Source organism: Diceros bicornis, chromosome 20 (assembly GCF_020826845.1).
Source record: "Diceros bicornis minor isolate mBicDic1 chromosome 20, mDicBic1.mat.cur, whole genome shotgun sequence".
In the NCBI taxonomy this organism is placed as follows: Eukaryota; Metazoa; Chordata; class Mammalia; order Perissodactyla; family Rhinocerotidae; genus Diceros; species Diceros bicornis.
This window is the reverse complement of record NC_080759.1, coordinates 21,188,625-21,260,713: the sequence shown is the minus strand read 5'-3', so window position 1 is coordinate 21,260,713 and position 72,089 is coordinate 21,188,625. Positions and strand designations below refer to the sequence as shown.

At 41.8% G+C, this 72,089-nt stretch overlaps 1 protein-coding gene across 1 annotated transcript; it reads left to right on the top strand.

The window, feature by feature from the left end:
* The first annotated feature begins 26,954 nt into the window (after positions 1-26,954).
* Positions 26,955-55,433, top strand: SNX18 (sorting nexin 18). Its single transcript, XM_058564089.1, has 2 exons — positions 26,955-28,710; positions 52,044-55,433. Exons 1-2 carry the CDS (start codon positions 27,090-27,092, stop codon positions 52,295-52,297), a joined length of 1,875 nt encoding a protein of 624 aa, XP_058420072.1. The 5' UTR covers positions 26,955-27,089; the 3' UTR covers positions 52,298-55,433.
* Positions 55,434-72,089: the final 16,656 nt, after the last annotated feature.

The window sequence follows — 72,089 nt, the reverse complement described above, 5'->3', positions numbered from 1 at the left end:
TTTCTGATAGTTGAGAAAAAAGGAAATGTGCTGTAGAATCTTCACGGATGATTCTCTGTGAGCATTAGTTGTTACAGAACTTCCCTTACCTGGACGTTAACGGGCTCTTCCCATCCAGCTCCTGAACTCGCACAACCTCCATTTCTACCAACACTATTGCCCTTGAAATTGAATCAGGGCGGTATAAGATGGTGGTTAAAAGCATGAACTCTGAAGTCAGAGTGGGCTTAAATGCCAGCTTCACCGTTTGTTGACTGTGTGAGCTCTATGCCTCTGCTTCCTTGTCTATGAAACAGCAGTGTTAACACTAGCTGCTTCATATTGCTGTTAGAAGAGTTAAGTTCATACATGGAAAGTGATTAGAGCAGAGCCTGGAATTATTATTATTGAGCCGCTGTTATATGCCCATCCTTCTCGGTGTTACAGAGAATGCATCAGAAGCTTAAGATATAGGCCCTGCCCTCAAAGAGTTTATCATCAACATGGGAAGATCTTGCTAGAGGGGTGGGCATTTACCCCACTTCTTGGTTAGCAGGAGGAGGACTTTTCCTTAAACATTCCCCTGGCTGCTCGTGTCCTTGTTCTCCCCAGCAGAAGTGGTGTGACTTGCTTGGAGTGGGGTGACTTGGGAGGCAACCCCGTGAGGAAGAAGTGTATTTTCCAATGCAGTCAGAGGCTCATTTGACCCTCACTTTATAGTACCCACTACAATTTAGCTCAGCCGATGATAAAGGTGATGACTTGGGTTCCACCTGCCAATGATTTGGTGTAGTTCTCCATTTGTTCAGAACTCAGTCTGAGAAGTGGGGAGCTATTTATTGAGGGGACCCTTGGATACTCTGACAGAAAGTATCAACCTACATGTGAACGTGTCCAGAAATGAGAGTTTGGTGTAGGCTGAAGCAACAGAAAAGAATTTCATGGAATTGGGACTTACACTGGCTCTTGAAGAATGGGATAGAATTTGGGGTTCTAGATACTTTCACCATAAGCATCTTTGCTGTAGACATCATCGTCACAAGTATTTTTGCCACATTTTCACTACATAACTAATTGTCCAGAGGGCAATTTTGCCATAAAAGATAAAATAACTGGTTGACAGCTTGGTTTGACAGTTTGTATTCCCATTAAAAAATATTTTTAAAAATTTCATTGAGGTCACATTGGTTTAGAACATTATATAAATTTCAAGTGTACAACATTATATTTTGACTTCTGTATAGACTGCATCGTGTTTCCCCCCCAAAAGTCTGATATCCATCTGTCACCACACACCTGTGCCCCTTTACCCCTTTTACCCTTTCTCCACACCCTTCCCCTCTGGTAACCACCAATCCATTCTCCATATCTATGTGTTTTTTTTTTTATCTTCCACATTTGAGTGAAGTCGTACGGTAATTGTCTTTCTCCTTCTGACTTATTTCACTTAGCATAATACCCTCAAGGTCCATTCATGGACCTTGTTGTCACCAATGGCATGATTTCATCTTTTTTATGGCTCAGTAATATTCCATTGTGTGTGTGTGTGTGTGTGTGTGTGTGTGTGTTTGTCCATTTATCTTTTTTATCCATTCATCTGTTGATGGACACTTAAGTTGTTTCCAAGTTTTGGCTATTGTGAATATTGCTGCAATGAGCATAGGGGTGAATATATCTTTTCGAATTAGTGTTTTCATGTTCTTTGGGTAAATACCCAGAATAGCTGGATCATACGGTATTTCTATTTTTAGTTCTTTGAGAAATCTCTATACTGCTTTCCATAGTGGATGCAGCAGTTTGCATTCCCACCAGCAGTGTATGAGGGTTCTGTTTTCTCCACATCCTCTCCAATACTTGTTATTTCTTGTCTTTTTAATAATAGCCATTCTGACAGCTGTGAGCTGATATCTCATTGTAGTTTTGATTAGCATTTCCCTAATAATTAGTGATGTTGAACATCTTTTCATGTGCCTGTTGGCCATCTGTATATCTTCTTTGGAAAAATGTCTGTTCATATCCTCTGCCCATTTTTTGATTGAGTTTTTCATTTTTTTTGTTGTTGAGTTGTATGGGTGCTTTATATGTTTTGGATATTAACCTCTTATCAGATATATGATTCACAAATATTTTCTCCCAGTTGATGAGTTGCCATTTCATTTTGTTGATGGTTTCCTTTGCCGTGCAGAAGCTTTTTACTTTGATGTAGTCCCATTTGTTTATTTTTTCTTTTGTTTCCCTTGCCTGAGGAGACATGATATTCAAAAAGATACTGCTGAAACTGATGTCAAAGAGTGTACTGCCCATATGTTTTCTTCTAGGAGATTTATGTTTCAGGTCTTACATTCAAGTCTTTAATCCATTTTGAGTTAACTTTTGTATACAGTATAAGATAATGCTCTACTTTCATTGTTTTGCATGTGGCTGTCCAGTTTTCCCAGCACCATTTATTCAAGAGCCTTTCCTTTCTCCATTGTATATTCTTTGTTCGTTTGTTGAAAATTAGCTGTCCATAGATGTGTGGGTTTATTTCTGGGCTCTCGATTCTGATCCATTGATCTCTGTGTCTGTTTTTCTGCCAGTGCCATGCTGTTTTGGTTATTATAGCTTTGTGGTCTATTTTTTTTTTTTTTTTTGGTGAGGAAGATCAGCCTTGAGCTAACATCCATGCCAATCCTCCTCTTTTTGCTGAAGAAGACCAGCCCTGAGCTAACATCTATTGTCAATCCTCCTCCTTTTTTTTTTTTCCTTTTTCTCCCCAAAGCCCCAGTAGATAGTTGTATGTCATAGTTGCACATCCTTCTAGTTGCTGTATGTGGGATGCTGCCTCAGCATGGCCAGACAAGCGGTGCATTGGTGCACGCCCGGGATCTGAACAGGCCACCAGTAGCAGAGCATGCACACTTAACTGCTAAGCCATGGGGCCGGCCCCTTGTGGTCTATTTTGAAGTCAGGGAGTGTGATACTTCCAGCTTTTTGCTCAGGATTGCTTGGCTATTTGGGATCTTTCATGGTTCCATATAAATTTGAGGATTCTTTCTTCTATTTCTGTGAAAAATGTCATTGGGATTCTGATTGGGATTGCATTGAATCTGTAGATTGCTTTACGTAATATGGACATTTTAACTAACTTAATTCTTCCAATCCACGATAACTGATATCTTTCCATTTCTTTATGTCTTCTCCAATTTCTTATAGTTTTTAGTGTATAGGGTCTTTCAGCTCCGGGGTTAAATTTATTCCTAGGTATTTTATTCTTTTTGTTGCTATTGTAAATGGGATTGTATTCTTTATTTCTCTTTCTGCTAGTTCATTGTTAGTGTATAGAAATGCAATAGATTTTTGTATGTTGATTTTGTACCCTGCAACTTTACTGAATTCATTTACTAGTTCTAACAGTTTTTTGGTGGATTCTTCAGGGTTTTCTGTCTATAGAATCATGTCATCTGCAAATAGTGACAATTTTACTTCTTCCTTTCCAATTTGGATCGCTTTCATTTCTTTTGCTTGCCTAATTGCTCTGGCTAGGGCTTCCAATACTATGTTGAATAAGAGTGGCGAGAGTGGGCATCCTTGTTTTGTTCCTGTTCTTAGAGGAATAGCTTTCAGTTTTTCACCAGTGAGTATGATGTTGGCTGTGGGTTTGTCATATTTGGCCTTTATTATCTGGAGATACTTTCCTTCTATACCTATTTTATTGAGAATTTTTATCATAAATGGATGTTGAATCTTGTCAAATGTTTTCTCTACATCTGTTGAGATGATCATGTGATTTTTATTCTTGATTTTGTTAATGTGGTGTATCACGTTCATTGATTTGTGGATGTTGAATCATCCCTGCATCCCTGGAATAAATCCTACTTGATTGTGGTGTATGATACTTTTAATGTATTGTTGTATTCGATTTGCTAATATTTTAAGGATTTTTGCATCTATGTTTATCAGTGATGTTGGCCTGTAATTTTCCTTTTTTGTGTTGTCCTTGTCTGGTTTTGGTATCAGGGTAACATTGGCCTTGTAAAATGAGTTAGGAAGCATTCTATCCTCATCAATATTTTGGAAGAGTTTGAGATGGATAGGCATCGAATCTTTAAATATTTGGTAGAATTCACCAGAGAAGCTGTCTGGTCCTGCACTTTTGTTTTTTGGGAGGTTTTTGATTACTGTTTCAATCTGTTTACTTGTAATTGGTCTATTAAGATTCTCTATTTCTTCTTGATTCATTTTTGGGAGGTTGTATGATTCTAAGAATTGATCAATTTCTCCAAGGTTATCCAGTTTGTTGGCATATGGCTTTTCATAGTATTCTCTCATAATCCTTGGTAGTTCTGTGGTATCCATTGTAATTTCTCCTCTTTCATTTCTGATTTTATTTGAGGTTTCTCTCTTTTCTTCTTAGTGAGTCTGGCTAAGGGTTTGTCAATTTTGTTTATCTTTTCAAAGAACAAGTTCTTAGTTTCATTGATCCTTTCTATTGTCTTTTTAGTCTCTATTTCATTTATTTCTACTCTGATTTTTATTGTTTCCTTCCTTCTACTGACTTGGGGGTTCATTTGTTCTTCTTTTTCTAGTTCTTCTAGGTACAATGTTAGATCGTTTATTTCATATTTTTCTTGTTTTTTGAGGTAGGCCTGTATTGCTATTTACTTCCCTTTTAGTACCACTCTTGCTGCATGCCATAAGTTTTGGTATGTTGTGTTTTCACTTTCATTTTTCTCCAGGTATTTTTTCATTTCTCCATTGATCCCATAGTTGTTCAGTAGCATGTTGTTTAGTCTCCAAATATTTGTAACTTTTCCAGCTTTCTTCTTGTAGTTAATTTTTGGTTTCATATCATTGTGGTTGGAAAAGATACTTGATACGATTTTAATCTTCTTAAATATATTGAGGCTTGTTTTGTTTTTCAACATATGGTTTATCTTTGAGAATGTTCCATGTGCACTTGAAAAGAATGTGTATTCTGCTGCTTTTGGATGCAATGTTCTCTATGTATCTATTAAGTCCATCTGGTCTAGTGTTTCATTTAAGGCCAATGTTCCTTGTTGACTTTCTGTCTGGGTGATCTCTCCATTGATGTAAGTGGGGTGTTAAAGTCCCTTAGTATTATTGTGTTGTTGTTAATTTCTCCCTTTAGGGCTGTTAATAGTTGCTCCTTTATTAGGTGTATATATATTAAGTGATACGTCTTCTTGGTGGAATGTCCCTTTTATAATGTCCATCTTTGTCTCTTGTTATCTTTTGTGGCTTGAAGTCTATTTTGTCTTATATATGTATAGCTACACATACTTTCTTTTGCTTGCCATTTGCTTGGAGTGTCACCTTCCATCTCTCACTCTGAGCCTACGTTAGTCTTTAGAGCTGAGATGGGTTTCCTGGGGGCAGCGTATTGTTGGGTCTTGCTTTTTAAACCATCCAGCCACTCTGTGTGTTTCGATTGGTGAAATCAATCCATTTACATTTAGGATGATTATTGATATATGAAGGCTTAATACTGCCATTTTATCTTTTGTTTTCTGGTTTTTCTATATTTCCATTGTTTCTTTTTACTTGTATTTCTGACTGCCATTTCAGTTTGGTGGCTGTCTGTGATGTTTTTCTGTTTCCTCTATATTTATGTTTTGTGACTTTGCTCTGATGTTTTGTTTTGTGGTTACCATAAGGTTTGTATAAAAGACCTCATAGATAAAATAGTCCTTTTCCTTTCTTTTTTTTTTTTTTGTGAGGAAGATTAGCCCTGAGCTAACATCTGTTGCCAATCCTCCTCTTTTTTTTTTCTTTTGCTGAGGAAGACTGGCCCTGGGCTAACATCTGTGCCCGTCTTCCTCTACTTTATATGGGACACCACCACAGCATGGCTTGACAAGTGGTGTGTCAGTGCATGCCCAGGATCTGAACCTGTGAACCCCGGGCTGCTGAAGTGGAGCATGTGCACTTAACCACTTGTGCCACCAGGCCAGCCCTTTAATATTTTCTTTGTCATTGACTTTTGACAGTTTTAATATAATGTCTTGGAGAAGGTCTTTTTTTTTTTTTTTTTGTGAGGGAGATCAGCCCTGAGCTATCATCTGTGCTAATCCTCCTCTTTTTGCTGAGGGAGACCGGCTCTGAGCTAACATCTATTGCCAATCCTCCTCCTTTTTTTCTTCCTCAAAGCCCCAGTAGATAGTTGTATGTCATAGTTGCACATCCTTCTAGTTGCTGTGTGTGGGATGCGACCTCAGCATGGCCGGAGAAGCAGTGCGTTGGTGTGCGCCTGGGATCCGAACCCGGGCCGCCAGTAGCGGAGCGCGTGCACTTAACTGCTAAGCCACTGGGCCGGCCCGAGAAGGTCTTTTTACATTGAGCTAATTAGGAGTTCTATTAGCTTCATGTACTTGTATATCCAGTTCCTTCCCCAAGTTTGGGAAGTTCTCGGCTATTATTTCTTTGAATAAGCTCTCTACTCCTTTCTCCCTCTCTTCTCCTTCTGGGATACCCATTATCCTTGTGTTGTTTTTCCTAATTGAGTGAGATATTTCTTATAAAATGTCTTCATTAAAAAGAAATCTTAGTTCTCTCTCCTTTTCTACTTGAATCATTTCTAGATTTCTATCTTCAAGTTTGCTAATTCTTTCTTCCATACAGTCTGTTCTATTTCCAATGTTTTCTACTTTATTTTTCATCTCATTAATTGTGTTCTTAATCTCTAGAATTTGTTTGGCTTTTCTTTTAGTTTCAATCTTTTTGGTGAAGTACTCCGTCTGTTCATTAATTTCATTCCTGAGCTCATTGAACTGTCTTTCTGAGTTTTCTCGTAACTCACTGAGTTTCTTCCTGACAGTTATTTTGAATTCTCTGTCAGTTAGATTGCAGTCTCCTGTGGCATCAGGTTTGGTTTCTGGAGAGTTGTCATTTTCTCTCTGTTCTACTGTGTTACTGTAGTTCTTCATGGTGCTTGATGAATTGTTCCTCTGCTGGTGCATTTGTGGTAGTAAACACCTTTCTTATTTGGGTAAGGTTTTAGTTACTTTGATTCTGAGCTGCTTCTGGTTGTATTTGAGAGCCTGTACCTTTCACCCTCTAGGTACAGAGGCGTCAGTGCCCTCCTTGTGCTGCTTGTGCCTCTGAGGTTGCTGTTGCCTTGCTGCTTATGATGTCGCTGTAGTTGTGGGTGTCATCACTGGGTCACCAGGCTGTGAGCACCTCTGCTGCTTCTGAGGTCCCCTGGGTCTGTGTTCCCCTGCTGGTTCTCTGCAGGCTCTCCACAGGCCCAGGTGCTACTGTCCCATGTACCCCCTGCTGCTTGGAGGTTATCTGGGGGTGCTGGTAGCCTCACTGCCAGGGATGCTGGGTTAGGGGTGTTGCTGCCACTGCCAGGGGACCAGGGTCTTGTATGTAGCCCCCACTGCAGGTAGGGCTGGTGTTGGGGGTGCCACCACTAGGGGCTGGGTCATGAGTTCTGCTGTGGCTCCTGAAGCCTCAGGTCGCCGGTGCCACCTGCCACTCTTGGGAGTGGGGCAGGGGCTGGGCTGTGAGAGCTATTGCTACTCCTGCAGCCTCTGGTCTCTGGCTCCAGTGCACTTTTTGAAACCTCAGGTCAGGGCACCACCACTTCTGCTGGGGGTATCTGCATTTTGGATGCTGTCTCTGCTGCTGGAAAGACTGGCACCACTGCTGCGGGAGGGGGCATGGGGCAGGGTCACCACACTGCTGTGTTTCCTGAAGCTTTAGGTCGTGGGTGCCACCCACCACCACTGGGGGAGGGCCAGAGGCTAAGCCACAAGTACTCTTGCTGCTCTTGTAGTTTCCGGTTGCTGGTGCATGCTAGCGTGCTTCTTGAAACTTCAGGTCAGGGCACCACTGCCCCTGCAAGGGGTATCCATGTTTTGGATTGCCACCACTGGGGGAAGGGGAAAGGACTGCTCCTCTAGTTTTACTGCCTCCCAGAGGTCCAGTCCACCTACCTTCAGAGTATAGATGTACGGATCTCTCAGGTGTTCTGGTGTGCAGGGCAGAGTCCTTTGTTTGTCAGTGGATGTCTGACTGGTTATAACGTAGAGGGGAGAGACAAAGGGAACAACTCACTCTGACATAATGCTGACATCACTCTGTACTCCCATTTTTATATTATATAAATATTAGCTCCATATTTCTTATAGAACTTTGGAACCACTATCAACAGACATGTGACAACATGCCAAGAACAAACAACAGTGTAGAAGGCTTCCAAAATGCAATGCAAAGCTCAGTTACAAATATGCATCCTAATATTTGGAAACTGATACCTCTCAATGATGGAGGAAATTTTAGCAAAAAGGAAAAAGTGCAATGGATGCCAAACAAGAGGACAAATCCTCAAGCAAAAAAAAAAAAAGTATAATAGTATGAATGAAAGACTTCAAAGACGGGTGCTTAGGTACAACACACAAAATGAAACCAGTTATTTGCCCAGTATTGCCATGAAGCTACACACAATTTAAATGTATTCAAATATTTTGTATTTCACAATAAAGTCTCTTTAATTTTGTTATTCATTTTTCATGTTTCATTATGTCCTTTTTTAATGTCCTTCTTTTATTTTTTGTTATTTTATCTTTTACTGCAAAATTGCCTTATGGCCAATTTGTTATGCAGCGAAAATGTTTGCAGCAAAAATACTTGCATCAAAGATGTCTACAGCAAAGATGCATGCTTACAGCGAAAATACCAGAAGTGAGAATTTGTATGGGAGGAAGGAGGAAAAAAATAAAAGAATCCTTCTGCAAATAGAACAATTTTTTTTCTAAGACTTATAGCAGTTCTTACTTCTGTGCAATTGGAATAAAATATAAAATATTGGTTAAAATTAGGAAGTCATATTCCCGTTTGATGACTACATGGTGACATAGCCAAGTATGGTATGTAACAGGTGAGAAACAGGTGACAAAGTTCCTTGCTGCCTGGTTTTCCAATCACTTGTGACCCATGTTTTATATCTTTGTGTCTTTGATGTTTTTCCTACCTGGAACACCAACCCTCTCTTTGACTAAGCCCTACTCCTTTAAAAACTCATGTCTGGTAATGGCCAATGACACGTTACAAGAAGAGGACATGAGAAGTATAAAATTGAAAATGATATTATTCTTTCAGAAAAACCCAACACAATCAACAGAAAAATTACTACAAGCAATAAGAGAATTCGGTAAGGTAGCATGGTCAAGATAGCACCCAGAAATGTCCATCAAATGGGGAATGGAACATTTAAATAAATTGTGGTACATCCATTTAATGTGATGTTATAATGCTGTGAAAAAAAATGAGGACACTCTATATCCTGACATGGAAATATTTCTAAGATACATCATTAAATTAAAAAAGCAAGTTGAAGAACAAAGTGTACAGTGTGCCTCCTTTGTGTAATGGAGGGGGAAGGATAAGCATATTTGTGCAAGGGAACTCTTGAATAATAAGAAGAAACTACAAAACTTTTTGCTTATGGACAGGAATAGTGGAGAGGGTTGGATGTAGAGAATGGACAGTATGGGAGCAAGACTTTCCACTGTATACTTTATGTTGTTGAGTTTTGAATCATGTGAGTTTAATGCGTATTCAAAAGACTTACAACAAAAATAAAATAAAAAAACAACACCTCAGGCATCACCTCTGCTGTTTTATGTCTGCTGCATATGAGAGGAAGTCCAGTGTGGTGGCCAGAAACAGAGGTGGGGCATCAGGCTGACCTGGGTTTAGTCCCTTGCCTCCACTTCCCAGCTTTTTGACCTTAGGAAAGTCATGTGTTCTCTGAGTCTCAATTTCCTCCATTACAATTTGGGAATCCTCAAAACAACACTTTTGGGTGAATATTAAGTGTGATAATGTTTGTAATGTGATTGACACAATGCTTTATATACAATTGGCACTTGGTATTTTATACATACATATTATATACATGTATATACACATGTAAATACATACGTATATATTTGTCTGTATTGTTAACATATACATTTGTATATATATGGATATTTGTGTGCATATGATTAATACACTGTATTGAAATGATCAAATGATCTGTTTGTGTCTATCTCTCTGCCTCAACTCTCCGTACCCCTGTCCCCAGACAGTAGGCTCCTATGATTTATTCATATTTTTATCTCTAGTACTGGCAAGTACTTGAGTGCTCAAGAAATATTTGTTAAATTGTTGATGACCTAAGCATGGCCTGTTCTTAAGACCTTCTAAACAGAGGGGAAACAGAAACATCCTGAAAAATCTCAGTCACGTCATGACGACTCCTGAGGTTGGTATTATTTTGCAAGTTCCTTCTCTCCCTATCCCCCACTCCCAAGAACACCAAAAAAGAATTTATGGACCAATATGAGCCAAAGATGGAGAGTTTATTCTTTTCCTATCATAGGTTCTCATTAGACACAGTTGAAGGTTGAATGAAGGACAAATACTGTCCCCAAGTTGGCCTCTCAGTGCTCTCCCAGCAAGCAGTTCCTCCAAGTATTTGCACTTAGGAAGCTTCAGATCCAGACTATACATACACTTGCTGTTCACACTTGGCTTATATTTCACGGGAGCCCAGATTTCAATAAGTGGCACAAACTGACAATGCTAAGAGGTTACTTTGAATTCGTTTTAAAGGAAAAATCCCTCTTTAGCTAGGCAGGAACCCATGCCCCATCTCCGTATAGTAGAAATTTGGCTTAACACGGGTCCACTGAGGGTCCGTTGGGGTAGAGTAAAGCCTGATTATCTCAGTGGGACAAAATCTCTTGCTCCCAAGAACTTAGCTTTGACAGTCATTGCCAGGCAGTGCTAACACCCCTTCCTTCTGGACGCTGAAATGGTACCAGTGTTAGGTCTTCTGCCAGTTCCTGACCCATCTTGCGTCTTTGCATCAAGGCATGAAGCTCAGGCCTCCTATGTGCTGCCTTGGATAAGAAAGCTTTTTAAAAAATATTTTAGGTTTATAATGTTTCTGTGTGCTTGATTTAGCCATTAGACTTATCTCCAGATCCTGGGGTGTCATTTTATGTAGGAACATGAGTTTATTTTATATAGAAATATAAATTTATAAAGACCCTTTACATATCTGTTTCATATGTTAAAAAGATTCTTTACTAAAGAATTCATTCACAAGATTTCCTAAAAAAAGAAAATTGTCCATGTTCATTTAAAATGTTTTATTTACCTGAATCTTAATTTTTAAAATTTATCTGGTATAAAAACAGTGTCTCTGATGTGTGTATAACACTCTGAATTAAATGAAGTACCAATATATGCGTTTTCCTTTTGCAATTTCTTCTCTTGGTATGTTTTTGAGTCAGTTTGGAAAACTGTGACAATGGCACTTAGTGGCTCTGTAGATCTTGATGTGAATTTGCTGATGTCAGTGCTATCTATGCCATTGAAAAGTCATCTGATCCATTCCACCACTCCTCCATCCTCTGCTAATTTTTGTAAACATATTCTCTTAGTTTGGTCAGAGTACTAGGTTCTTTTCCTGGAGCAACGGGATGATTTTTTCTTTTTTCTTTTGTCTTCTCTTCCTGATCACTTACACTCTCACTTTAGAAATGACATTTTTCTTTTCTGAGCTAAGGATGAAAATGGAAGATTCCTTCTACTTCCATAGCCAGGAACTGAAACTCATCACCTTTATCCCAAAACATATCCTTCAATTCTTCTCTCAAAGTTGGCTAATGTCCATTTATAATATGCTTATATTTCCTATAGGTGTTACACATTCGATTACTTCCAACATGAAATATTTGAGTACCTCCTGTATTCCAACCTAATTAGGATAGTCAGAGAGAATATAGGTATGAACCAAGGATAACGCCAGTCTGTAAAAACCATCACCTGAAACTCGTGGAATTTTCACCCTGAAATCCATAAAGGGGGCAGATGGATAGATTGGTAATAAATCTGTAACACAGTGAAATAGACGTCACAAAACAGGTGTGAACAGAATGCTGTGAGAACACAAGGGAAGGAATAAATTATCCTGTCAGGGTTGCCAAGAGAAGCTTCTTGGGGGAAGAGGAACAGGATTTTGAAAGATGACTAATAGTTTTGCCAAGTAGATGAAGAGAAGTGGGGTACTAGGCAGAGGAAAAAGCCTATGTAAAAGCCCTAAGTCTTGACAGGCATATAGCCTATTGAAATGGGAAGTAAATAATACCAGGGCACTTAAGAGGGCATTTGCAACCATCCATTATAGTAAGAAATGCAGCCTAAACTCAGGTGGTGGTGGAGTGGATGGAGAATAGGGGTGAACTTCAGGATATAGGTAGGAGATGACGGAGCAGCAGAAGTTAAGGGTAACTCTGAATTTTCCACCTTGGGAGTATCTCTGTATGCTAACACCATCATCCGAGGAGGAAAATCTAGGAGGCAGCAGATCTGGGGTCGGTCAGCAGGGTTTGGATACTGAATCTGTTTAATGACCTCTTTGGCTAAATCCAAATGGATGCTCCTCTTCTTCTTCCGATGTGACTTTGTCCCTCTCTTCCTTGAATTTTTTTTTTCTCTTATTTTCTAAGACATTACTCTCCCAAATTTCCTCTTACCTATCCAATCTCTCCTTCTCAGGCATGCAGAGGAAAAGGAGCAATTAAATGAGGCTGTCTGTCATTGGCCCACTGTTCTTATCTCTTGTCTACATTTTCTCTGGTAATTTCCCATCTCACAGCTCTTCGATTACCACCTATGAACTAGTGACTTCTAACTCCATGTCTGCAGCCTTCATCTCTCTCTGGGTTCCAGACGTTTTGGTGCAATTACCTGCTGAACATTTCCACCTGGGTGTCTTGTAGGCACCTCAAACTCAACATCCAAAACTGTACTCATCTTCCCTAGGCAAAACCTGCTCTCATGTGTGCCTCATCTCAGCAAATGACCCCTTCCATCCAATGGTTACCCAGGCTCCTCTCGATTCCAAGTTCCATGCGACCATTTCACTCTTGGTTACCACTAGCACAGTGAGTGGCCCACACATAGCAGACACTCGTATATTGGTACAATAAATGAAGGAGGCAGAATGGGTTTCTGGCTTGTATCAACCCTCCTGGAATAAAAGTCATCCTCCACCTTTTCCCGTCCCACTTTAGCCTGAATTAATCAGATTAGGGACCATTTGCTTCAGAAAGCCTTACCTGACTACCATCCCACTTGCCTGCCTGGTCTGCTAAGCTCCATAATTTCCTGCATACACCCTACCCACAGCACATAGCATATGGCTTCCATGTCATTTGCACCCATCAGCTCCCTGAAGGATTAGGCAGCTGTCTTCTTTATATCCTAGTGTCTACTTGCTTGATGTAAGGAAGCAAACAAAGAAGGAAGGAAGGGCAGACTAGCAGATGTGCTGTGGGAGATATCCAGAACTTATTTGGAAATGAGCGTGGAGCCCAGAAGAAGGCTGTGGTGCAGGGAGATTTGAATTAGCCGTGATGATGCTGATACGGAACCAAGTGGGCTCGCCTCCTGGTGAGTTAAATAAGACTCTGCGCCAGTGGAAGTTGCCTCACAAAGTAAAGTGTATTTGCAGCAAATAGGAGGCCATGAGGAATCATTTCCAAAGTCATGGGGTCCCCGAACAAAGGAAAGCAGGAACTTTTATTTGGTTGGGGAATGAATATTCAAAAGGGAGAGGCGGGTATTCGCTGGCACAGGCTCAGCTGGAGAACATGCTTGCACATAATAAGGCCTAAGCTCCTCCTAGAGAGATCTTTGCATTAAAGATAAGGCAAAGGTCATGGGCATAGCTCTTGTGGTGAGGCTTGGTCAGTTTCAGGATGGCTGGTGGTTACATCTCCTTAACACACAAAAGGAAAAGAAAGAACTTGGAAAAACAGTTAATTGCTTCCAAACCCATCTTTGAGTCTCTCGAGGCACCTAGTTGGTGACAATGCCCCTGGGGTGATTGCTTTTGCTCTGGAAGATGTGTGAGGGACAAACTCTCCTATGTCGACAGGGCTGAGATGGAAGGTGGTCTTGGGTATAGACACCAAAGAGTATGAGGACTGTGGTGGACTCACAAGAATGTGTCCTGTCTAAGGAAATAAGCTAATAATTGCTATGCAGAAATGCTGGTCCGGTGTAGCCAGACCTTATGATTCTTTTTTCAAAAGAAGTCAGAAATCCATATTTTTGAATGAATGAGAAATCTCCTACATTTTAAATTCTGGTTACACTAAACATTAGGCCAGATTCAGGCCTTGGCTTGACAACTTGTGACTTCTGGTACAAAACATTGAGGAATACTGATTTATAAACTATGAAATTGTATATATATTGACAATGGGAAGGGAAACAGAGGCCACGATTCAAAAGGGGGGAGTAAAAAGCAAATCGGGAAATGCATCTACAAGAACACACTCATCAGTCAATAGCTGTTAATTTAGGAAACGTGTTGGAGAAAAGAAGAAAATTTATAAAGGGAGCTGTCAGGTAATGAATATTGAATCAGGTCCTTGGCGTGATTTTGGAGTAGGAATGAGCTGTGTGTGAAAGGGGTCAAGCACTGAAAAATGAGGATTTGTTCAATAGTGGTGGATAATTTTTTAGGTACTTGTGGTACATTCTCAGCTATAAAAACCACTGCAGAAGAAATGGACATCATATAATCCAAATATGAAAACATGTCCAAGTCAATGAGCTCTCACCTCAAGAATGAATTGTACAATTTGGGAAATCGATTTTAATTAAGAATTGGACTATGTTTTAAATTACATTAAAATTACTTTTACACTTGGAGCATTGTAAAATACCTATGAATTTATTACTTCATTAACTCCTGTTGCAATTCCATGAAGTGAGTTATTTTTATCCCCGTTTTGCAGACTAAGAAACTAAGGTTCAGAAAGGTTCATCATTCATTCATTCATTCATTCATTCATTCGACAAGTATTTATTTGATTTAATAAACCGAGCATACAATAGTGAACAAAGCAGATGAAAATCCCTGCCGTCATAGGGCTTATTCTCCCGGTGACACCAGGCAGACACAGAGACACAGTAAGTGGCCTTCCTTTCAGACACAGAGCTGTCTTTGAATCCAGGCATTCTATTCAACCTCAGCTACAAAGCTGCTAGCAAGTGGTCAATACTGTTTAATAACAGCAGTTTTGAGAAGCCAGCAGGGGGCAGCTCTGTGACTCACAACACGTAAGTTCTCAGGGCAGCTGAGCAGCCACTGGACCACCGCCCAGCCACATGACCTCAGCAGAGAGCCAACCCCCGCCCCCTGCAGTTGGGTTTCCTAGTTTGTCACAGTGGAGATAATAATATCTGCTTAGTCCCTGGAAGAGCTGCTGTGAAAATACAGCAGAAAATACGATTTTAAAAGGTGGAAGTGCTTATAAAATTCTGTGTATATATTTGTGTAATGCTTGATACATTATACAAAGAGCTTTCAGAGTAAAGCATCAATACAGTGTTATTTATAATACTATGCAAATAGCCAAAGACAAATTAACTAATGGTGATATTTCCAGCAATCTCAGAACATTTGGAGTGGTGTTCTGCATGGTTGAGTTAGCTTTAAGGTTCTTGATTTAAAGAGAATTGTCATTTAGTTGCCCTTGGAAACATTTAGCTAGAGCTGGCAGCAGGCGGGCAGAGGCAAATAGACCCAGACGTATGAACAGCTACTGAGAAGAGCTGATCTCCAGGGAGCAAATAAGTGGGCACCCCTTATTCTTTTCTTGAACTAATATTCATTGGTTGCCTGCCATGTCTGTTTTGTTCATTGCTGTATCTTCAGTGCCCAGAACAAACTTGCTGCCCTGAACAGGTCTGCATTCTAATAGGGGAGACAATGAATATATAGATGTGTTTATGTTAGGTAGTAAGTGCTGCAAAGAAAAGTAGCGCCAGATGAGAGAAGGGGGATGGGAGGGAGGGAGAAGGTATTAGTCAGGATAATTAAAGCCAGCTGCTTCAATAAACAAACCTGCAATCTCAGTGGCTTATCCAACAAAGGTTTCTTCTCTCACAAAGTCTGATTGGGGTCAGTGACGCAGGACCAAGGCTCTCTCTATCTTACTTCCAGTTTCTCCAAGGCAGGAAAAGAAGGGGATGGAGGAGCCATGCTGATTCCGAACGAAGTGAAGGTACAGCATGGTGGATCTCTGGAGGAAGGGGATTCCAGGCGGAGAACACAGCGCAGACAAAAACCCAAGGCAAGGGCTGGTTTTGTCACTGATTAGGTGCCTCAAAAAACTCACTTGGGGGTTTGCAAGCATTTAACTGTTTTTCCAAGTTGTTTTTTTTCCCCTCTGTTATGTTAGGGAGATGCAACCACCAACCACCCTGAAACTGACCAAGGCTCACCACAAGAGCTGCGCCCATGACCTTTGCCTTATTTTTAATGCTAAGATCTCTCCAGGAGGAGCTTAGTCCTCATTACCGTAACCTGCAGTGTATGTGGAAGCATCTTTTCCAACTGAGCCTGCACAAGTGAATACCCTCCTCTTCCTTTTGACTATTCATTCCCCATCTGAAATAAAGGTCCCTGCTTCCCTTTGTTCGAGGATGCTATGACTTTGGAAATGATTCCTCATGGCCTCCCATTTGCTGCAAATGTTACCGCACAAAATTGGGGTTCTCTGCTCAATGCGCATAAACAAGCCAATTAATTATGGCACCTGCCTATGAGGGGAGAAATCAGCTTTATTCTGCATGATTGATCTCCAGGGAAACAGGGGACATGTGCCCTCAGATCTGTCTCTCCAATTCAGGATTTGGAACAAAATTTAAAAGGTTAGAGAGAACAGGTTGGCACACGGAAATGCTGGTGGGACAAGTTTTGATTGGTGGGCTTCAGGTATTTACGGTAAGGTTTTAAACATTTATGATGAGGTTCTAAATATTTATGATGACGTTGGGAAGGAATTTTAACACCAGATCTTCCTGAATGAGGGACCCCTCGCTTCTGATAAGAGTCCAGCTTTCAAGTTCCAGTCACATCCTGGTCCTCGGGTTCTGTAGAAGGAGGATCTTTGGTTCCGATGTCATTTCAGGTCACGATTTCTTCTTTTGCGCATGCCCTGGCTATGTGACTTTGCAGTTTTTCTGAAAGACAATCCTTAATCACTTTGTTAATAAGAGATGGGGTCTGTCTGAACTGGCTCTAAATAGGCCCATGATTACACAAATACACTTTACTTTGTGAGACAACTTCCACTGGTGTAGAGTCTTATTTAACTTACCAGGAGGCAAGCCCACTTGGTTTGCTAACAGTTTCTGGTCTGGCATGTAAGAAGCTTGGAAGTCACCATTGCATTCTAACAACAAGTAAATAGCTGAACAAACTGAAAAATCAACAACTCTTCTTAGATCTGTCAGAGAAGTGAGGTCACAGGGCAGACCACTGCCCCCAAATTGGAGAGGCAAACAGGCCAATACAGAGGATCACAACTTACCGGAGCAGCAATCTCCTCAGAAACCAGTGCCAGGGTAGGAAAACCTGAATTGTAACTGATGAATTGCTGGAGGCTCAGTGTGGACAACTCTGAGTGTTAAAAACTTCAGGGGGACCCAGTCATTATGGGATCCCACACTTCTGTGAGTTTTGTCTCTTGAGTCTCTACCAGGCAGGTACTCACAGTGAATATTGGAGAAAAATCTCCTTGTGCTTCAGGGGAGGGGAAAAGGAAGCATTTTGAAACATGTCAGAGCATTCTGTTCTTCTTAACAGGGTCTGCCCTCAGGAGAAATGCTTTAACCAGAGCCTAACCTACTGGGGTTTTATCAGAGACTAACTGATCTGGGGGAAGGGAAATACCCAACTCCAGCCCCCTCTAGCCATCTCATTCCACCTAAGGGAAGGTAATAAACTGAGAAGCACATCAGAAGTTCTCAGGCCAGAGGCACAGGCTCACTAAAAGACTGAGACCTAATCATAGGACTGTAAAATGCTTCACTTTGCTTCCCCCGACACCTTAGCACACATTACTAAAGGCCTATTTATAGAAGTTCCTTTTATCCAGTACATCATGCCTCGCTATCAAAAAAAAGTATTCACAAGGCATACTAAAAGGCAAAAACACAGTTGGAAGAGAGAGAGAGCAAGTATCAGAATCAGATTCATATATGGAAGGGATGTTGATTTATCAGATCAGGAATTTAAAACAGCTATGATTAATATGTTAAGGGCCCTAATGGATAAAGTAGATGACATGCAAGAACAGACGGGCAATGTAAGCTAGAGAGGTGGAAATTCTAAGAAATAACTAAAAAGAAATGCTAGAGATCAAAAACACTGTAACAGAAATGAAGAATGCCTTTGATAAGCTATAGTAGACTGCACATGGCCGAGGAAAGAATCTGTGAGCTTGAGGATATAGAAACCTCCAAAACTGTAAAGCAAACAGTAAAAAAGACTGGAAAAACACCAGAACAGAATATCTAAGAACTGTGGGACAACTACAATAGATGTAACATACATATAATAGGAATACCATAAGGAGAAGAAAGAAAGGAACAGAAGAAATATTTGAAACAATAATGACTGAGAATGTCCTCAAATTAACGTCAGACATCAAACCACAGATCCAGGAAGTTCAGAGAATCAAGTGGGATAAATGCCACAAAAAACCCCCGAAAACAAAACAAACCACACATGGGCATATCACTTTAAACTACAGAAAATGAAAGATAAAGAAAAAATCCTGAAAGAAGCCAGAGGAAAAAAATATCTATAGAGAACTAAAGATAAGAATTACAGGGCTGGCCCCATGGCTTAGCGGTTAAGTGCGCACGCTCCGCTACCTGTGGCCCGGGTTCGGATCCCGGGCGCACACCGACGCACCGCTTCTCCGGCCATGCTGAGGCCGCGTCCCACATACAGCAACTAGAAGGATGTGCAACTATGACGTACAACTATCTACTGGGACTTTGGGGGGAAAAAAAAGGAGGAGGATTGGCAATAGATGTTAGCTGAGAGCTGGTCTTCCTCAGCAAAAAGAGGAGGATTAGCATGGATGTTAGCTCAGGGCTGATCTTCCTCAAAAAAAAAAAAAGAATTACATCTCACTCTGCCTTGGAAACCATGCAAGCAAGAAGAGAGCGGAGTGAAGTATTTAAAGTGTTGAGAGAATAAACCACTGACCTAGAATTCTGTACTCTCAGAAATAAAGACATTCTCAGAAAAATAAAAATTGAGAGAATTTGTTGCCAGTAGACCTACCTTACAAAAATGTTAAAAGAAGTTTTTTAGAGAAGGCAAATGACGTAGATCAGAAACTCAGATCTACATAAGGAAAGGAAGAGTGCTGGAGAAGGAAAATGTGAAGGTAAAATAAAAACTTTTATTTTTATTTGACTATGCTTATGTATGTATATATATGCATATATATATGCATATATATGTACTTATGTATGCTTATATATAAATGAAATGAATGACAGCAATAACACAAGGGACAGGAGGGAGGAACTAGTAATATTTCGCTTTTACAAGGTAGTTACATTACCTGTGAAGCAGTATAGTGTTATTTGAAAGTAGACTTGAATTAGTTATAAAGGTATATTGCAAACTCTAGGGCAACAACTAAAAAGAAAGTATAACTCATGCTAAGAAAGGAGAGAAAATAAAGTCATAATATGCTCAATTATAACTACAAAAGGCAGAAAAAAATGGAAGACAAAAATGGAAACAAAGAGCAAAGACAACAAATAGAAAAGAATAACAAATATGGTAGATATTAATCCGACTCTATCAATAATCACTTTGAACATCAATGGTCTAAACGCACCAATTAAAAGACAGAGATTGTCAAAGTGGACCAAAAAGCAAAACCCAGCTATATGTTGTCTACAATAAATCCGCTTGAAATATAAAGACACATATAGATTAAAAGTAAATGGATGGAGAAGGATATACCAACCTAACACTAATCAGAAGAAAGCAGGAGTAGCTATATTAATTTCAGACAGCAGATTTCAGAGTGAGGAAAGTTATCAGGGATGAAGAGGGACCTTACATAATGATAAAGGGGTCAATTCTCCAAGAAGACATAACAATCTTTAACATGTATATGTAAACAACACAGTGTCAAAATATATTAGACAAAAACTGATAGACCAGCAAGGAGAAATAGATGACTCTACTATTATAGTTGGAGATTTCAACACTTCTTTATCAGAAATGGACAGATCTAGCAGGCAGAAAATTAATAAGGACATAGCTGAACTCAACACCACCATCAATCAACTGTATATAATAGGCGTGTATAGACTACTTCATCCAACAACAGCAGAATACACAATTTTCTCAAGCTTACATGGAACATTCACCAAAAGTGACCACATTCTGGGCCATAAAACACATCTTAACAAATTTAAAAGAATAGAAATCATACAATGTCTGCTCTCAGACCACAATAGAACTAAACTAGAAATCAATAACAGAAAAATAGCTGGAAAATCCCCAAATATGTGGAGATTAAACAACACACTTCTAAATAACACATAGGTCAAAGAAGAAATCTCAACAGAAATTAAAAAATATTTTGGACTAAATGAAAATGAAAAGACAATTTATCAAAATTTGGGATGTGGGATGCAGTGAAAGCAGTGGTTAAAGGGAAATTTATAGCAGCAAATGCATATATAAGAAAAGAAGAAAGATCTAAACTCAATTATCTAAGCTTCCACCTTAGGAAACTAGGGAAAAAAGAGCAAATTAAATACAAAGTAAGCAGAAGAAAAGAAAAAATAAAAATTAGAGCAGAAATCAATGATATTGAAAACACAAAATCAATAGAAAAAAATCAGTGAAATCAAAAGCTGATGCTTTGAAAAGATCAGTAAAATCAATAAACCTCTAGCCAGGCTAAGAAAAAAAGAGAGAAGACACAAATTACTAATATCAGAAATGAAAAAGGGGACTACAGATCCTATGGACATTAAAAGAATAGTAAAGGAATACTATGAACAACTCTATGCCTACAAATGTGATAACCTAGGTGAAATGGACCAATTCCTTGAAAGACACAATCTGCCAAAAGTCACAAGAAGAAATAGACAATCTGAATAGGCCTAAATCTATTAAAGAAATTGAATCAACAAGGAATAAGCTTCCAAAACAAAAAGCACTAGGCCCAGAGGGGTTCACTGGTGAATTCTAGCAAACATTTAAGGAAGATATTATACCAGTTCCCTCCAATCTCTTTCAGAAGATAAAAGCAGAGGGAATACTTTCTAACTCATTCCAAGAGGCCAGCATTACCCTAATACCAAAACCAGACAAAGACATCATAAGGAAAGAAAACTACAGACCAATATCTCTCAGGAACATAAATACAAAAATCCTTAACAGAATATTAGCAAGTTGAATCCAACAATGCATAAAAAGAATTATACACCATGACCAAGTGGGACTTCCCAGGTATGCCAGACTGGTTCAACATTTGAAAATCAATTAATGTAATCCATCACATCAACAGGCTAAAGCAGAAAAATCATATGATCATTTCAATAGATGCAGAAAAATCATCTGACAAAACCTAACACCCATTTATGATAAATACTCTCAGTAAATTAAGAATATAGGTGAACTTCCTCAGCTTGATAAAGAATATCTACAAAAACCCTACAGCTAAAATTGCACTTAATGGTGAGAAGCTTGAAACTTTCCCACTAAATCAGGAACAAGGCAAGGATGTTCCCTCTCACCCATGCTTTTTAATACCATACTGGAAGTCCTGGCTAATGCAATAAAGAACAGGAAATGAAAGGTCTATAGATTGAGAAGGAAGAAATAAAACTGTCCTTGCCTGCAGATGACACGATTGTCTATGTGAAAAATCAAAAAGAATCAACAAAAAAACCCTTGGAACTCGTAAGTGATTATAGCAAGGTTGCAGGATGCAAGGTTAATATACAAAAGACTATTGTTTTTCTATACATACCAGTAATGAACAAGTGGAAGTGAAATTAAAAACACAGTACCACTTACATCAGTACCACTTACACAGTACCACTTACGCCCCCTTGCAATGAAATACTTAGGTATAAATGTAACAAAATATGTACAAGATCTATATGAGGAAACAACAAAACTCTGATGAAATTAAAGAACAACTAAATGGAGAGGTATTCTATGTTCATGGATAGGAAGACTCAATATTGTCAAGATGTCAGTTCTTCCCAACTTGATCTATAGATTCAATATAATCCTAATCAAATCCAAGCAAGTTATTTTGTAGCTATTGACAGATTGATTCTAAACTTTATATGGAGAGACAAAAGACCCAGAACAGCCAACACAATATTGAAAGAGAAAAATAAAGTTGGAGGACTGACGCTACTCACCTTCAAGCCTTACTCTAAAGCAGCAGTAATCAAGACAGTGAGGTGTTGATGAAAGAATAAACAGATCAATGGGACAGAATAGAGAGCCCAGAAATAGATTCATAAAATTTTGTCAACCGATCTTTGATACAAGAGCAAAGGTAGGTTTTTTGAAAAATAGTGCTGGAACAACTAGACCTGCAAAAAATGAATCTAGACACAGACCTTACACCCTCCACAAAAATTAACTCAAAATGTATCAGAGACCTAAATGTAAAATGCAAAACTATAAAACTCCTAGAAGATAACATAGGAGAAAACCTAGATGACCTTGGGTATGGTAATGACTTTTTAGATATAACTCCAAAGGCACTACCCACAAAAGAAATACGTGATAAGCTGGACTTCATTAAAATTAAAAACTTCTGCTCTGTGAAAGACAATGTCAAGAGAATGAGAAGACAGCTACAGACTGGGAGCAATATTTGCAAAAGACACATCTGATAAAGGACTATTATCCAAAACATACAAAACAATTCTTAAAACTCAACAATAATAACTCTATTTAAAGATGGGCCCAAGACCTTAACAGACACCTCACTGAAGAAGATATACAGATGGCAAATAAGCACATTAAAACATGCTCCACTATAGAAAACAGTATGGAGATTCCTCAAAAAATTAAAAATAGAATTACCACACAATCCAGGAACACCATCTCTTGGTATTTATCCGAAGAAAACAAAAACAAATTTGAAAAGATATAAGCACCTCTATGTCCATTGCTGCATTATTTACAATAGCCAATGGATAGAGAAGATGTGATTTATACATAATGGAATATTATTCAGCCATAAAAGAGAACGAAATCCTCCCATTTGTGACAATATGAATGGATCTAGGGGGTATTATGCTAAGTGAAATAAGCCAGACAGAGGAAGAATAATACTGTATGATTTCACTTATGTGTGGAATCTAAAAAAAACAAAATGAACAAACAAAACAAAACAAACTCATAGATACAGAGAAAAAATTGGTGGTTGCCAGAGGGGAGGGAGGGAAGTAGATGGATGAAATAGGTGAAGGGGATAAGAGATACTTACTTCTAGCCATAAAATAAATGTCTTGTGGATGTAATGTATGGTACAGGGAATGTAGTCAACAATATTGTAATAACATTGTATGATGACACATGGTTACTAGTCTTATCAGGGTGATCATTTTGTAAGGTAAATAAATGTCGATAAATGTAAATAAATAAGAGTCTATGTTATACACTTGAAACTAACACAATATTGTATGTCAACTATACTTCAACAACAAAAAAAGATGCTCCACATCATATGTCACCAGGAAAATGCGAATTAAAACAATAATGAGATACCACTATGCACTCATTAGAATGGCCAATATCTGGAACTTTGACAACACCAAATGAGTGAGGATGTGGAGCAACAGAGACTCTCGTTCATTGCTGGCGAGAATGCAAAGTGGTACAGCCACTTTGGAAGACCGTTGGCAGCGTCTTGTGAAACTAAACATACTCTTACTATACAATTTAGTAATCACACTCCTTGGTATTTACCCAAAGGAGGTGATAACTTATATCCACACAAAAACCTGCACAAGGGTGTTTATAGCAGCTTTATTCATAACTGCCCAAACCTGGAAGCAACCAAGATTTCCTTTTTGGTTGGATAAACAAACTATGGTACATCCAGGCAATGGAATATTATTCAGCCCTAAAAAGAAATGAGCTATCAAGCTATGAAAATACATGGAAGAAACTTGAATGCATATTACTAAGTGAAAGAAGCCAATTTGAAAAGGCGACATACTCCATACTTCCAACTATATGACATTCTGGAAAAGGCAAAACTATGGAGACAGTAAAAAGATCAGTTTTTGCCAGGGGTTAGGGGAGGGAGGGAGGGATGAATAGTCGGAGTACAGAGGAGTTTTAGGGTAGTGAAATTATTCTGTATGAGACGATAATGGTAGACACATGTCATTATACAATTGTACAAACCCATAGAAGGTATAATACCAAGAGTGAATCCTAATACAAACTATGGACTTTGGATGATAATGATGTGTCAATGTAGGTTCATCAGTTGTAACAAATGTATCACTCTGGTGGGGGATGTTGATAGTGGAGGAGGCTATGCATGTGTGTGGTGAGCAAGTATATGGAAAATCTCTGTACCTTCTGCCCAAATTTGCTGTGAATCTAAAACTGCCCTAAAAAAATAGTCTATTAAAAAAAAAATCCAAGGCACAAACGTGCTTGGCTTGTTCCAGAAATAGCAAAGAAACCCTTGTGGTTTCTCTCTAGTGGAAGTGAGTGATGGAAAGAGAGGCAGGCCACCTAAGGCCTTGCAGACCAAGGGAAGAAGTGTGAAAACACAATTGTTTGGGGCCATTTAATGTCCCCTAATGACTTGTTTTTACAAAAGCATAATGACAGAAATAGTTGATGGTTATAATGATGACTGTGTAAACTAAATTATGAATAATGTGCTCCATTTTCTAGGGAAATCTTTAAAAAATGTATTACTGTATCTACTTCCCTGAGTGAACAGTTATAAGTTTCTAATACTTGAGCACATTTTCTAAATATAGAAGATCCTTAAGGGGTAGGGTTTTTCCTGCCAGTCAGATGTCAGAGAGCCGGGCACCATGAGCCTGCCTCCGTCCTTCACAAAGCTTGATGCCTGGCCTGCCACTCGACTCCCACAGGTGGAATGCTCGCTTGTGCACTGGTGCTGCAAACAACTTCCGAAACCCGATAGTTCCTCAAGCACTGCGTCTATGGAGCAGCCCAACCCCTCTGTAAATGTCGTCACCTCCAACGCCTGGAATTTTCACACCTGAACTGGATTTTTAGTCTCCCTGTTTCAAAGCCTGAAGCACTGCAAGTTTCATGTTACTTGAACTCTTTAACCTAAAAAGTACCAGATGAATAGTATGGATGAAACTAAATGTATTTATCTTAAATATTCTAGGTTAGCTTCTCATGGGTTAATAAGTAAAATAAAGTGTATTCTAGATGTTTTGTAGAGGTTGATTTCATGTTTCTGACCACATAAATTGTTGACAGTGAAATTCAATGACCTCTGTTGCTTACTGTGAGAATTGTCTTAACCCAGAATTTTCAGCTACAAATGTTGTAATTCGGATGTGCTTACCGAATTGAATTAAGGTTTTGCGTTAGGGATAAACACTGTGGGACTAATTCTGGTATACTGGCCTGGAGGTTTTGTGCAGGATGCTTAAAATACCACAGCCCTTACAATAACTGTATACTCTTCTGGCTCGTTTCCCAGATTTGCTTAAAAAGGGTCAGAGGACAGGCTGAAATTAATGACATATGAATGCTAAATCCCAGTTAGAGGTTTCTTCAAAGGAATAATTAGGCTACACTTAGTAAGAGGGGATTATGCAAAGAAAAAGCTTTGGGCAAATTATACGCTGAAAGAAAAGAAGATGTGCAACCAGGCAACTGTTGGAAGGAAATTGGAGTTGATTAATATTTCAGGAAGTGATTTTTTTACCTACTTACCTTAAAAATAATATAAACATAGTGAGACAGAGATGCCTGGAGGGGGGTGGGCACTCCATGTGTATGGAGAGGGGTAGACAGAGACTAGCAGTAGGATGTGAGCGTTGGGACCCTTCCTGGTGCATACAACCTAGGATTGTCATTTTAGGATCCCTATTCTCTTTATGAAGAAGGAAGGGATTTTTGCTTTCCAAAATAACAATAACAGCAAACACTTCATCTGTGCTTACCACATATAGTGTTTGCCCTATATTAATCTCTGTTTCATTTTCCTCATCTGTTAATAGGGATTACATTATTATCGAATCCTCACAATAACCCTAGGAGGTAGGTACAATAAGGGACTTGCTCGAGGTTATCCAGCTAGATACTGTCAGAAGGTAGATTCGAACCCTGCAGCCTGGCTTGGAAGTCTAGGCTCTCATTCACTGCAGTACACACGTCTTAGGAAGGAGAAGGGACACATGCAACATGCTAGCTCTGTGTGCGCACATATTTTATTGTAAACTCTCCAGAGTCTCCCTTCCCACACCATCCTTAGCCTCCTAATTTGTCAAATACAGCACCTTCCTTACTCTGCTCTTATCACTCCCCTCCCCTTCTTGCCAAAAGCCTCCAATGGGTAGAAGATGAGGAGCTGCTCCATCAGCGTATGGGCCTGAGCACAGGCATTCTGTCTGTCTTAGTGCAATCGGTAATATTCATTGAAAATCCTTTGTTAGATGCGTGGGTTAAGTCATTCTAGGAGCATTCACTCAGCGCCCAGAGTGGGAGCGTTTATCAGGAATGCAAATATTAATTCACTTTCTAGGATACGTTTTTTAACTTAAAAGCCTAAAAAATCCGCAGAAAACTCACTTCTGAGTAGTAAACCTTCGCCCGGAGCTCTCACTCCGGAGCCTCACTGCGGGGCACTGGCCACGAGGGGGCAGTGGGGACTGCGGAGTCGGACCGGGAGGAGGGCGCGGCGGCTCGGCCATCGCTTGCTCTCGCCTGGCGCGCGGCTCTCGGCCGTGGATTAGCGCAGCTGGGGACGTGGGAGGCGGCGGGCCCCGCCCCCGGCCGGCGGCGGCGGCGGCAGCAGCGGCGGCCCGGCGCGGCAGTCGGTGCTGGGAGCGGAGCGGCGCGGAGGGCGCGATCGGCGGGCGGGGGCGCGGGAGTGCGCGCTGCCTTCGGGGCTCCTCTCCGCGCGCTAGGGCGCGGGCACCAGCGCGAGCCCCTCGGCCGGGCCCTGGGCTCGGGGCACCGGGAGTCGGGGGCTGCCAGCCGGGGCGCCGGGACCATGGCGCTGCGCGCCCGGGCGCTGTACGACTTCAGGTCGGAGAACCCGGGCGAGATCTCGCTGCGGGAGCACGAGGTGCTGAGCTTGTGCAGCGAGCAGGACATCGAGGGCTGGCTCGAGGGGGTCAACAGCCGCGGCGACCGCGGTCTCTTCCCGGCCTCGTACGTGCAAGTGATCCGCGCCCCCGAGCCCAGCCCGGCGGGCGACGGCGGCCCGGGCGCCCCGGCCCGGTACGCCAACGTGCCGCCCGGCGGCTTCGAGCCCTTGCCCGCCGTGCCGCCCGCCTCCTTCAAGCCGCCGTCCGACGCCTTCCAGCCGCTGCTGCAGCCGCAGCAGGCGCCGCCGCCGAGCACCTTCCAGCCGCCGGGCGCGGGCTTCTCGTACGGCGGGGGCGCCCTGCAGCCGTCGCCGCAGCAGCTCTACGGCGGCGGCTACCAGGCCAGCCAGGGCAGCGACGATGACTGGGACGACGAGTGGGACGACAGCTCGACGGTGGCCGACGAGCCGGGCGCGCTGGGGAGCGGCGCGTACCCGGACCTCGATGGCTCGTCGTCGGGGGGCGGCGTGGCCGGCCGCTACCGCCTGTCCACGCGCTCCGACCTGTCGCTGGGCTCCCGTGGAGGCTCGGCGGCCCCGCAGCACCACCCGTCGGGGGCCAAGAGCTCGGCCACCGTGAGCCGCAACCTCAACCGCTTCTCCACCTTCGTCAAGTCGGGCGGGGAGGCATTTGTGCTCGGCGAGGCGTCGGGCTTCGTGAAGGACGGGGACAAGCTGTGCGTGGTGCTGGGGCCCTACGGCCCTGAGTGGCAGGAGAACCCCTACCCCTTCCAGTGCACCATCGACGACCCCACCAAGCAGACCAAGTTCAAGGGCATGAAGAGCTACATCTCCTACAAGCTGGTGCCCACGCACACGCAGGTGCCGGTGCACCGGCGCTACAAGCACTTCGACTGGCTGTACGCGCGCCTGGCCGAGAAGTTCCCCGTCATCTCCGTGCCCCACCTGCCTGAGAAGCAGGCCACCGGCCGCTTCGAGGAGGACTTCATCTCCAAGCGCAGGAAGGGCCTGATCTGGTGGATGAACCACATGGCCAGCCACCCGGTGCTGGCGCAGTGCGACGTCTTCCAGCACTTCCTGACGTGCCCCAGCAGCACCGACGAGAAGGCCTGGAAACAGGGCAAGAGGAAAGCCGAGAAGGACGAGATGGTGGGCGCCAACTTCTTCCTGACCCTGAGCACGCCCCCCGCCGCCGCCCTCGACCTGCAGGAGGTGGAGAGCAAGATCGACGGCTTCAAGTGCTTCACCAAGAAGATGGACGACAGCGCGCTGCAGCTCAACCACACCGCCAACGAGTTCGCGCGCAAGCAGGTGACCGGCTTCAAGAAGGAGTATCAGAAGGTGGGCCAGTCCTTCCGCGGCCTGAGCCAGGCGTTTGAGCTGGACCAGCAGGCCTTCTCGGCCGGCCTGAACCAGGCCATCGCCTTCACCGGAGATGCCTACGACGCCATCGGCGAGCTCTTCGCCGATCAGCCCAGGCAGGACCTGGACCCTGTCATGGACCTGTTAGCGCTGTATCAGGGGCACCTGGCCAACTTCCCAGACATCATCCATGTTCAGAAAGGTAAAGCCTGGTCTTTAGAGCAGATGGTATGGAATGTGTTGTTCAGGCTGGAGGGGATGACTCTCACAGAAATACCGTTATCTGTTTCAGATTAATATCCTGCAGGTCGGGAATCGAATAGGGATGCGGATGGCTAGGCGGTTTCCCCGAGGGCACGGTGGATTGTGGGCAGGTAGCTTCCAACTCAGAGTATTGCCAGACAGGGAGTGGGTCTCTTCAGAGAAGGTTCTGAGAGTACTTTTTATGACAGTGCTATCATTTTAGAGTTTGAATAGTTGGGTAATGAGCTTCTGGGATCTGTAATCTTGTATCCAGTGTGGAATTAGAAGGGACCCAAACCGTGTTAGGCATTCATTTGAACACTGCAATGTCGCTTAGCCATGGGTTTCAGGCAGCATAGAGATAATGGGGAAGCACAGAATTTGCAAATAAAGGTAAGGCTGCTTTCACCCCCCCAACGCCTCTCAATCCCTGTTTTGGTGGAGGAATTAGGATCAGCTCTCACAGGTACGAGCTGGGGCAGTTTAAGGACTTCTGGCACAGGCTTCTTGCTTGCCACTTTCATAAAATGAGGTAAAAGACTCTAATTTCAGGAAGTTTTAAGAAAATCTCTTTAAGCTCAGTCATTTTGAGTCAAGAGTCTGTTAACCGCCTGAAATTAAGAATATTATTTAGGAAAATGACGTGGAGAAGCTACATAGAATGTACAGAATCTGAGGACTGTGTCTGAGAGCAGTGTTTCTGGTATCCCAGTGAGTTGGCTGCACGACCGTCAGAGCTTGCTTTATTAGTAGTTGTTAATGTCTCTGATTTTTGTTAAAGCACTCCAATTTGCATATTATTTTCTTGTAAATTAGGGAAGTAATGCGTGTGCTGACTTTACTAAAGAGTTTGCGTTCTGAGAGAATGCCTTGAGTGAGAGAGAATGGGGAGGTGTTGGAGTTAGGGAGGAGTCCTGTCTGTGGATGTCTTCTGTGCAGTGTGGGGGTGAGGAGGAAGGAGAGTCACCTAATTTAACCTCCCTCGATGGTGGAAACCTTCTCGGGTCATCAGGCCCGGCCTTCGGGGAAGAGGTGCTCACTGCCTTTCCAGGTGGCCCAGTCCATGTGAACAACCTTGATATTCAACATATTCTTCCTTGTATTGAACTAAAATTTGCCTCTCTTGATTGTTTCGTGGAACCACACAAAGTAAGTCTCTTTCTCATCCACATGTCAGCCCTCAGCCCTTGGGAGACAGCAGTCTCGCTTCCTTCCCCCCTGCTGCTCTCCTTCCCCTTCCAAGTGTGTGACTAGTCTTCTGACTCACCAAGGGGCCTCTTCAGACGCTGACCACGTCCTTACCCCTGCTGAAATGCAGTACCCCGAAACGTCTGCCGTACTAACTTTAGTGGAGAATAGTAACTTTCTTGGCAATTTACATTTTGTAAATGCAGTCTAAGATCAGCTGTTTGAGCAGCCATATGGCTGTTGACGTACATCGAACTTGCATCTACATTCCTTTTGCGTTTTTTTTTTTTTTGCGTAAATTGATATAAATTCTTGACTTTTTGGCTGGTGCTGGTGGGACTGACTCTTTGAGTCTTTAATGCAGGACCTTACATTTAAATTCCATTATGTGACATCTGTCTAGACCCATGCTGGCTGCCTTTTTACATATTTCTGTGAGTTTATGCAAATTCTTGGTAAATAGTTGAAAGGGTGGAGCTAAGTAAGACACCTGCAGCCCAACACAGGTGACTGGCTGCCCCAGGGTGCCATCAGTTCATTCACTGGTTTTGCCGTCATGTGGCCACACACTCAGCCTTGTCAAGCCCCTGCTGTTGAAATTGTTTATTAGAAAATGTGTGGTGTTTGTTTTAAGGTCTATTTTGAGTTCATAGCAGTGGTCTGTGTAGTCTATTAAGCCATGTAGTTTATTTTTTTTAACCCTAGAACTAAAATTGTGTCATATTGCTTGGGATTTGAGAATCTTCCTTCATTAAAACTGGCACCATTTTATGTTGTTTAAACAGATTCAAGGGCACTAAACATAATCTTTAGGAACTTTGGAAAGAACACCAGTCGATAGTCAGTATAGTTTGTTTCTGCTGTAGCCTTGGTGTCCTGTGTCCCTAGATGACATGTCTTTAGAATGTACTGCCATTGAAAGCTATAGTGTGCAATGCAGAAGACTAAAAGCATTTGCTTACAACCAGTGTTTGTCAGGGATGCTGGTGTTGGCGACTTAGGAATAAAGATGAGAAGAATATCATAAGCCAGGCTGAATAAAGCTTTTTGAACATGTTTTGGATGTTCAGAACTTGTGGTTGTAAAGAGCAGCTCACCCTTCTCTCCCTCGTAACTACATAGTTGCTATTAGAATGAATTGTTTTTAGTCTGAGCACTTGGGGATTTTGTTTACAGGTTTTTTTTTTTCTCCAAGGTCTCAAAGCGTAACCACATCAAAGGTCTTACTGTGACTTTTGAGAGGAGAACCAAAAAAAAAAAAAAAAAGATAAAAATCTTTAAGCAATTGAAGCAATTTTTGTTGTATTTGGTCCAAAGTTTATATTTAACTTAGGGAGAAATTTTAAAGTTCAAAATAATTTCAACTTTTCAGTTCTCATTGTCTACAGTAGGAGAAAAGCAGTTTCACTAATTGTACATTTTGCATGTTCTAATCATATATTAGGAGGTCCACATTGAGATGTACAGAAAACGATTAGAAAGTGCTTTTTAATTACTAAAATAGAAGGGGAGTTAATTAGGTGTTTTTTCCTTTAATTCCTGGAGGAAAGAAGAGGAACATTAGGCTCCTCTGACATTTTTCTTATCCAGGAGACTGCTGTGGTCAGCTTTCCCAGGGTTCTAGGCCTGTGCTACTCATACTCAGTGCTGGGTCTGTGAGCCACATGTGGCTATTACTTAATTTTAATTAAATTTAAAAACTTAATTCCTCAGTCACGTTAGCTATATTTCAAGTGCTTTTTAGCTAGTGGCTACCCTACTGGACATCAGAGTTAGAGAACATTTCCATCGCTGCTGAAGGTTCTATTGGACGGTGCTGTGCTGGACCGTTGGCCATAGTTTAACTCAGTCCTGTCATAAGTTTCTCTTGCAAATGGATGATCTTTTCACATACTTTCCAGATAATTTTCTTTTTACTTGGTCCTGTCATGGCATCCCCTCCTTTCCATGTAGACTTACATAATAAAAACTGGGAGGGGAAGCAGGCCCTGCTAGACCCATCTTTACAGATTTCCCAGGCACTCAACCAGTGAGTAATACTTCTGTGGTGTGAGGATGTTCATCCGCTTTGCAGCCTGCCTTCGTGTCTCATTCAGAAAACACAGCTGGTCTCAGGATGGACATCTGAGGCTGGTGAGGATCCAGCTCCAGAATGAGGGTGGAAAACTCAAATACTCTTGAATGTGGTGGACTAGCATTTTTCTGACTATACTTAGTAGTGAAACCATTGCTTAAACTTAATAATGGTTTAGTGTAAGTACTTTCCGCAGAAGTGAAGAGAACCATATGGTTCCTTTAGCTAAGACAGAATTCTATGGTTCTATTTTTTTCATCAACTAATAGAGTCTTAGATAAACAAACCTATTTCCGTTAATGGAGTCAGTGAAGGAAGAGGGCAGTTTGCTGTAGTCTGCAGTACAGTCAATGGAAATTCAGAATCTGTTTGAGTTTTATTCATATTTTGCTTTGTCTTAACAGGAGTCGCTTAAATTCTTTGTTCACAGGCAGCTCGTTGATCCCCGACTAGGCAGTATGCACGTGTCTATCACTGCCAGCTTTGTGACCCTATGGTCTCGATTGTCATTTCTTGATAGGGTAGGTATGCCTTTATATGCTGATGTTGGTGAGTTTGGGGTAGTACATAGAATATACTTCACTATCGGTTTCTTAGCATATTCAGTTCTGTTTCCAAGGATACGATTAATCTCTAATGTTTAATAAAGCTAAATCTGGCTGGCAGAGAGTTGTTGTGGTTTAAAAGCTTTAGGCTTATCTCCTGGTGGATATTGTGCAAGGGAAAGATTGTAAAGGTTAGAGTATAAGAAATGTTGGTTTCACCTTTTTTATGAACGGGGACTAGATATCGGGAGGGAGTCACTTAAAGTGAAATGTCTTTATTCCGGAGAAAAGGTATAAAATCATGTAAAGATGATTCGTTGGTAAAATCTAGCCTGAGTGTGTGAAGCACGGAGGCAGAACTAGACAGGCAGGCTGTCCTGTTTTCTGTACTCTTAAATTAAATATGCAGTCTACTTCACTGCCCTCTGTCAACGTTTCAGATGGAGCCTTCTTTTCAACAAAAAACAGCCCCGGGACCTCAGGAATGGGACACCAGTAGTGGGTCTCTCAGACACTCAGGGTAGAATTTCACCATTGTGCTTCCTTCCACCACGTGTAGGGTCGGTCTTCTGTCCCTCAGACATTAATTCAAGATAGCAGGAGTCCCGGCAGGGCTGCAAGGTAAGCCCTTCCCTCTTGGCTCCCCATTCTCCTGTGGCTAAAAATAGCCCTGAGGAGTGGTGCCAGGAATACAGAGAAAAGGTCTACTAAGCGGGCTGTTTACAAACTCATCCTTATTTTGAAATCTCTGGGCTGGAAATTGAGGTCATGCATCTTTTTTGTCTTGGCTCCGTCTTAATTGAACTTGTTTCTCCTCCCCACTGCTTCCACTCGCAGCTGTTTTCTAAGGAGGCTTCAGTTCTAGCCTCAGCCTCTGCCTCAATCTGTATTTTCTTAGTGGAAATAAGGTTACCTTTGAGGCCTCTGAAGTAGATGCCTGAGTTCCTTGGTTAAAATGTTGGTGTGACTGGGCGTGCACAGTCCTGGCCATGAAGCTAGGTGGGGTACTGCTCCCCTCACCCCGTCACTAATTGCTCAGACTTCATTTTTGAGCCACAAAGGCCTCTTCGGAATCACACCCGGAGGCCCAGTCTGTGAGGCTGATCACGCAGAACTGAGAGGAGGCAGGGACCCCCACGTCCGCTCCCTCTTGGCCTCAGGTGGGCTTTCGTCCTTATTCACAAATGTCCTCTGCACAAGTTTCTGTCTTGTCATCTTAGGATTTTGAAGCATAATGGTGGGACCCAAACATGCAAGAGGTTCTGTGAAGAGAGGGGGGATGTCAGTTCCCTTACAAATATGACACTTCCCTTAAACTATGTTCCTTTTCTTCAGGCTGAATAAAAATCTATTGTTGTATTGTCTCAAAATATTTTTAAGCAGTTTTTATTTATTTATTTATTTATTTATTTATTTATTGTGAGGAAGATCAGCCCTGAGCTAACATCCATGCTAATCCTCCTCTTTTTTGCTGAGGAAGACTGGCTCTGAGCTAACATCTACTGCCAATCTTCCTCCTTTTTTTTTCCCCAAAGCCCCAGTAGATAGTTGTATATCATAGTTGCACATCCTTCTAGTTGCTGTATGTGGGACGCCGCCTCTGCATGGCCAGAGAAGCGGTGCGTAGGTGCGCGCCTGGGATCCGAACCTGGGCTGCCAGTAGCGGAGCGTCGGCACTTAACCGCTAAGCCACGGGGCTGACCCTGTCTCAAAGTATTTTTAAATCCAGGTTTAATAGCAAGTTAGATTTAATTTGCCATCTATTTATGAAGCTCTGTGATATCATTAACTAAATGATTATCAAAATAAATGAGATAGTAATGCTTAGCTCCATTTGGAGAGAGTGCACGCAGAAGACCCATACCGTTTGTCGTCCCACATATATAGAGCATGGCCTGGACTGGTGTCTGCAGGAGGGACAGGTAGGACTCTGTTTGATCCTCGGTACCTTCTTTGACTAGTGGCAGAGAAGCTGTGTGCCAGGTTGCTGAGAGCCCCCCAAGGCTGCGCAGAGGAGATGGAGCTGGCCTGAGTCTGACAAGGGAGCTGAGTCAGCCTTACCAACGAAGGGGGTGTGCCAAGCCAAGCGCCCCCCGAGCAGAGTCTCATCACTGTGGACCAGCGTGGAATCTGGGGGCCAGTGCATGGATGTGAGGGGAGCTTTGGACAAATTATTTTAACCTCCATAAGCCTCAGTTTTCTTCTTGGCAGAGTGGGAACACTTCCTCACAAGGTCATCAAGAGGATTAAATGTGATGGTTTGTAGTAGCTACTCACTAAATGCTTAATTTTGAGAAGTAGAAAGGTGCTTTTAAAATGAGAAGCACTCTCCTTTTTTCTTTTTTTTTTTTTGTGAGGAAGATCGACCCTGAGCTAACATCTGCCATCCTCCTCTTTTTTTGCTGAGGAAGACTGGCCCTGGGCTAACATCCATGCCCATATTCCTCTACTTTACATGGGACGCCTGCCACAGCATGGCTCGATAAGCGGTGCGTCGGTGCACGCCCGGGATCTGAACCGGCGAACCCTGGGCTGCCATAGTGGAGCACGCGCACTCAACTGCTTGCGCCACTGGGCCGGCCCCCACTCTCCTTTAAAAGACAATTCCAGTAATCTTATCATCCCTCCTGGTAGCCTGTTATCACCAGAATTGCAGGCAAAAGTATAAAAGCCCAAGGAGTCATCGGTATAGCAGTTAAATGTTGTATTTTAATACGGCTGTCCTGTATTCCATCTAGAAGAAATGGTCACCGAGGAATAAATGTCACTGTTATTCGGAGTCCCAGTTTGTTGTTGTTTACGTTAAAAAGTTTATGTAAATTGTCTACTGCCAGCTCCCCCGCAAATTACTTGTGTTCTTGGCAAATCACGGTAACATTTCTGAGCTTCAGTTCCCTCATCTGCAAATATGAAGTTCATGATTTCCTAGGTACCATTTTGTTGGTTGATTTTTTTTTTAATAGTATTGTTCTTGTATTGAATATAAAATACTCCTAAGTATATGACGAACATTTAGACATTATTTCAGGCTATTTCAACAGTATTCTGTCTGCTTATGTGACTTGTAATCTAGGAGCATGAAAATCCTTTATCAGTTGATGGGAAGGAAAATTCCTGCACATTTAGTTCAGATCAGCATCGAGGGCTTACCCCACCAGGTGCTGTGAAAGTGAAAGTGATTAGTACCTGGCCGCCTGCCTGCTGGTGAGAGCTCCCAGGTGTCCTGAAGCTGCAGCCGGTGGATAGCGGAGCGGCTTCTCTGACCCAAATGAGGCATGTAATTAATAGGGCCACCAAAGAGAGAAATTGTGATGGTTTCTCCCTCCTACAAAGAGTTCTTCACTTTGAATTCTAAATACTGTCTCCTTTCCCAAAAGCAGAAACAATCTGACATTGATCTTTTATTCGTAGCTTGGTTAAACTTTAGTGTGAATGAGTTTTAGTCCACGTGTCATTCCTCTTCCTTTTCTTAGAACTTTTTGTCTCTCGCTGTGATTTAACTTTCCTGATTGTGGAATTTTATGTATCAGTTAGCAGGTCAGGAGACAGTGGTTAAGGAGGGGAGCTAAAATCATTAGAATTGTTCATAGGATCCTCTGAAAGATAAACTAGATTTTATTCAACAAATATTTCAGCGCCCCCCAGAGATCAGGTGCTATTGAGGATGCGAGGTTTGTGTCAGTGGCCAAAACAAAGATTGCCGCTCTGTGGAGCTGACATTCTAGTAGGGTGGAGACACCGAGTGAAAACACACCCAATAAGTAAATTATACTGTACGTTGGAGTAGGGTGTGTGTTGGGGGGAAAAAAAGATGGAGCAGGGCAAGAGGGCCTGGGGAGGCAGAATGAAGTGTTAAAAAGGATGGTCAAAGTGGGCCTCACTGAGAAGGGGAGATTTAAGTGGAGGCCTGGGAGGAGAGGGAGTTAGCCACACAGGTATGTGGGGGGGAGCTTTTCAGGCAGAGGGTACAGCTAGAGCAAAGGCACTGGGGTGAGCATGTGCTGGACAGGCTGAGGAACAGTAGGGAGGAAGGCCAGGTGATTCGAACTAAGAGGATCTGAGTAGGAGATGAGGTCACAGAAGGTCTAATTAGTAGGGCTTTGTAGGTCATTGTCAGGACTTGGAGTAAAAGCCTGAGGGAGATGGAAGCCATTGCAAGGTTTTGAGCCAAGGAAAGATGTTCAACTGGACGTTTAACAGACTTACTCCAGTTGCTGTGTAGAGAATAGAATGGGGGTGGGGTATAGTGTCAGAGGTAGGAGCAGGGAGCCAATAGGAAAAGATTCCAGTAATCCAGGTGAGAGATGATGGTGGCCTGGACCAAGCGGGGGACAACTGAGATGGTGAGGAGGGATTGCACTCCGGATCTATTTTAAAAGTAGAATCAACAGCTTTTCCTGAGGGATCGAATGTGGCACATGGGAGAAAGAGGAGTCACCAAGAGTGACGCCAACAATAAGAATGGAGTTTCTGTCAGCTGAGATGAGGACGCCTGTGAGTGGAACCGGGGTGAGGATGGGCAATCAGGACTTGAGTCTGATCTTTCTAGGATGACCAGCTCCTGCATTCTGTTCCACATTCCCCACCCCAACACATGTGCAGACAGTCAAGCCTCGGATCTAGTTCCCCTTGTGGGAGTATCCTACTTAGAGCCTTGTCCTTTTCCAGGAAATCATTGCTGATAGAATGCTGGGTGGTGTGCTTGGTTATTGGTGAGCTCGTGGGTCTTGCTTTTATGTTCCTCTAGTATGTAGCTCCACTGCTTTGTACGTGTGTAGTAAGTACTTATTGAATGCTCGTTGAATTAATGAAATTTTGAAATAGATGTCTTCTGTGATTTATAGAATGTTTTTGTTTTTCTATTTATATGATGGCGATAACAGTTGAAAAGTGTACAGGAAATAAAGATAGGATCTGGATCTATTTTAGGGGTGAAGTCATTAATTACCATGTGAGTGATTTAAAAGTCTTAGACATATATCTATGAAATGACTTTGCAAAATTCATTGAGAGAGGAGAGGAAGTTTGAAAATACTTTATTTTATGTGCCAGAAAAATTAATATTAGGTACCTGATGATTTCAGTTTATATTGATTCTTAGTGTTTAAACTTGTGTATATACACTTCTTTCCTCTTTGTTAGGCTTTCTTTATAATAGTTGTACTGGAGTCCCTTTCACTTAATTCAGAGCATCAGATCCAGAGAGAGTGCATTCATGTTGTTGAATGACTTGCGTACACACAGAATTGAGCTTAGGTGTTGAGCAGTAGGTACGTGCCCTCGTGGAAGATGCAGTTCCGTAAGGGAGGTAGGATGTGTATGGAGAGAATTGAAATACAAGGTAGAGTTAACCTGGTGCTGAGAGTAAGAGAGGACATGGGAGTCCACAGGATGGAGGGACATTGTCAGTTGTGTTAGAGGCTTGGGTGAGTAGCATTTGGTTTTCCCCTTTGAAAGATGGTCATATTTTGACTTTTGGCAGAACATTGATGGAAAGTGCATTCTTGATCTTGGAAATGCTTTAGGATAGGTTTGATAAGCATATAATAATTGATAATGATGCGTAGCCAGTGCTGAGGTCGATGAGAGAGACTGACAGGTGAGTAGCTGTCACCATACAGTGTGACACATACAGTCATGGGCATGTGCTGTGGTGTGAAATAGGACAGAGGAGGGGTAATTAAGTCTGGGGAGTGGATAGGAGTAAAGGTGTAAACGGAGGCTCAGGGTGGGGCAAGATGGGAAGCTCTTGCAATGATTCATGCAAGACCTGATGAAATCCTCAACTGAAGCAGTGTCTGTGGGGGTGGAAGGAGGAGACAGAAGGGGCTGTGCCGACAGGGGTGGGGTAAGGGACAGGGAGGAGGTTAATATGACCTGCACACTAGGGACTGTGGAGCCACCAGTGGGAGCTTGGAGGTGGAGCAGGGTCTGCAGACTGCAGCCTGCGGGCCAGACCCACCCCAGCGCCTGTTTGTTCACAGCACTTGTGCTAAGGATGGCTTTTACATTTTTAAATGATTCCATTTTTAATAGTTATATAAGTACCTATATAATAGCCTTGATTTTGCCTCTTGACCTGCAAAGCATCAAATATTTACTATTTGACCCTCAAAGAAAATATTTGCTGAGCTTTGACTTGGAGCTCAAGCAGGTTAGGGAGTTGGAGTGTGAGTAGTAATGGTAATTGCCACTGTTTATTGAGTACTTACTACCTGGGCAGCAGTATTCTGGGCGGTTAGTACATTGGATCTGATTCCATTCAGAGCAGGGTATGACAGCAGAGTGGTTGTGAGTGTGTTCCCTGCAACCAGGTGGGTTTGAGTTCCTGCCAGCTTCGCTGGGTAGCGTTGGATCACAAACTTATCCTCTCAGCCTCAGTTTCCTCACGTGTAACATGGAATAACCATTTTGTATGGCATATATTTTTAAGCATCCATTATTAGCTATTGTATTAGTTTCCTGTGGCTGCTGTAACAAATTACCACAAATTGGTGGCTTAAAACAACAGAAATGTATTTTCCCACAGTTCTGGAGACTAGAAGTCTGAAATGAAGGTGTTGGCAGGCCCACACTCCCTCCAGAGGCTCTAGGGGAGGATCCTTCCCTGCCTCTTCCAGCTTCTGGTGGTTGCCAGCAATCCTTGGCATTCCTTGGTCTGCAGACTCGTCACTCCAACCTCTGCCTCTATCCTTACCTGGGTTCCCCCTGTGTATGTTTCTTTGTCATCTCCTCCTCTATTTTTTGGTGAGGAAGATTTGCCCTGAGCTAACATCCATTGCCAATCTTCCTCTTTTTTTGCTTGAGGAAGATTAGCCCTGAGCTAACATCTGTGCCGATCTTCCTCTGCTTTGTATGCGGGATGCCTCCACAGCATGGCTGATGAGTGGAATAGGTCCACGCCTGGGATCTGAACCTGTGAATTGGGGCCCCCGAAGCAGAGCACATGGAACTTTGCCACAGGCCGGCCCCTTCTCCTCTTTTAAGGACACTAGTCATATTGGATTTAGGGCCCACCCTGATCCAGTCTGACCTCACCTAAACTGATTACATGTGCACAGACTGTTTCCAAACAGGGTCCCAGTCACAGGTTCCAGATGAACGTGAATTTTTTGGGGGGACACTATTCAACCCAGTGCAGCTGTTGACTCCCCCAAAGGGATATTATCCCCATTTGATATCTGTGAAAACTGAGGCTCAGGGAAGTGAAGTGATTTCCAGGATCACACAGCTAGTAAGGAGAGCCAGGATTTGAGTTCATTTTTTGCCTTGACCTGAGACCGGGGCTTTATGTTACAGTAAGTAGTATGCTTGCTAGAAAATTGGGTTTTATTCTATAGGCACTCAGCAGCCACTAAAGGTTTGAAAATGAAGATGACATCTGAGTCATGATAAAAATAGCTAACTTATTTTGAGGGCTCACTGTATGCCGGGCATGAAGCTTCATGTTTTATATTCATGTCATCCATTTAAACCTCATGGGAGCTTCTGAGGTACATGCTGTTGTTATCCCCATTTTGCAGACAGGAGCTGAGCCACGGAAATCTAACTGCGAGCTCTTGGAGGCGTCCTTCACCATGTGCAGCCTGGCAGGGCTTTAGGAAGCTCCTCCTGGTGGCTGAGTACAGACATGAGGAGGCTGTTAGGATGACCAGGCATGAAGGTGGCTTTGGAAAGGAGCAGGTGACCTCGAGACACCTGCCAGGTAGAGTGGCAGGAGGTGGTAAGGGGTGGCTCTCAAGGAGTCTAGAGTTACCTTTGAGATTTTAAGTTTGGGTGAGAGAAAGTTATGATGCTAGTAATAGAAATAGGCAGGTTAAAAGAGGAGCAGGATTAGAGCAAAAGAGAAGGAATGGGGCTGAAGGGAATTGGAGATCCTGTTTTCTGAGCCTTTTATTGTATTCTGTTATATTGACATTTGCAGCTTTCACAAAAGCCACCTATTGTCTGCAGGGGACATATTTAACTAAATACTATTATTTATTTATTTTTTCCCCCAAAGCCCCAGTAGATAGTTGTATGTCATAGCTGCACATCCTTCTAGTTGCTGTATGTGGGACGTGGCCTCAGCATGGCCAGAGAAGCGGCGCGTCGGTGCGCGCCCGGGATCCGAACCCGGGCCGCCAGCAGCGGAGCGCGTGCGCTTAACCGCTAAGCCACGGCGCCAGCCCAACTAAATACTATTAGATGTCAGCATGGGTAATCTCTAAGTTTTCATGTTTTATGATTTGTACTTCACGTCTGTTTTAAAGCTTGATATGTTTCTGGGTGCTCTGTTTTGTCTTCAGTTGGTTAATTGTGATCTAATTTGAGGAAGTCTGCGTGTGGCCAGAGTAAAGACTCATGGTCACTGGACACCTGGTCCCTGCCAGCATGAGGAAGCAGGAAAACCCCGGGGTCAGGGGTGTTCTTAAGTTGAAAACAGCTGATTTAGGAATTGTCCCCGAAGCTTAGTGATATGAAGTGCCCGTCATAAGGGCCACAGTGGGTGGCATTAAGGAAAATGATTAATGCTGTGCTGCAGAACCACCATAGCTTCAGGAGCAGTTTGTTACACCAGGGTTTATAATCGCAATTCTAAAGTTAAAGACTAGAGACATTATTTGGCAAAAATATTTGAAAGCAAGAAATATTTTCTTAGAAAATACTCTCCTAACTACAGTATTAACTGCCTGCTCTCAGAAGCATCCATGCAATCAAGGACCCTGGCTTTGGGCATGTAGCCCACGACTGCTCGGTTTCTCTGCTGCAGAGCTGGTGCCACTTCACTCTTTCCCTGCCCCGTGCAGAGGGGCTTATCTGTTTCGCAGTTTCTATGAGATTTATTTTAGCTTGGGTCTCCCTTGATCTTCCTAGAAAAAAAGAAACTAAGGTTTTACCTTTGATTAAAGGTAGTTTCCAAAGTTCACTCTTCTCTTTGGTATAAATATGTTTGTTGCATGTCAGAGGTCGTCTGAACCCAAAGTGCTGGCAGCTTGCAAACATATCTAATGCTGCCTTAATTGTACAGGCCAGTACCCACGCACAGATAATCAGGTAATAAAAGGATCGGGAAATTAGGAATTACGAGCTGCAGACCTCAGGCATCAATTGTGTTCTCTGAACTTGAACCATTGTGTGGATTTTATTTTACAAAATAGATTGTTTTTAATAATTTTATTGTATGTTCACATACAATATCAAGGATATTCTTTCTACCTCATTTTATTAAGATTCTATGGGTATAAAATCTTTAAGAAATGATACATGCTTTTCTTTTCCTATTCTCAAATTTTGAAGTCTATATCTGTATTTGCTTGGCCACAGGCAAATCAGCATTTTCACCGTTGTATCTAGACTCTTCTGAAATAAAAACATACTATGTTTACAGAATTCTCTTGACTCTATCACCCTGGTAACCTTATCACATATTTAATATTCAATATAAGCTGAAACACAGGAACCTTTATATAACAGCTTGTTTTACCATATAAGCCACAAGAGAGATAATCATGTGATTTCCCTCTTCATTTTTGGAACAAGGGGAACTGTATGAATGTATGTGCATAGTGAGGAAAAGTAATCAAATGTTTTAAGATGTGACACACTCAAGTGAGTGCTTTCATTCATGGTAAATGTCATCCTGCCCTTACACATTTGGTGATTGCTGAATAAATCTGTAAGGGCTGCTTAATTAGGATATAACAAGACTTACTGGGAACAAACTACTTCTTATTGTCTCTTCAGGATGAAACCAAGCTTAGAGGCATGAATTCTTCAAGTGATTAATTTTTTTATTGTCAAGCAACCAGATTTTTTTTTTCCTTTTGCAGTTTATTATCCTTGTCCCAACCCTCTTCCCTCCTTTTTAAAATGACTCAAAAATTCTTTGTCATTTATTATATTTATGAATTGAAAGTGAATTTTAAATTAATTTTCTTTGAATTTTTTTTATGTGAGAAAGATTAGCCCTGAGCTAACATCCGATGCCAATCCTTCTCTTTTTTCTGAGGAAGATTGGCCCTGGGCTAACATCCGTGCCCATCTTCCTCTACTTTATATGGGACGCTGCCACAGCATGGCTTGACAAGAGATGCGTCAGTGCGCGCCTGGGATCCGAACCGTCGAACCCCCAGCTGCTGAAGCGGAGTGCACGCACTTAACTGCCTCGCCACCAGGCGGGCCCCTTATCTTTGAATTTTGATAGTTCTTGGCTTTAGGGACATTTATTCCCTTCAAAAATTGCTGTCACTGACTTGAGTTCAGTATTACTATTTGCACTCTCCAGAGTTTATTAATGTGGTCCAAGCCTGGAGCCCACTTAGTATGCTTGATGCAGGAATAGAATTTTGAGGGTCTAGAGGTGGTTCGTGGGTTGCTTGTCCGTGAGATGAGGCTTCTGAGGGGGCTTGGCAGTGTGCTGGCGTTGTGCGCTATGTAATGGGCTGATTCAGGGCCTTTGAACTCTCCATAGACGTGTAGTCCCAGTCGGTCCAGGTACAAGGGAACTGCCTGAGTTGGGAAGCTGGGCAGACCAGGTTCGCATGTAGCCAGATACCTTTAGTAAAGTTATTTACCTTCCCTGTGCTTCACTTTCCACTTGTGAAAATGGGAGCGATAATTACTCTTTGGGGGAGGGGGTTAAAGAGAAGAAAATGAGACATGCAAAGTGCAGAACACAGGTTTACGCAGAGCAGATGCTCACAAAATAGTGTGACTATTTTGCCTTGACGGACGGCCATCCTGCCTCTCTCTGTTAGGTGGATGTTGGCCTTTGTTTTTTGAGACATTTTACTGAAAAAAAAAATCAAAAAAGTAAATATTGGAGCAAAGAAGGGAAAGAGTAATCAGCAAGTGGGTGGAGACCAGAGGAGGAAGGAAAGGGTAGGGGAAGAAGTGAATGGGGAGTTAGCAGGGACCGGAGGGTGTGGGTACCAGTGATGAGAGGATAAGCACGAAGTAGGCCACGTTGGCCAAATTAGCATTTTCTTTTAACATTTTACATGTACAAGGGAATGAAGGAAGACAGGCCTTGTCTTGTCTTGGGTGACTTCTACTCAGCTGCCCCTGTGGCCTTCAGCCTGTCTCCTGTTCTGGCCCTCACACCGTGGCTTCAGTTTTCTGGGGCAAGGCCCTGGGAAGACAGAAAATCTAGTTAATGTTTTTGGCACATTCCTGATTTGAAAATTAAATAAAGTGCTTGCTTTTTTTTTTTTTTTTAAAAAAAAGAGCAAATGTAGCCTTTGGATCCCTGTTGCTTAGTGACTGGGCCTTTTGTATACTTGGTCTTAGGAGGGACAAAACATCCTGAGAATAAGAGATTTGGTTGAGGAAAGGAAGGCAAAGTTCAGGTGCAAAACTGGACCCGGTTGGGTTGGGAGCTTTCGGATCAGCTCGCAGGCTGGGTGGGGTCTGAGGAGGTGGAAGAGGGGGGCATAAAGAGGGAGCCTGAAAGGAGGTTAGACACATCTTCACCTGGGTTTAGGCTCTCCCTGGTGAAAATGCCTGAGGCAGTGCAGCATGTGAGAGGTGCCCCCCCCCACCCATTTTGCTGGGTCAGAAGTTGCCAGGAAAGTGATTTCTCTCTGCAAATCAGAAGGGAATGATCCAGTACAGTGCAGTGTGGTGTGGCTGCATTTCCTAGTGTGCTAATTGACTAGATGACACCAGAGCTGCTGTCCTCTCATTTTAGGAAAACCAAAATGGCATTGAAATGCTTCTTAAACAGTTTTTCCTGCTGGAAATAATTTAATGCCATGCTGTATAAATAATGGGATGCTTTTGAAATGGGGCTGTCTTCCTGGATCATAATTAATCTGTAAAATGAGTTTGTTTGAGTTTGAGCCCTTAAAGGTTATAACATTAATGAACCTTGTCATATGATTAAATTCTTTAGTTTTAATTATTTTATATTCATTACAAACGTGTAATGTTAGCTTCTAAAATTGAGTACGTACGGATTATGAACCAGGCTGTGGTTATTTCATGCTTTGCTCTTTCCAGCATGAGCATGCTTTAAAACTATGCAGGATGGCTTACATTGGTATGATACAAAGAAAATGGTAGGAGAGGGGCGGGAGTGAATTAGGACATGAGTTCTGTGGTGCTGGGTTTGGTGATGGGGAAGGGGCAAAGTGCCTTTCTTTGAGCCTGAGCAATTTCAGTAAGTATAAAAATGAACCCTGTTAGGAATTTTGCATGTACAGAGTCAGCTAAGAATGCCAAAGGAGTCCAGGAGATTTTGTTAATGACAGGTCCTACAGCAAGGTCAAAATACTGGTTTAGTTTTCCTTTTATCGCTCCAAACATGGAAAGGAGTCAAGAGTGTAGTAGGTAAGTCTCCATCTCGAGTCTTAATACACCGATCCACTCGGTCTGTACCCACACAGGGGGTAAACGCCCTGCGTGGAATGTGAAAGGGAAAGTGGCAGCGCTGGCAGGCAGGTGGGAATGGTGGGTGAATTGGCTATGAGCCTTTGGACGATGACTTAGCCTCTCGTTTCTAAGATTGAGAGAATTGTACCAAAAACTCTTCTAAGGCCCTTTCAGCTGTTGGGAAAAAAAAAATCTGGGAACCAACTTTGCCATTCTCACCTCAGAATCTGTCCTCCTTGGCCTTCCCCGGTGGGTTTCTTGTCAGGACTGGAGTGCTGAGAAGGAGGTCCTCAGGGTTCTTGCTCGTGCTTTTGGAATCAAGTCTTAGGGTTATTAGTTGCTGAGTAAACTTTCCATCCTGTGGAGAACTTCTCATACTTTGCTAAACTAGTAATTAAATTGAGTGCTCAACTGAAGATTCATTCTCAGCAGGTAAGCCTTTTTAGGAGGGGGTGTCTGTTCCTTTCTGCCTCCTTCCACTGAGATCCCCTGAGGAAGACTCAGCCTGGGATCCTAGAGGGCAGCCGGGTTATACTCTTGCCTCTTCGGGAGCACAGTAACGGGTGTGGTTGAAATATATTGCCTGACTTTAATAATGCTTTTTCCTGTATTTCAAATACATTTTTGTGTGTGTGTGTGTGAGGAAGATCAGCCCCTGCCAATCCTCCTCTTTTTGCTGAGGAAGACCGGCTCTGAGCTAACATCCATTGCCAATCCTCCTCCTTTTTTTTTTCCCCAAAGCCCCAGTAGATAGTTGTACGTCATAGTTGCACATCCCTCTAGTCGCTGTATGTGGGACACGGCCTCAGCATGGCCGGAGAAGTGGTGCATCGGTGCGCGCCCGGGATCCGAACCCAGGCCGCCAGTATCAGAGTGTGCGCACGTAACCGATAAGCCAGGGGGCCGGCCCTCAAATACATTTTAAGAATTGTTTTCAGCTGTGTAACTTGAGCAGGCTGCACTGTTTCATGTGTTACCTTCTTGTAAGTTGTATTTTCTTCTGAACTAGAAATGTTATTCCTTTATTGGTTATTTATTTTATGAGGAAGGATATACTGGTACCACTCTGTATTGTCAGTCCCTTGTTATTTAATCTCAGAATTTACTACTTGCCTACATTTTGTTTTCATAATAAAATCGTACTTTGCCCATATATTTTTCCAGATGCAGCTACCTCATGTCTGTCTGTTAGCCCAAGAAACATTCATAGTTATGTACTTACATTCCCGTTCTAAAATGTTTTTCCCTCTGCTCACTCCTATTTTTTATTTTCTTTTGTTTTAAAACTGTTGTCCTACCCATGAGTATTATGGGGTCTTTTGTTTAATCCAGCAGTGACCACTTTTCACCTTAGACTTTATTGTATAATTTCTCTCCCTTATTTTTTCATTTCCCTTTGTGTTAGGAAAGCAATGTGGCAATATGATGTTTATGAAGGGAGGGGGCTGTCAGGGAGCAGATTCTTCCTAAATTAGCCACTTAAAAAGTAGAGGTTTTGAAAACTGTTGCCTGTTTTTGTGTTGATTCCATGATAAATATGTGTGTTCTTTAGGTTCTGGGCAATGTTTTTGGCCTTCATTTATACTCCTGTTGGGTTTGGTAAAAAAATGCAGTGCAGCTGAGAGAGTGCTTAGAAGATGCTGTAATGCTCTGTTAGGGCCCTGCTGCTGGTTACGCTGTAGCTCTGCCTGGTGCTTCTTTTTTTTGGGGGGAGGAAGATCAGCCTTGAGCTAACATCCCTGCTAATCCTCCTCTTTTTTTTTTTGCTGAGGAAGACCGGTTCTGAGCTAACATCTATTGCCAATCCTCCTCCCTTTTTTTTTTCCCCCCCAAAGCCCCCGTAGATAGTTGTATGTCATAGTTGCACATCCCTCTAGTTGCTGTATGTGGGACGCGGCCTCAGCATGACTGGAGAAGCGGTGCGTCGGTGCGTGCCCGGGATCTGAACCCAGGCCACCAGGAGCGGAGCGCGCGCACTTATCTGCTACTCCACCGGGCCGGCCCCTGCCCGTTGCTTCTTAAGCAACTACAAATGAATTTTTAAAGCTAGCCCAGAAGTAGCGAGTCTGTAGTGATCTAACTCTGACCTCATAGTTTTCTTTCTCCAGCCTCTCACTTTTTAGAGGCTAAACCTGATTGAAAATTTGGCTATCTCTGCCTTTCTTGTGACATTTAAAATTTTAAATATGAAAATATTTGAAGTGTAGAAATGTGTACAGATAATTCCCAGTTTGAGAATTGTCAAGTCAACTGTGAGAACACAGCCATTTGTGACAAAACCCAAATTCTAGTTCTGATAATAATACTATTTCACTTGTATCTAACCAGTGTTTGCAATATTTTATTGGAAAAGTATGTTCCCACTTTCATCTTGAGAGAACCCAGTGTTTAGGCGCGCAGAGGGAAGTGGTGGGGTGGAGGGAAGCTTCCAGAAACTCCAGAGAGCGGTTCTGTTTGTCAGCCCCCAAGTGTTTAAACACCTTGCTCTTTGTTCAGATGGATAGCTTGAGCTGTTTAAAAGATGTCTTTCTTTTTTTTTCTGTTTACTCCCAGGTATTAAATCAGTCGTTTAACTCTGGTAATTAACTTATTGAATAATTTGTCTTTCTCATAAGAAAGAAAACACACCAAACCCTTACTGTCTTTTAAAAAGTATATGGAAAAACTAAGGGTTTTTCCCTTAGGAGGGTTGTGAGATGAAGATAAAAAAAAAATGATTTTCTTCTTAAAGGAAATAATGTATTTTAAAACTTTGCAAAATATTTACAATAGGTAACTTCTTTTTGGGCTTAGGATGTTGAAGCCCTTGGGGTTGTCATTCTGAACTTGAATAGCCAGCTGCTGTACTCTTGTAGAAGGAACTGGGCTGCTGTCTCTTCAACTCAGGATATTCAAGAACTCTTAGGATTTTTTAAAAAGTATATTGCTATCAACTTGTTTTATTGTTAGTCATCTTTCTTCTGAAGGTGGATCTGGGAGAAAATCAATTTAGCTACATTTCAGTTAAAAGAGATTGTTGTTGTTTTTAATTTGCTCTAAATTCATGGGTACAGTTTTGTGGAGGCATAATCTTCCTTGATTACACTTAGCGCTCACTGTTCTACTGGAGTTTGTCTGTTTATAGTATGCTGTTTAATACCTTTGTATGCTGTTCTGTATAGGTCCTTAATTGTATCAGGCATGTAAGTCTGGCCACCTCAAAAAATAATTTGAGCCCCCTAAAACAGGAACCATGTCTCTTTTTAAAAAACGTATCTTCTATCTCCTCCTCGAGACTGTAGTCCTGATTCATTATGCTAATAGATTTGAATTGTGTTCAGTGGGTTAAACCGAAATTCCAAGTGGAATTGGCTTTTGGTTGCTTACTGTCCTCAATGGTTTATTCTGTCCGTCTTAGTTGGCAAAATAAAGTAATTGTCCAACTGCAGCAAAGCAAACAGAGGCAAAGCCCATGTATCCTAAAAGGATTGTCTGTTACTATTTTTGGTGGTAGTTCTTAATTTATATCAAAGTCTTTACAGGCACAATTAGCAAATTGAATGAGGTTAGTTAAGATGCCAGAGGGAAATTTTGGAAACCCAGGTAGTTTCTTTTATGTACTCACAGGGCCTGCTGAATTATATGTTAAAATAAAAGCCAGGGACCTCCTAAGGAAGGTGAGAAGGGAGAAGGGCAGTGCAAGGGGGTGGGGAGGCCCATGGCCAAGGGGAGGAGAGGGAAGAGCTGGTCCTTAGCTGCCTGGCCTTTGGCCCCCAGCCTCCTGCTCACCTAGACCCACCTTGCTTTTTTGCTCATTCAGGCTCCAATTTCTTTTCTAAATATTTGTAGTGTTTGCTCTGAAGTCCGTTATGCATTCAGATCCCATCTTCGCCTCTTATTGGGTTACCTGGTGACTTTGAGGCTCAAAGAGATTGAGTAGCTTTCTCAGTTTCCCTCTTGTAAAGATAGGAGTCAGGTCTGTTATAAGGTTGCAATAGGGTTAGAGCTAGTATAGGAAAGTGCCTAGCATGTATTATTACAGTTTTTGGCAGCTTCCATTTACTGGTTATATATACCTGTTTCCTCCCCACCCCCCACCCCCAGCACAGTGCCTGCCATGTAGCAGCTCCTCTGGGCATTTCCCCTTGTGACACAATTCCTGTGTCATCTTGGAGAAAGCCAGATTCAGCTCCCAGGCAGAATTATGTCCTCTGTGGTCCTGTTTCTCTTCGTGTCATGGTTGTGTGCCTGTTCCCAGTGTGCTTTGTGAGGTGGCTTCCTCAAGAACTTACGGAGAGCAGGGACTGGAATGCTTCCATGTTCGAATCGCCCTGTTCTAGCAATGTGCTCTATACCCGTTAGGCCCCCCATAAATATTTGTTAAACGGATTAAAATTCTTGCCCAAGAGCCCAACCTTTTGGGGACTTTGAAGATAGCAACATGTGTGTTATTTAATAAATAAATTCATACTTGGGAGAAAAACGAGTCTTAAATTCTCCTTGGCTCCTTTAGTAGGTACACTGAAAAAAGGGTGTTAAATGCCGAAGAGAGATTTAGTATTTGCTGCCGTGTCCAAGAGTTTTGAAAATGTATGCCAATGTGATAAGTTTTCACTTCGGACCTGTTCATTGTTAAATTGGTTTTTATAGACGCATCTGCGATTCTGTAGAATAGAGTGTAGTTTCTAGGACTATGGTGATCTCATTTGGAGTTTGACAAGCTGCAGCTTAGTTGACCCTCCACAGCCCTGGGCCGGGTTTCAGAGCTCCTCCGTGCTGGACTCGGTTCTCCATCGTGAAAAGCCAGGCGCTGATAACCAGAACAGTAATACTTGCAGAGTGTTACCGAGACGGGCAGCAAGTGCTACACAGATGCATCGGAATCTGAGCAGGGTGGGACGCTGTATCCTTGTCCTCAGTCTTTGCACAGTGGGCTTGGGCACCTCGGGTCGGAATCAGGTGAAAACATAGTCAAGTTGCCTGAGACTTTTCTCTCAATTTCCTATTCTTTGTCTCGCTGTCTCTCTTTTTTTTTTTTTTTACCATTTTAAATAGGTATTTCATAATTTCATATTCTCAGTCATCTTTTTGAAAAATTTTTCTTTCAGTTCTGTCTCATATGCTTCCCTGGTCTTTTCAACTTCAATTTTTTGTAGATGAATTATGAAACTTGTGCAAATATAATGAAGATACGTTTGCTACAAGAAATTATTTTTTTCTCTTTTTGTGGGGAGGAGAACTCTTTTTCTCTTTTTAATATAAACTACAAGCAGGTAGATATTATTGCTTCACTAGTCCTGTCATCCATAGAAGCAAAAAGTGCCACACTTTCAGAGTGATGGCTTCTTAGTGGAGTTGGTCAGGGGTCTTCTGGAAGCCGTGTTAATGCAAATGACCTCTCTCTACCGAGCAGACCCCACTTCTCTGCTGTGGGCTTAAGTGGAATTGGGGTGTTCTCTCTGCCCCAGAGCTCTAATGCTTTTCACTTAAAGATCTCACTGGGGATAAATAAATGAAAATATACGCACAAACATACATATGTATGTTTAACATTTGGTGGGTTTTAATTTCTCAGGTCTTGAGCTATGTCAAAAAAACAAAAAACAAAAAGCACACTGTATAACCTCTAAGGGTTTTATTTAACAGCAAGTTTACTCTAGATTATTTTGTAGGAGATTTGAAGAAATTTAGAAATAGAGCTTTTTCCCTTGTATATTTCGCCATTAGCTAAAACTGACCATTTCTTTTTTTTTTTCCCCCCAAAGCCCCAGTAGATAGTTGTATGTCATAGCTGCACATCCCTCTAGTTGCTGTATGTGGGACGCGGCTTCAGCATGGCCGGAGAAGCAGTGCGTTGGTGCGCGCCTGGGATCCGAACCCGGGCCGCCAGCAGCGGAGCGCGCGCACCCAACCGCTAAGCCGCAGGGCCGGCCCCTAAAACTGACCATTTCTGAAACAAAGTCCCTCAGCTTCCCCCGCTCCTTCTAAAACAGGCTACTTTTTTTTTTCCCCCTTGGTATTATCATGTTCTCAGATTGCCAAGCCAGGTGTCCTAGATGTTTCTCTCCTGTCTTTCTTCATGGTTTAGTAGAATGAGCGTTAGATGGAGTCAGGAAATCTGAATTCTTGAGCTGGCTGTGCTCAAGTGATTTGTGCTTTATCGTCACTCATTTCCAAGAATCCGTGAATATGCTTTATTTCCTATCCCTAAATACCCTCAGCCTTTTGTGTCTTCATGTGACTATGCTTCTGAGGGAGGGTGTGCCCTCATGTAGCACCTGCCAGAGTGACCGTTCCCTTCCCTCTCCCTCGCACACACTGTCTGGTGACGTTTCTTGACAAGAGGCTGTGGCCCCTCTAGCTTCATTCCCAGGTCATCATTAGGAGACTCAAAACTCACTGATCCTTACAGCCCCTAAAGAAAAGTTGGTGAATCCTTACTTCACAGGGCCCTCATGCTCCAGAGTGGGTCTCCTGATAGACTGTGGAGTCAGAACCAGGCATGCATGTATTATTCATCCCTTTATCACCAAGAAGACACAGGCTTGGCCAGCCCCAGTGAGGGTGGCCTCCAACTGTAGACTGCCAACATTGCCCAGCCCCCTCCAGACATGGCATGATTTCCAAAACACAACCCAAGTTGGTGCTAACGTGTTGCAGAGTCTAGTTCTGGAGTCTTATACAATAATTCTCTGGTGAGACTTTCTGAGGAAGTGGGCTTGCATCTTCTGTGGGGTATTGTCTTTAGAGATAACTCTCTTAATATATGTATATGTAGTGGTGCCACACCTTTTCTCTTAAGAATGTGAAAACTGTAGAGTTTCTTGATTTGCCTTTTTAGGGACAATTCCTTGCAGTTTATTATCTATTATGTGTAATATCTCTACTTGGAAGAGATAAAACATACTATAGATACTTGGTCAACGGGAGCTGTAGTTTTGATAAGTGAAATTTCAGCAATGGAGGTGTTTTCAGAAACTTGACCAGATTTCTTTTTTTAAAATAAGTAATTACAGTCATTCCTTTAAATTCCAAAGGACTTTAAAATAGTTTAGGCAAGTATTTATAATGCCTAAGATTCTGTTTACTATATAACTATGCCATTGGAATATGTATATATATTTTTTTAATTGATTTTTTTTTTAACTACAGGAGCTCTTACCAAAGTAAAGGAGAGTAGGCGACACGTGGAAGAAGGGAAGATGGAGGTCCAAAAGGCTGATGGCATCCAAGATCGCTGTAACACTATTTCTTTTGCCACTTTGGCTGAAATTCACCACTTCCATCAAATTCGAGTAAGAGACTTTAAATCACAGATGCAGCATTTCTTACAACAACAAATAATATTTTTCCAAAAAGTGACACAGAAGTTGGAAGAAGCTCTTCACAAATATGATAGTGTTTAATGACTGGACATTGGATTATGTACTTTTTTCAATTCAAGGATAATTTCTACAGCAGAATAAAAACTGCTATCAAAGAGCTGTTGCCAACTATCAGTGGTGGTACAAGGATGGATTTGTGTTCAACTGAGACTCAGCTGAATATATAATTATGTAGGAAAGAAACAGTTAATATGGTTATATAATAGAAACAGTACCACACATTGTAACTAAATTATACTATGTATGCCTACACTACCATTGTAACTTTTGGAATAATGATTATACTATTTGCCTTATTGCTTTTTGAAGTATGGGTATTTTAGTGCATACTTTGTAGACCTCAAAACCCATGAAGGGTCTCAAAGAAGCTGGCTGGATAAAAGCCTGCTGTGGATGCCTTTTACTCTCATAGATCGGAATTACCCAAATTCAACCTGTTCTCTGTTTACAAACTCCAACTAGAGCAGCTATGCGACTTTGTGCCTTTAGACTCTTGGCTTTTCATTTCTCCACCCCCCTCCCCCCTTTTTAAAGTAACCACAACTTTTCTGATTGAAAGAGTGAAAGGCCAGTGCAGGGAATGACAGACTGCTGGTAACCTCATATTGGCGCAGGGGGCGGGATGGGAGGATCAGCCGTCATCAGTTTGCACAGCAAGTTTTGTCTCCTGATCCACGCTGGTGAGCGCAGCAGAGGTAGACTCGATGCTCATCTTTGGATACGAAGTCTATCAGGGAAGAAAACGGTGCCACTCTATTCCCTTAGGTGCGATAGTAGCCTGGCCTCTTCACTCAAGTGTCCGGGAAACTTGGCGTGGAGATTTAAACGAACGTGTCTTATAACACGGAGAAGGAGGAGTCTAATCAGTCGGGGACACAAGCACAGAATCAGTGATGACACACACCTGGTTTTAGTTCTTAGGAGGGTTTTCTTTTTGTTTTTGTTTTTAGCTTGAAGATTTTCTTTTAATTTCAGTGTGATTTTTTTTTTTTTTTTAATGGATCTACACTGTTAAATGATTGAGACTCCACTGTGATTCACTCGTTTACTTAAATCAAAAACTTTTCAGGGATGTCTGTAAAATTCAGTGTTATACGTGATGAAAAGTAGTGTTGGTTGATCTAAGGAGGGACCAGAAACAATTTCTACTATTCCAAATGCTGAAGGAAAGAAGTAATTTTTTTTTTAAGTATTGATAAGCCCCAGGACATTTAACCTTAAAAAATATTTTAAATACATTCTTTTATTATTATAAGGGAAATACAAATGGCTGATAAATACCAAAAAGATTCAAAAGCAGCTTAATTTAAAAAGCACAAAGAGATTCTGGCTTGAAATGCCAAAATCTCAATGTTTTTATAGTTGCTGAGCTAAATAATGTGATTCTTGAGTTTACAGATTTAAAAACTGTCACTGAAAGGTTAAAATATCTACTGTTTTTATGAAGTCAAACTTATGCTGCCTCAGAAATTCCTGGGTATTGAAATGGTAACACGGAAGAGGGCAGTTTGAAATATTGGGGAGTCACGTTGATTGAAGAAAAGGGTCACTCTGCAGATAGTCATAAAAAGGAAAGGTTATTGAAATAATTGCTCAACAGCACATTTACTCTAAAAAGTAATCTCACATGGGTTGAATTTTTAAGATCAGAGTATCATAATTTTGATCAAAATTTTATACCTTAGGTAACTTAGAGCCAGATTTAACATCATGTGGCTTTGTCTCTACTACAGAAATGTGGAACTGTAACCAAATATATTTTCTCTAAAAAGTCACTTTCTCTTGTTGATTGCAAAATACAGTTCTATAAACAAAACCCATAGATATATATATAAATGTTAATTTTATTGCAGAAGTTTGGAGATTATAATTATAGCACATAATTTAAGTTTGAGTCTGTATTGAACAAATAAGCACTATGCTTTTCAAATGATTTGAAAATCAGTTTAATTTGCCTCTTTATTTTGATGGTGGTTTGATTTTTTTTTTTTTTTAAGTAAAATCACTAAACTTGTGCAGTGGTAGCATGGAAATTATCTGAGGTGTCTTGTATGATTCTGCTTTAGCTAGGGTGGACATAGCTTAAATTATAAAAACTAAAGATTAAAGTACAAGGAAGTATAAGTTCATGCTGCCTACTTAGAAGAGAACTTTGCGTTCTTCATAACTATATAACATTATAATGCCACTGATTCATAAGGAGTTTAAATGAATTTTGTGGGGTAGTACACCAGAATTATTAGTGTTCATATTTTCTTCTAAGATCTTTATTTGTCTAACGTTCTTGGTCCTATTGAAACATTTCAGTATACAAAAATACTGCAATGTTAATACCCAAGAGAAAAGCCATCATAATGTGTATGCTGGTCATCGTGATCAGTGTGGTACAGTTTTTAAAAATAAACTATCATGCCCTTCATGCCATTATTTGTCTTTATTTCTATAATTTATAATTCTGATAGATGATGTATTTATACCATGAGGGCGTGCACTTGAGCCTGGTTTTGCTGTTTTAATTACAGAGAGAGTTGTTTACGTGCTGTGACGATAAGGTGGTGAGACTGGTTCTGCAGCCGTGCATTGTAACCCCATTACTCTTCTGGGCTGTTGGATCTGAGGTGCAGTTTAAACTGAGAAGAAGGGAGCACCTTTGAAAGGGAAACATGAAGGCAGCGCACGTTGGCTTGAAGAGAGCAGTAATTGGGATTTTCTTGGGCTTCACGGATACAATTGTCTTACATTTATTCATGACAATACAGCAGATTCTTAAATGCCAATTTTTAATTGTCTTAAATTTTGCTGCTGTTCTCATGGTTAAGGACTGGAAAAATGTTTTAATCTGTCAAGCATGTAAAGTTTATGTATAAACCGTTAAATGTCACTCTTGACCAAGTTCATTGCTGTAGCCATTTTTTCCATTTATGTCTTGATTTCTTCAGAAACAAATACCATGTCTGATACCTTTAAATCAATAGGCATTATCCAGTTTTTTCATTTCCAACTTGATCTTTGGCTAACAGAATAAGTAAAACAGGGTGTTATTTATTTATAGACTAAAAATGTTGAATATTGTTTTATTTCCTTCAAAATGTTATGATTAGTACAGGTCAGCCATGTTTATCTTTTAAAAAATAAACCAAGTTTGCTTTATTTCTCAGCTCCAATGGAATATTATAGTTATTTTTTCTCCATTAGGCAAGGAGGCATTTATTTAACGTGAAAGACTTATGCAGGAAAATGGAAGAGCATGTTCTCTGTCTGCGGCTTCCATCGGCAGTGGCCGTAGAAATTATTCATGAAATTCTATAGCTAATTTGGTTAATTTAAAACAATAAGCCATGCAGCAGGTCCCACTGCGACTCTGCTTATGTCAGTAGCTTCAGTAGCTGTTACACACATAGCAGTAAATTGTGAGTGAGATGTTTTGAAATAATAGCTGCCGTTGAGTTCAGCGCCTGACATGTAGTGGGTGCTTAAGTAAAGTACTTCATATACTGTCTCTGTTTGAGGACTGTCTCTGTGCCAGAAACAGGCCAGCTCAAACCAGCCTAATCCAAAATATAAAGGCTCACGGATGGGTACAGGGACCTGGTGAATCCCACACGGGGCCAAAGTCCCATCTGGAACTAACTAAGCTTGCCCTCTGTGTGGGGCTTTGTAATCTGTCAACTTCTTTATGGGTCTGTTTCATTCTTTTTTTTTTCTGTGGCTCGGCTGTCTTAGCATCCTCCAGTGTGTCTAAAATGGCCAAGCCATCTTTTAGTTCATGTTTGCTTGAGCTGGTGGAGCACACCTGACCTGAGGGAAGGAGAGATTCTCTTAAAGAGTGTGTGAAGGAAGAAGGGAAGTGGTTGGTACCTCTTAAAGTGGACTTTATCTGGTAGTCCTCACAACAAACCTGGAGATTCCATCTCCTGTTTATAGATGAGTTAAAAGGATTAGAGAGCTCTAGATTACACAAACTAAGTGATGAAGCTGAGATTCAAATTGGAATCTGGCTCAAGCCTATGCTTTTTAAACTGGATTACATTGGGTGCCATTTCCCTGCTTTTCAGACATCTCTTACACCTTTCCCAGGTCGCCACTGCTGGATTGATAGAGATTCTGCCATTTTTTGGGCACTGGGCATGAAGGTGCAAAGGGAACCTCTGGAAATCTGCTCTTTGCAGTCATTTCTCTTGGGAAAGACGCGAGTCTGTGGTCCCGTCACCACGTCCCCAGTGGTTCATGTGTTGCACTGCTCTCTCTCAACAGGGAAGCAGGCCAAGTGTGACTTTTTGATAGTGTTGTGAAGGGAGAGAAGGAAAAGAACCAAAACACAATGGTTTCCCTTTCTCTCCAATCCCCACCTCCATTCAACTATAAACATGTTTCATTAGCCATAAGAACGGCCTTAGCAGAACCACGGGAACTAATGTCAAGTCAAACGTTTAATTCCCGTTGGTCAGGGTCGGGGTTAGCCATGACAGGTTCCACTTGGTCGTAGGTAGGAGCAACAGAGATTCCCAGTTAGTAAGCTCTGGGGAGTCTGAGCAGTGGTGTAGACTTCTAGGCAGAGCACAGAACGATGCTGTGCTAGGACTCCGGGGGCAGGAGCCTAGAGAAACCCAGCCGAGCATCCACCTCTGTCCCAGGCCTCTGAGTGGGGCAGGTACTCTGGGATTGGGTCATGGCTACAGCCTTTCTAGGGATCACAAGTTCCTCCTACTTGGTCCTGATCCCAAGGTGTCCCAATCCATCAGTCCTGTGACAGAGACAGAGCGTCCAAAATGGCCACTGTGGCCTGCCTGTTTTAAAGGACAGTTCACCTTCTTTGAGGGAACTTGTACCACAAGTCTGCCAAGAGCCAGGCCAATTGTCCCCATGAAGCTACCTTCAAAGGGACTTAGAAACAAACAGGATGTGTGGTATTCCCTTGCTTGGTCCCATCAGCCTATCTGGAAATGATTTCTAAGTTTGAAGTGGCCAGATACATCAGACCTTATTTTTCTAGAGGTTTAAATTTTCAGTCACCCCAGGAAATGGCTGTCAGGACTTAGTAACTGCTGAGTGGTTGCACTTCTGCAAGCAGAGCTGGGAAGCTGACCCAGCATGTCAGTCAGAAAGGCAATGAACTCACTGGGGCGGAGGGTCATGTCCTGGCTTCTCTACTCTCCGAATGACCTCAGGCCACTCACCTCCCATCTCCGAGCCTCAGTTCCCTCAGTTGTATGATAGGCCCACTTAGATTTTATTGAATTATTGAGAATATTAGATTAACCAGTATGTAAAGTCCCTACCCATTTTGCAGTACTCCCTCTCTCAACCACGAACATGGGAAGTGATAAAAATTCCAGAAGTAGGCACTTAATGAATGATAGCAGTGTTCCCAAATGTCATGTGACCTTGAGCTAGGCGACCACTTAATCTCTCTGAGCCAGTTTTCTCTCTGTAATGGAATATAGTGCCTCCTCCACAGAAATATTGTGAGAATTGAATGACTAATGAAAAGCCCTGAGCCCAATGCATGACAAGAGTAGGAACAATAAAGACCCTCTGTGGTTATATGAGAAGGGACAAGATGAAGGATTTAAGTAATAAGAACTCTGTATCAGCTGTGCTGTGGAGACTTAAGGAATCCACACTTGGGTCCAGTCAGGCAGGAGTTCCTGCTTTCAACCGAGGCTCTTTCACCTTCCATCAGCTCTCCCCTGATCCAGCCGGGCCCAGGTCCAAACCCCTCTCCAGGTTCCTGCTCCCAGAACCCTCGCACAGCGTCCTTGCATATTCTGCCTAGAAGCCTAATCCTCCACCTCTTCTCAGACTCGCCAAATTCCTCCTGCTGGGGTGGGGAGGGGTCCAGCTCTCAGAGAGAACCCCTTATCAATAAGGCTTCCCCCTGGTCCTGAAGAGCTAAATACCAATATGTTTAGGAAGTTGTCCTGTAGCTCTTACCAGGAATATCTGAAGAAGACAGCTCAGAATTCTGTTTTTGTTCACCAAATTAATAATGATTTTATTGACATCTGCTGCTTTCATACCTTAAAAATACGTACATGAGTCCAAAGTTCTGATCGCTTTTTTTACCCGGCCCCTGTTTATGAACTCCTCTGTTGCCAACTGGAGTAGCCGGGTGCTGGCTACATATTCAGCACAAGGCTGCAACTGTGTGAGACCCTCAGACCATGAGCCTGTGTTCTTTACTGAACCAAAATACCTATGGGGAAAGCGAAGCCTGAAATCCTGGAAAAAATGGCCTTTCTTGACAAATGGTGCTTCTTAATGGCTCCTATTCTAGAATTCATGGAAAGAAAATTTGACCTTTTCAGCACTCATGCTGACAGGTGATCTCATGATAAATTCCACAGTTATCTGAAGGATTAGAAACTATCCGTCAGTCATTAAAAAAAAAAAGACAAGGAAGCTCTTTATATACCAATACCAAATATAGAATTTTCCCAAGAAAACTTACATGAAAAAAAGAAAAGGGCAGAAAAATGTTTTATATGCTATCCTTTGAGTAAAAGAGAAAATAAATATGTCTGTTTATATATGCATAAATTATGAAGTAGATGCAAACAGTTGGTAACAAGGTAACACTGTTTGCCTTGGGGTCTGGAAACTGAGTGGCTGGGAACAGGGCTGGGAGGGAGATTTTTATTGTATACCTTTTTATATCTTTTGAATTGGAATGATTGAATGTATTTTCTATTTTAAAAATAAAAATAAAGATGAATTTTAAAATCAACAGAGGGACTAGCAATAAAAAAAACACAGATGTCAAAAGCAGGGTGGAGCTACAGCTCTGTGCCAGCCCCTCTGGGCCCTGGAAGCAATCGTACAAGCATAGCAGGAACAGTCTTGTATGGACCATGGACTCACCAAAATGACCAAATCAATCTTCACCGTGGTATTCCCTGTTGAAATTCAGCAGTGTGAGGAAGTGAATGGTTAGATACAACACAGGTTACTCTTTCGTCTTCTAAATCAAAACCTCTCGTCTTCCTCTCTTCCCTGTGAAGCCTTCCACAAGACTCAAATCCCAGTGTCCTGTCCCTTCTCTGACTCCTGTCACTTTTGTGATGGCATTTAGCAACTAAATACCCGTAGATCCTGGGCCGAGATCTATTTCTTTTTCCTACCACTTATATATCAAGTATTTATTATGCTCTAGGTATGGCACTGTTACTGCCATTATGTGCGTTATTTTATCTACAGGAATCCCCTACAAAACCATTTACAAACAAGGAACCTGAGGCTTAGAGACATTCCATAATGGTCACACAGCCAGAAAGAGGCAGAGCTGGGATTTGAACCCTGGTCATCTGATTCCAGGGTCACCTGACTCCAAAGCTTGTGTTATTAATCACTTTACAGCCTGCTCAAGAACACAAGGCGAATGTGCTTGAGCCAATGAGGAGGTGGTGTGGAGTCTCCTTGAGGACAAGACCTGTCCCTGTGCTACACCTCGCTGGGCCCTGCAGCATGCTAGGCACTGGGGTAGATACAGGAGAGCTGTGGTTTGGAGAACAGAAGACCTTTGTGACTCACCAGGTTTGAGAAGAACACAAAATTGCATTTTAAGAAATAAATGAAATGCCGAAACGCTCGCCCTCTGCGTTCACATCACCAGCACAAGCAGTGTGCCTTCTCACGAGGGCCGTTTCCCACAAAGACAGACCTCTGTTACAGCCCAGGGGAACAGAGGGGTCGGCCCCAGGAGGAGAGAGCGGGCCGGCGCCGGGCCACAGTGCCGGCTTTGTTCACTGCGGGCCTGCTTCTGTGCATCATCAGCCTCCCGGACTCAAATCCGTGCCTCAGCAACGTGACAGTGACCACACATCACGCCCTCCCCGGCCATTTGTGAACGGCTGTTGTTTTAACTGTCAAATCCATAGAGGCCAGGTTGCTGCTGTTTGTTCTCCCTAAATGCAACTGTTTGCAAACAGTTGCAGAGTTTGCAAGAAAGGCGCCAGCTGAGCTCCAGGAATCATGAGGAAGGCTGGTCTCCTAGCCGGTGGTCAAGTGGTCTCAGGAGAGGTCAAGACTGGGAACTCACCTCCATCAAAGCTGTTTGGAGTCTGAAGCCCTAAATAAGATGAGAAAAGTAATAAACTGTCATGCTGGTTCTTTCACTCCTTCAATACAAAAACTTTCAATGAGATCAGACTTCATGTCTTCTGAATATTCAGCATATTCTCTCCTGCTTTACCCTGTGGGAAACCAAATCGTCATCAAAAGGTTGCTGTGAAAAAGGAAGTTGCCCCAATATCAGCACACATTTGAGTCATTTAGCTTCAAAGCTTGATGAAGCCCTTGGCACAGTAGAGACATCCCGGACACGGGGATTGATGAATTCGTTCATTTGTTCACAAATATTTATTGGATGCCTATTATGTTCTAGGCCTTGTTCTAGGCACCAGGAATACAGCAGTGAACAAACCAATGCAAATCCCTGCCCTCAGGAATTTAGACCATAGTGGGGGAGCCATAATAATCAATGTATTGTCGAAATTGTGCTATGTGGGTGGTGGTGATTGCCTTTGGGGAACAATGAAGTGGGGAAGGGGGAGGGAGCTTGAGTTGTGCGGGGTGGGAGAATTTGTTAATTTAAATAAGGTGATCAGGACAGGCCTCCCAACCTGAAGTAAAGACCTGAAGGATTTGAGAGTGAACCATGTGGATACCCAGGGGAAGAACATTCCCGAGCATCAACAGCAAGTGCAAAGGCCCTGATGCAGTGCACCTGGCATGTTTGAAGCAGCGCAGAAGGTAGTGTGGGATGGGAGTGGGGAGTCGGAGGTAGAGGTTGTGGTGGTGCAGGGCTGAGGAGGAGGTGGGGGATCCAGGTCATGGGAGACAGAATGTCAGCTCTGGTGAGGACTTTGGCGTTTACTCTCAGTGAGATGGGGAGCCCCTGGAGGGTTTGAGCAGAAAGGAGCATGACCTGCCTCCTGCTGTGACACGTCACTTTGCTCTATGGAGGCAGCAAAGGCAGAAGCAGGGAGACAAGTTAGGAGGCTGTGTGATAATCCAGACACGATGGGGTCACACTGAGATGGAGGCAGTGGAGGCTGAGGACAGTTGGGGTGAGTCCCTTGACCAGGGTACCCAGTATGGAGCTTGGCAAGCAAGGAACAGTGCCTTTCTTTGTTTTCTATGCCTCCACGGCTGATGACTGCCCCTTTTGATGGATACCTTCTTTTGAGTTTAGCGATTTATCTTGCTCTATTCAAGAGCCATTCATTCTCTTTAGAGTGACTCTTCTGATCTATTGAGTATTGATTTTATAACTCAGCTCTCAGAGAATGCTTTTATTTTATTTATAAGTTCTTAGGGGCCGCCTCACCACTATCCCCAGGTACAATAGCCTGACTAGAGGTCTGACACAGAAAATTGACTTCAAGGTTCTGGGTGCGCACATCCATATTTCAGCAGTAGACTGGCCATCCTGGTTATGGCCTGAGAATCTTGTCTCTCTCTCAGTGCAGTTATGTCTGCCTGGTCGTCACAGTGACTACCCCAGACCAGTGCTGGCATCTCCAACATAGGAGTTGAAGGCCCAGCAGTTGCCTCTCTATCCCCCTGGGGACCTCATAACTGCCTGGTCGGGATGCTGCCATGTGACATTTGCAAACCGAATCGGGAAACTTTAACAGACGGTTCACAATTCTTCCGGATTCCTTCCCACTCCCTAAAGTGCAAACATTTAATCCACTGCTCTTTGTGGTTGGGGCTCTTTGAGCTCTGAGCTCTGCCTGCCAGCCAGGGCGCCTCTGCTCTACCACTGTCTGTTCTTGGTGAACCTTTCTATTGCACCTTAATTTTGTTCCCATTTGTTTATTTTTACCATTGTTTGTCTTTTAACAAATATCTGCAAATGTGTTAATAAAACTTTAAAGGATTCCCTTCTCAGTCTCTCCTACTTTCAGTTATGGTATTTTTCAGCCTTGGCTTTACATTAGCATCACCTGGGGAACTTTAAAAGCTATTAAGATGCCTGGACCCCACTCTAGACCAATTGAATCAGAATTTAGAGAGTAGGGCACAGGCTTCAGTGTGTTTTAAAAGCTCCCAGAAGATTCTGATGCCCAACTTTGCTTTCTTTCTTCAAGTCCATATAAACAGGGCCTAGCACCGGCAATCTGCTTGGCATCTCCTTCACCAAGGGCTCAAAGGGTGTCTCTAAATGAGGTCCTATAAAGAGTCAGAATCAGTGAAGGGATTGAAAGAAAACAATCATTATATAAATTTAAATCTCTGTTCCATTACTGGAACACATGGCCTGTAATGAACTACGAATTAATATAGTTTAGTCTGTAATCCGTTTTGAATAGCACTATTTTATTTCATTGGATTTTCTATGTGTTAAAAGCAACGATCTGTTAAATATAAATGATTAAAATATACCACAAAATGTTTTTCCTTCTTTAACTCACCAGGGCTTTAAAGATCCAGAAGTGGTTCCAGCCTGCCTGGGGCAGTGGGGCCTCTCTGGGGAGCAGCCACGACCTGGAGGAAGGACTATGGGGCAGGGACTCCCAGGAACTGGCCTTCCTTTTCTGGCCCTGAGACTCTGAGCAGATTCCTTAACCGTCTCCTGCAAGGAAAGTTTTATGATTCTGTTATGAAGCTGGGGAAACTGAGGTTCAGAGAACATAAAAAAGATGATTATGTAAAAGTCCTTGTGTAGCATTTTAGAGTTTACTAGCCTTCTCAGAGGCCACCCCAACCATACACCCATAATGGATGTCATGCCAACGTCGTAGCCTTTTGTAAGCTGTTTCTTCCGCTGGTACAGACTTCTAAGTTGTCTCCATCTGGCTGAACCCCACTCCTCTTTTGGGACTGGGTTCAGGCATTTCCTCTTCCTGGCAGTGGTCCCTGTCTGCCTTCCCACCCTGTCTGGATTAGGTGTCCCTTTCTGTCCTCCCGAGGTGCCCATACTTTCCTCTGCCTTGGCATTTCTTAGACTTGGTATAATTCTCTTGCCTGCTTCTTCTTTTCTAGTCAGTCCGCTTTTCTCTATATTTTCCAGTGCTTGGCATATTTATAGATTTATTGTAAGAATGAAATAAGACTAGGTGACTCAAAAGTACTACAGCCTGAGTGTTGTATTTGCCATGTGTTTACAAGCAGGACAATTTATTACCTGGAATTTCTTTGCTGTATTTCCCCTTCTATTTTAACTGGTTGGCAAGCCGTAGCCAAAAGCAGGAAGAGAGATCACTGCCACCAGCTCTCTGTTTGGTGAAAGCCTAGAATCTTCAACATCCATGGTAATGACACAAGATTTTATCAGGCTTTTATTGATGGGTGTTTAGGTTGCTTACAATTTTTTGTCACAAATGATGCTGCAGTGAACATCTTTCGTCATTGTGTTAGTTTCCTATTGTGGCTGTAAGAATTTATTGTGAATGTGGTAGCTTAAAACAACGCAAATTTATTAACTGACAGTTATGGAGGTCAGAAATCCAAAACAGATTTCATTGAGCTAAAATCAAGGTGTCAGCAAGGCTGCATTTCTCTCTGGAGACTCTAGGGGAGAGTCTATTTTCTTGCCCTTTTCGGCTTCTACAGGCTGCTGTCATCCTTGGCCTGTGGCTCCCTTCTGTCTTTAAAGCCAGCGAGAGTTGTTGAGTCTTTCCCACACCCACATGGAATCACTCTGATACTGACTCTTCTGCCTTCCTCGTCCATATTTAAATGACACTTGACATTACATTGGGCGCACCTGCTATAATCCAAGCACATCTTATATTAAGGTCAGCTGATTAGCAACCTTAATTCCCCCGCCATGAGCAGGACATATTCACAGGTTCTCAGGTCCTGAGGATTAGGATGTAGACATCTTTGGGGGCCCGTGACTCAGCTTACTACAGTCTTTGAACAATTATATGATTATCTCTGTAGAACAAATTAACTAGAAATAACCTTGCAGGGTTGGGGAAAGGGAGAGAATGTACAAAAAATTTTGATTGCCCCGTTGAATGTTTAGATTTCCACCAGCACCGTGTCTGAGCCCCCCTTTCCCTGTCCCTGACCTGTTCTGATTATTTTAACGTTTTAAATCTTTGCCAATTCCAATGTTAAAAATCACTTAGTACTCCAGAATTTGAGAACTAAACAAATCTGACACGTGCGTTGACATTAAGAAGCTGATGGGGGGCCGGCCCCGTGGCTTAGCGGCAGCGTCAGCAAAAAAAGAGGAAGATTGGTGGATGTTAGCACAAGGCTGATCTCCTCACACACACACACACACAAAAGATTGAGATGGTAAATTTTATGTTATGTAGATTTTACCACAATTTAAAAAAAATATAAAAACAATTGGTTATCTACTAAGCAGTCATGGGAGGAAGTTACTGCAAACATTTATTGAGCGCCAACGGCGATGGACACATCATGCATCATCTCATTTAACCCTCCCAACAACCCTACGTGGTGGGTATTAATTGGCCTGTTCTGCAGGTGAAAAGACTAAGTAACTTTCCCAGAGTCACACAAACTGGGATCTGAGCCCAATTTATCTTTCTCCCGTGTCCTCATGCCTGATAATTAAAGGTGCCTGAGTGAGGTGAAAGTGATTTACACCGGGAACACCATCCCAGATGTTCCCTAAAGTAGAAATGCACATGTTAAAAATGACACAAGGACACAATTACTTAACCAGAATATAAAATTCCTAGAAACATTCACTGGTTTCTCCAGCTAGGGTTTATCTTACTAAATAATTAGTATTTTAACTCCTTCCTTCCTCACTTCCTCCCTCCCTCTTTCCCTCTCTCCCTTCCTACCTCGATTCTTTCCTTTGTCATTCTTTCTTTCAATATTAATGTCTACATCACACTCACACAGAGCAGTAAACCCATTTTGAGGCAACTTATTAAATTTGCTCCTGCTTGTACCACTCTTTCATTCAGAGAGGCTGGGAGAGATCTGTAAGGGACAAAGGACATGCCCTGCCCTTTCCTCCTCTGACCTGGGCCCTTGATGACATCACATAAAAAGCTGTTTCCTGCTTGGTCCTTATCTTTAGTGCTGACTAGTTAATAGTCTTACTTCCTTTACTTGTGTGTAATGGAATTTGCGAATAAAAGTAAAATCACTTCCTATTGGGGTTCTTAGGTCTCTTAAAGTTCATATACTTGGATGCTTTTTTTTTTTTTTTATCTCTGAGGACCATGAGGTTGTTTGATGCAGAAAAAGAACAAGCCATAAAAGATGCCATGCTGAAAGTCAGTGAGAGTCACGGTTTACCTACTACCCATGTTCTGTGAATGTATTTCCAACCCTCAAACCTGCTGAAGATTTGCAAGGGGTAAAACCTGACTCATACTAGCATGGAGGTTTTAAAATTAATTAAAGAGGATGGCTGTTGTTATAAACTAAGTCACTTTGTGTGGCACTTGGAAGATGTCCTGTGCAGTGTGGGACAATGAAAAGAGCTCTGGACTTAGATTCTCGTTTTTGGCAACAGAATCTGGAGCTGCTCATCCCAAAGGGAGGCCGGCTGGGCACCAAGTGACAAATCACATATGTGAAAGTGTAAACTGTCAAGCATATTCCTTCAGGGTCCCTGAACCTAAGGAGAGATAGTGGTGCCCAAATCTGTGCTCCTCGTGAGGGAACCAGGCTGCAAATTGAGTAGCTACTGCCAAAGGGGTGGCCTCTAAGAAGTTTATGTTTAATCAGTTATAAATGTTCGTGTCTAGATGGCTCTATGATCAAATCAGTAATTGAACTAGCAAACCAACCTTCACTGAAAACTGGTTGTCTCCTTCACCCCTTTTTATATCATAAATTTTTCCTTTTGTCCCCCAAAACTTATTCATTCATCGTCAAATGCTGAAATATGGTGATTTTTATACAGCAGACTGAGGGTGACATTTGTTGTGTAGAATGAATGGCCTTGAGAATGAAAATGCTCAGGGTCTTTTGACTTGACTTCTAAATAGAGCTTGTGTGTCTTTATCATTCCCCTTATCAACAGGAAGCAGAAATACTAAGAACAGAACCTGATGCAAGGCAACAAGTTTTAAAATTTATGTTTTTTTTGGTCAGACCATGATTATTTTGGGAAGGTTAACATCCAGCTTGGATTTTTCTAAAATGAGGTTTTTGTTTTTCTGATGATAAAATTAATACATGATATGTAATACCTGATAACTACAGGAAAGTATTGTAAGAACAATTGCTACCATTTATTGAGCAGTTTTACTTCACGAACTCCCTGCTAAATTTTTGGCCTCCATGATCTCATTAGATCCTCAGACAGCCCTGTGGGGTAGGCACGAATATTCCTCCCTTTAGTGACAATGGTGCTCAGGCACCAAGAGTGAGGTGACTGGCCAGAGGGCCACAATAGGAAGAGATCCAGCTGGATATAAATCCGGGTCATCTAACTCCAGAGCCTGTGTTCTAAATGATAATAGATTCTTTGGTGTTTGTTTCTGGTTGGTCTTCTAAAAGTGTTTTAAATATGAAGGCAGAAAAATGCAGTGTTAGATTTAAATATTCTTTATCCCCTGTGAGTAGAATGTAGTGGTTGTGAGAGGGAGTGGTGAGAAGAGGGACCATCTCTTCTCCACTGCCTTTTGGGTGTGTGACCTCAGGTAGGACTCCACCAGTCTTTGTGATCCAGGTGAAGGGAGCTATAACCCTGGCAGGTGGTTTGAGGCCCCTTGAGAGCCCACACCTACAGTTTTCCCTATGATTTTGTATGGATCCGATATTTTACATTCCCCTTCTGTTTGAAATAGCTCGAGTAATTTTTCTGCAACTGAAACCTGACTGATATGACATATATTATAGAAGTACATAATTTTTATAACTGGAATCAGATACAAGTTTATAAACTACTTTTTTCAACTTAATATTTTTTCATAAACATTTAACAAATTGTAAAATCACGTGTTTACAGGGGCAGGTCCGGTGGCATAGTGATTAAGTTTGCATGCTCTGCTTCAGGGGCCCGGCGTTTGCAGGTTTGGATCCCGGGTGCAGACCTACCCACCGCTCATCAAGCCATGCTGTAGTGGCGTCCCATATACAAAATAGAGGAAGATGGGCACAGATGTTAGCTCAAGGCTAATCTTCCTCAGCAAAAATGAGGAAGATTGGTAAGGAATGTTAGCTCAGGGCTGATCTTCCTCACCAAAAAATCAATCAATCAATCAATCAATCAATCAATCAAGTGTTTACTAGTTGTAATATTCCTTCATATAAGTGTAGCATTATTTATTTTTTATTTCTTTATTAATGAACATTTAGAATCTTTCCAGATATTTACTCTTATAAGTGAGTTCTTCTCTGACACAGTGTATTAGTTTTCTATTGCTGCTGTAACAGATTACTACAGACTGGGCACCTTAAAACAGCACAAACTTATTATCTTGCAGTTTTAGAGGCCGGAAGTCCAAAATGAGTCTCACTGGGGTAAATTTAAGGTGTTGGCAGGGCTGCCTTCACTCTGAGGCTCTAGGGGAGGATCCATTTCCTTGGCTTTGCCAGCTTCTTGAGGCTGCCCACATTCCTTGGCTCATGGTCCCTTCCATCCTCAAAGCCAGAAATGGCTGGTTGACTCCTTTGCGCGTTGTGTTACTCTGACACTGACTCTCCTGCCCCCCTCTTTCACATACAAGGACCCTAGTGATTACACTGGGTCTATCCAGATAATCCAGGATAATCTCTCCATCCCAAAGTCATCTGACTAGTGACCTCAGTTCCATCTGCAACCTGATTCCCTGCTGCCGTGTAACATAACATATACACAGATTCCAGGGATTCGGATGTGGGGAACCATTTAGGGGAACCATTATTCTGCCTACCACATGCAATAATTCTGCTTCTAGGAGTCCATCCTGCAGGAAGAATCAGAGATGCAGATAAAGGAATTTAATTGTACCAATGTATATTCCATTTGCAAATTTAAAAACTTCCCATCTCATTCTCACCACACCATTGCTAGCATAGAATGTTACTGTTTCTCAATATCTTTCTGACATAAAAGCTTATGAATAAGTACAATACCTGCATGTGATAGAAATTTCAAAGAGTACAAAGGAGTATACAGTGGAAAGTAAGCCTCCTGCTTACCTGTATCCTCCAGGATCCTCCAGAGGTGACCACTGATGCCACTTTTTATATATCATTGTAGAGCTATTTTGTACGTATACAAGCACATGTATGGATGTGTCCCTCCTTTTTACATCAGTAGTAGTATACTATGCACATGCTTCTGATCTCCTCATAGGTTTTTTTTTATTGTTGTTGCGGTAGCATTGGTTTATAACATTATATAAATTTCAGGTGTACATCATTATACTTCGATTTCTGCATAGATTACATCATGTTCATCACCCAAAGACTAATTACAATCCATCACCACACATATGTGCCTAATTATCCCTTTCACCTTCCTCCCTCCCCCCTTCCCCTCTGGTAACCACCAATCCAATCTCTGTCTCTGTGTGTTTGTTCGTTGTTGTTTTTATTTTCTACTTATGAGTGAGACCGTATGGTATTTGACCTTCTCCCTCTGACTTCTTTCGCTTAGCATAATACCCTCAATGTCCATCCATGTTGTCACAAATGGCTGGATTTTATCATTTCTTATGGCTGAGTAGTAGTCCATTGTGTATATATACCACATCTTCTTTATCCATTCGTCCCTTGATGGGCACCTAGGTTGCTGCCAAGTCTTGGCTATTGTGAATAACGCTGCAGTGAACACAGGGGTGCATGTGTCTTTATGCATGCATGCTTTCATCTTCTTTGGATAAACACCCAGCAGTGGAATAGCTGGATCGTATCCTCATAGGTTTTTTAAATAGGATTGGTATGGGTAAACAAACATACTGTTTCTGATCTAGAGGTTCTATAGGTTCTAAAATAGCCACAATTAATTATTTTATTTTAGTGAATGACGGACAACATTGAGACCGACTCATCTTATACTTAAATTCATGAGCGCATTAGGATTCTACTTTTTGTAGATGCAAAGTTTCAATGTGCAAAGGCATATTGAAACAAATTCAATCTCAGAAGAGACATATGCGACTCCATCACTAGATCTTAACACTGTGATTATGCTATGAAAATGGATAGTCTGTTCTGTAATAAGAAAACAGTAGATGTTTCTAGCTGAGAGAAACTGAGAGCGTGGTATATCAAAATGCAAAATAAAGCAGATTTCACTACTATCAATTCATATTTTCATAAAGAATTATACTGTCACCACATCTAATAATCACTTTCTGAAACTCTCTGTAGCATTCCCCAACTGTGTTCTGGAAGATAATAGTTGTGATGGAAAAAAAAAATCTATTATCAAAGAAATTCAACCCCGCTTTCTTATATTCAAATAATACTAAGTTACAAAGCATAGAGAAGGAAATATCATTCACAATAGTAGCAAAAATTGAACATGTAGGAATAAACATTAAATGCTTCTATAAAATAAGCTATGAAATTTTGTAAGACTATTAAAGAGAGTGGATAAATGGAGAGACATAATTTTTTGTGTGTGTGTATGAGGAAGATTGGCCCTGAGCTAACAACTGTGCCCATCTTCCTCTATTTTGTATATGGGATGCCACCATAGCAGGCCTTGATGAGTGGTGCATCAGTCCCTGCTGGGGATCCGAACCTGCGAATCCTGGGCTGCCGAAGTGGAGCGCACAAACTTAACCACTATGCCACTGGGCCTGCCCCACATAATTGTTTTAAAGCAGACTCTATTAAAAAGATACATATTTCCGGGGCCGGCCCGGTGGCGCAAGCGGTTAAGTGCGCGCGCTCCGCTGCGGCGGCCCGGGGTTCGTTGGTTCGGATCCCGGGCGCGCACCGACGCACTGCTTGGCAAGCCATGCTGTGGCGGCGTCCCATATAAAGTGGAGGAAGATGGGCACAGATGTTAGCCCAGGGCCGTCTTCCTCAGCAAAAAAAGAGGAGGATTGGCGGATGTTAGCTCAGGGCTGATCTCCTCACAAAAAAAAAAAAAAAAAAAAAGATACATATTTCCCCTAATATCTACATTTAATTACTAACACAATAAAAACTCCAGTAAATTTTTGAAGGAAATTACCAAAATGATGCTAAACTTTAGTGATTTAAATGTGCTCTTCTAGAGAAGAAGAATAAAAAAAGGGAATAAAACTTTTGCCTTCCAGATATTGAGCTATATTATAAAGTTGCAATAATTAACATAGTATGATATTGAGGCAGGACTAAACAGATCAGTGGAACAGAATCTGAAATCTAGAAATGGATTTGAATTTATATGGGAATATAGTAGATGCAAAAGAAGATTCTCAAATCATTGCAGAAAAGATATAATTATCCATAAGTAAATTGGGGCCAATTTTCTTCCTGTTAGAGGAGAAAACAAATTATAATTCTTATAACAAAATAATAAGTCCTTATGGATCAGATTTATAAAAAGTAAGACCATAAACATTTAAGAAGAAAACTTGCTGGAGTGTTTTTACAATGTTAGGAAAAGAAAAAAAGGAAAGGTCTTACTAAGGACAAAATGATAGAAGAATTCACAAAGGAAAAGTTTGAATACCTTTAATGTCTAAAAATTAAAATTTTGTGTATGGCAAGACCACTAAAAACAAATTTGATTGAAAAATGACAAACTTGGAGAAAGTTTTTCTAACATATTATTGAAAATAACCATTTATTTATTTATTTTTTTTACATGTATTTTATTATTTTTTATTTTTTATTTTTTTATTTTTTGGGTTTTATCCCATATTATCTTTATTTTTTTATTTTTATTTTTATTTTTTAATTTTTTGTTTATTGCAGTAACATTGGTTTATAACATTGTAAAAGTTTCAGGTGTACATCATTGTACTTCTATTTCTGCATAGATTATTTTTTATTTATAAATGACTCCTACACTTTAATAAGAAAATGACAGATAACTCAAAAAGAAAACTGGCAAAAGATATATATGACAACTCTACAGAAGATAAAATACAAAAGATGAATAAATATGATACAAGATGCTCATTTTCAATAAAGATGAAAGAGATATCTACCAAAATAATGAATTTTTAATCTGTCAGATTTGTCAAAATTAAAAATGATTGTCAATAACCAGTGTTGGTGATGGTGTGAAGATATAAACACAGTCATATATTGTTCATAGGAATATAAATAAATATGATATTTTGGAAGGCAGTTTGCAAATATCAATACACATTTAAATTTACATACCCACTTGCACATTTACATGTGTATTTCCATAAGTTAACTTGCTAAAAAAAGGAATTCTGGAACAATGATATTTATAAATGAGGTTTATTTTAATTATTTATAATTTCAAAGCACTTAATGATCAAAATGATGCTACATATAAAAATTGGAATACTAGAAAACAATTTAAAAAAAGAAAGGCAGAGTAGCTATTTTCATGTTTATAAACATGTATATCTGTGATATTATTCTGTAACCTTCTTTTTGAAAAATATGCTGTGTATATAAAACTTTATATATATATATGTATGTATGTTTAAAAGGGGCCTGGAAGGTCATATTCCAAACTGATAACAGTAGAGACATGAGCTTGCCAGCAGAGGAGAGGAAAAGTTGGGGGTGGAGTAGGGTGAGGGATAGATTTCTATTTTTAATTTTATGCAATTCAATTCTTTTTCAGATTTTACTCATTGAATGAGCCATACTTTTATTATAAAAATTAAACAATGAACATGTTCTCATTTCGCAAAAAATCCCCACTGACCCTCTCTCAGCCATGCGGGTTCTCAGCCACACCCAGAGATGCAGAAGGGCGCCTACTGCCCTGGAAAATCCTGGCAGACTA

Bases quoted from the DNA above. Each gene is read 5' to 3' on its own strand.
- SNX18 (XM_058564089.1), top strand. From the start codon at position 27,090: ATGGCGCTGCGCGCCCGGGCGCTGTACGACTTCAGGTCGGAGAACCCG. The intron at 28,711-52,043 runs GTAAAGCCTGGT...TTTTAACTACAG, and splicing joins CATCATCCATGTTCAGAAAG to GAGCTCTTACCAAAGTAAAG.